This window comes from Struthio camelus, chromosome 10 (assembly GCF_040807025.1).
Source record: "Struthio camelus isolate bStrCam1 chromosome 10, bStrCam1.hap1, whole genome shotgun sequence".
NCBI classification, from domain to species: domain Eukaryota; kingdom Metazoa; phylum Chordata; class Aves; order Struthioniformes; family Struthionidae; genus Struthio; species Struthio camelus.
This window is the reverse complement of record NC_090951.1, coordinates 7,980,999-8,053,087: the sequence shown is the minus strand read 5'-3', so window position 1 is coordinate 8,053,087 and position 72,089 is coordinate 7,980,999. Positions and strand designations below refer to the sequence as shown.

At 37.8% G+C, this 72,089-nt stretch overlaps 3 protein-coding genes across 3 annotated transcripts in view; all 3 read left to right on the top strand.

Moving 5' to 3' along the window:
* The first annotated feature begins 31,778 nt into the window (after positions 1 to 31,778).
* On the top strand, positions 31,779 to 47,922 carry LOC104140853 (hypoxanthine-guanine phosphoribosyltransferase). The gene is made up of 10 exons (XM_068956225.1): positions 31,779 to 31,972; positions 36,320 to 36,461; positions 42,383 to 42,489; positions 42,982 to 43,171; positions 44,107 to 44,169; positions 44,707 to 44,724; positions 44,929 to 45,011; positions 45,506 to 45,552; positions 46,378 to 46,454; positions 47,394 to 47,922. Exons 2-10 carry the CDS (start codon positions 36,444 to 36,446, stop codon positions 47,439 to 47,441), a joined length of 651 nt encoding a protein of 216 aa, XP_068812326.1. The 5' UTR covers positions 31,779 to 31,972; positions 36,320 to 36,443; the 3' UTR covers positions 47,442 to 47,922.
* Positions 47,923 to 48,732: 810 nt separating this feature from the next.
* NUDT7 (nudix hydrolase 7) lies at positions 48,733 to 53,208 on the top strand. Its single transcript, XM_068956219.1, has 4 exons — positions 48,733 to 48,821; positions 48,965 to 49,118; positions 50,075 to 50,233; positions 52,336 to 53,208. The coding sequence occupies exons 1-4, from the start codon at positions 48,787 to 48,789 to the stop codon at positions 52,717 to 52,719; spliced, it is 732 nt and encodes a 243-aa protein (XP_068812320.1). The 5' UTR covers positions 48,733 to 48,786; the 3' UTR covers positions 52,720 to 53,208.
* An 11,973-nt stretch (positions 53,209 to 65,181) lies between these two features.
* The window catches only part of VAT1L (vesicle amine transport 1 like), a 74,225-nt gene continuing 67,317 nt past the window's right edge, over positions 65,182 to 72,089 (top strand). The window contains exon 1 of the mRNA XM_009669502.2: positions 65,182 to 72,089. This exon is cut by the window's right edge and continues 5,033 nt beyond it. The gene's annotated coding sequence lies outside the window, so the exon portion shown is untranslated.

The following is a 72,089-nucleotide window of genomic DNA, read 5'->3' as shown; positions in this document are numbered from 1 at the left end:
AAAAAGAGTCATGACCCATGACCCTCAGTGTTCTTATGTTGGCTATGCTGGTAGGTTAGGCACTATACTTTCAATTAAATCAAGAGAGATTTTACCACTGACATCAGGAAAAAACGGTTTTTGCTCCTGCCGTCTTCAGCTGAGAGTGGTGCACAGCAGTGGGAGTGCTCCTAATCTGCTTAGTCTAAGTATGCAGCATGAACATAGTTTATCAATATACGGAAGTCAAGTACTTTAGTTTACATTTCCACATAATCAACATAATTGTAACCTGTTTTTTGCTTTACACTCAGAAATCTTACTCTCACCTTCCTGCTGGTCTAGTTGATCAATAAAAAGCACTACTTTTCTTATAGGTAGGCAAGTTTTATATTGTGATGCTGCTAGAATTAATTCACATTTCCAGCCAAGAGGGATGGTCAAATACAGCATCTTACATCATTTAGGGGGCAAATAAGAAAATAAATGCCTTAAGCCATAAGGTTTTGTGGCATTTCTGCCAATTATTCTGAAGATACCACAGCAATTCTTGTTTGTTTGTTTGTTCCAACAGTATTTCAGTTGAAAACTGCTATGGCAACACTGGGAGCAGTGAATTAAGAGAGTTAACGAAGGCCTAGCTCAACCACTGTGTCAATTCACACACTGTAAAGTCACTTCATAGTCCCCAAAATAGCAAAGGATTTGTATGTATCCTTAACTGCAAGAAAATGAGTAGTTTCATGCATTTCAAAGCTTAAATGTCTGCTGGACTGAGGTTTCATTTGTTAGGTGAACCCTCTGATCTTATTTACTATGAAGGAAGTGAGACTGTAACTGTGAGTGTTTTGCATCATGGAAGAAATTGTCATAAAGTTTTAAAGCAAGTGCACAACAGTAGCAGTATGATTTTCTAATTACTATCTTTACCGAAACAAATATGCCATAAACCACTAAGAGCTAGATATAAACAAGCACAATATACTAGCTGTTTAACTGACAGTACTGAACACAACATACATGTGTGGAAACACAATAGGTATTCAAAGCCATCGTACCCAAGGGGAAAAGCAAGGTCTAGCGATGGCTTTTGCACATCGACTGTAGTTTGTTTGGTTTTTTTGTGCCATTTGTGGATTGTAATTAAAACTGCAGCATCAGTCCTTAAGATGCCAAGGTTTAATGAGTTTTTTTGGTATCCTGAACTATCTGGATCTTGAAATAGTTTCTTGCAAGTAATGCGATTGATAGAAAATAATTTATAAATAATGCTTTTATGACAGAAGAAGCATAATGTTTTACTTCAGTTAGAAGTTCATCAAAAATGGGCCAAAACAACTTTTTTCTGTGCTTTGCAAATTATTAAAATTCCAGACTATTTCAACAGGCCAAATCCTTAACCGAAAGGAAGTCTGTTTTTCTTGAATTAAACTGTTCTGCCTCTGGATACCCATGTAAGTCAGAAGCCCTCCGTATTCTCATGTATTCCAAACCTTATAGGCTGGCTATCTGACTATGTTTGCACTTACATGGATTCCTGTACAGGAGAGAAAGAAGATGGTTCATTCCTTGGACTGGAATAAATGATAACATTTATTCCACTGTCAAAAATCTTTTGTCTCTCACTGTGGAGAAGGTTTGCAAGTGGATATTTTAGTGTATTTTTAGATTCTGTTTGAATAGCTGACAAAGACAAAATAATTGACAGCAGATGCACAGTTAGAAAGAGGCAGAATTCAGAGAATCAGCATAGGTCTGGAAAACCTCTTAAGGAGAAGTTGGAGGAGGATGGGCAAAATAGATAAAAGAGTTTGATTTCTGGGACTGAGTTTCACATGAGGATTTGATTGTTACGTGACTCGACCTCAGGCTATTTTTATGTCCATTTAACATCATTTGGAGTGCTAAAACTGTGATGTTTAGTGCTGGCTGAATAATCCTGATTGGTTAAAAGGCTAAAACTCAAGGCTTTGCAATCAATGCTTTAAGAAAATCAGAGATTTGACATGTGGACACAAGACATTGTACGAGTAGGTTAAGCTGTATGATGTAGACACAATCTGTATGAAGTGACCCCTCTTATTATAAACTGCACATGCAGAAGACATTCAAAACAGATAGACTTCATTTTTATGAGATGTTCAAATAGGAGGACTGCGATTACTTTCAGTCTAGGGAAATTCCTCTTATGCTGTAAACATTCTTAGAGGAATATTCATATAGTAATCTTGTGTTTTAATATATTTTCTGGCAGATCATAAATGAAATATATACTGCCTAGACATGCATAGGTTTCTAATAGCAGAAGAGCCTATACAGATTGCCTACAGCTGTCCTAACCACATAAAACACTGAACAACCTCCAGTAACCTTATTTTGCTGTTAAGTTGTTATTTAAATATTAGATTTTAGGCAATAGATAAATAATGACAAATCTGGCTGTGTAACATTGTCGTTGGTACATCTTTCACCCTGTACAGCGGTATAAGCCTTCCTATAGGATGTACAAGACATATCAGAGACTTGTTTTCTTCTCTCTGCTGCTGAATTTCACCCATGTTAGGAATATTGCTAAAGAAAATACCTTTATGTGGAATGATTTTCCAATCTTTGTTTAAGCCAAACAATAAGTGAGAACTATCAATGTCCATTAGAGCAGATATTTGCCAGAGTACTGGGTATATACAGGAATCGACATTATCATCCTTAGCTAGTAAGTTAAAAGCTCTGTGTTTTTGGGACCAATTCTATACAAGTTTAATCTACGCAGCAGTTTTAACTGTCTCCATATAAAACTATCTATCTCTATTGTGTTAGTTATTACAGAAGGGATTACCGAGCGTTAGACTTGCAAACATTTCCAGCAATTCAACATTTCCAGAGTTTCAAGTCAAAATCAAGAATAAATCGAAAGCAAAATTTATTCTGATGCAATTCAAATGGAAGATAAATCTGGTTTCAAGATTCCAGATCATGCTTTGTGCAACAGGGGAAATGTCCCAATATCTTTGTACTTACATTTCCTTATAATGCTAAAGAGGATAATGGGTGCCTCTAAGTGCCGCCTCTTTCACAGTACTGGGAGCCATTCTTAATATTTGCCAAACATATTACAGTCTTTCAGTGAAAGGTGAAATGCAATTGCATATTATTCTTGATTACTTTTCATATCAGAACATATAACTTACAAAATGCACTCTTTCCCCCTGAATCTGATGTACCATTTTTACCAGAAAAACTCTATCGGTCATCAAGTTTTATGCTAATTTAAAGGATTCACACCAACATGAAACTGTTATAATAACACAGGTTTCATCTGCATTAAACTGTTACAATGGACTGGTGAAGTTACAGAAACATTGACACAATAAATAAGCACTACTCAGTATCAGCACCTATGCAGAAGTGGCACTTGACTTTTCATAATCCTGAATAAGTATGTACACTTGATCATTGCTTAGATGTCTGCCTAAGGACCTTGAGTCAAGGAAGAAGTTGTGTGAACTGTTTAAACAGGCTTGAAGCCTGTTGAGCATTAATTATAGGAACTAATGGGAAATGTCTAATTCCCATCTCAAAACCATTTGTAGCAAACATATATCCCCTGTAGACCCAGAGCAGTCCATTTTATAACAGAAAGACTTGTACTGAAGTCCATTGGAGCTTGGCCAATTTAAGTACACTTCTGGAGATATTTGCTTTTTCTCTCCAGGCTATTCCACTTGTCAGCTTGTATAACACAATATTGCTTAGACAGAGGAAGTCTATGGTAGGGAGAAGACTTGAACACAGATCTTCAAGGTTATAGGATAGTGCCATCTTGGTCATTTCATCCTTTCTACAGGCCTTGACTGTTGCTTTGGAGTTCACAAAAACTCTCTACCATGTATGTGTTTCTAGTCTCACAAGCCTGATGAATAATAAATTCACAACATACAAAGCACTTTGCTCTGAAAAAATGCATTTTCAAAATGAAGAAATTTCAGATAGCTATTTAAGATGTTTTTTCAGAGAATTCACAGCACCTCACTTTGTTCAAAGAGATAATCTTTTTCTTTTCAGTTCTTCAAGGAGGACATCTTCAAACATGTAGCCCTTAGCATTATCCTAATCCATTAATACACAAAAGGATTAGAACATTCTCTTGCAGATATTATTGTGTAGCCTATAGTAACTCATTCAGAAATCCTATAAAAATTTTCTAAAAATAAAAACATCTTTTTCAAGGTGAAACAAACTCCTTATAATGAAGAGTTTGGAAGCCAGCTTCTTTCACTGATTTCAAAATTCACTTAAACAGCATTTCACTTCTATGAATAAGAGTAATTCAGATCCAACTGTGGAAACACATTTGAATTTTCTTGATTACATACATTCAGGCTCTGCTATTATCACCATGAGTTTTAGAGGGTTTTGACCAAACTGGAGGGCAGAGACAAAAGAAATTTCAGATATGGTATAAAGTAAGATATATCATATATTTGACGTATGGTGACAAAGTTAGAAGTCTATCCAGAAACTGGGGATTTGAGGAGTGATCATGAATTAATTATATAAAAGGAACAGTGAGTGAACACTAAAGTAACCACTCCCCAAGAGTGATAGAAAATGAACATATTTTAGAAAATAGCAGGCACACAAATCATACAGAATCTTGGTAGGAAGATAATAGAATTAATGAGAATCACAGACTAAATGAAATAGTTAAATATTTGTTAATTTGGCAGATAAACAGTTAAAGTGATTTGCGGCTGTTTAGTCTATCCGTCTTTTCTAAGAGTAGGCATGTTATAGTTCCTCTTCTTATTGTCTTGGAGCAACAGATTGGGGATTCTTAAGCTGAAATTAGATTTGGGAATTCTAAAGTTGAAAAGAATCTAAGTAACAGTCATAGGATGGAAGGTCTGGGAAGACCTCCACCTCTGCTTGGAAGACCTCAGCAAGGTCTCCTGTCCTCTGGGGTTTCTGTATAACTTAGGTAATACACAAAAATCCACTCCTGAAGTTGTCTCTTGTCTTTTATTTGTCCATTAAATCAGGCTGAAATTGAAAAAAATTTGCTTTTTCCAAAATGAGTTTGTTATTCTTGAGCACTTGATGCTTGTTGTTGCAAAAGATTATTACATCTCTCAGGGACAGCTTTAGGAATAAGTCTCATTCGGGATAGGGCCGTGGCTGCAAATAGGCCCTGAAGAGTTCTCATAGAAGTGATCTCCCTCCTGCAGTAAAGATGGCACAGTCAAGACTTGCAGAAGAGAAAAAGGACAAGTTATGAGAAGGGAGATACTGAGTTGCAAAGCTACAACTATCTCTCACTAGCTTACAGTTCATTAAAGATCTTATCCCATCCCTTTAAGCTGTTCAGAGCATCTCAAGGCCTAGGGAGAGCACAGATTTTAGTCTGAGAATCAAGAAGACAGCTGTTACTTAATGCATCCTCATGCCCACCATGAGAAGTGACACTCATCTGAAAGCTGAACCTTATCCCAGGTGATGTTTAGTAGTAATACTGATTAATTAAGCAGGAGCCTTCCTAATGGGGTAGTGGACAAATGGAGTAACTAGTTAAAAAAAGAACTTGAAAGAGTTACAAATAGAGTGATGACATGTCATTGTTTGTATTAACAGGTAACTGTACTTGATCCAGGAAATTCCTTCAGCTCTTATTTCCTACATCCATATTCGCACAAGGCCACTGAGTATCACTGCCTCCCTAATAGCAAATTACTTACACTTTGGACATCAGGGTCCCCATATTAGAACTGAAGTAGCCAGATGGTACCAATCCAACGGGCATCTTGTGAAGTAAATAAAAAAGATGAAAAGGTGCTTTGAATTCTGGAAATTACAAGCAGAAAAGGAAAGCAAATACATACGGGTTTTGTAACGCTTTGGCCCTCAACAACTTCGAAAATCTGAATACATCCTAGCATCACATGTCATATGTAGAAAAGGTGTAGGACAGCCAAGGTTTACATTTCGCCCAAGGCAGGAAAGTTATTAAGGTGATTATATTCTAAACATTATCAGAATAAAGTATCCTGAAATTAAAATTATTTGTTACTCTATCAATACTTACGAATGTGTAAAATTCCATTCTATAATTTTCATGAATAGCAAATTGAAAAAGGCTTGACTCCTGTGACAGCATCTTCTAGACTCTAAAGCTCATAATTCAGAGTTTTAGCCTATTTTTTTCAACTTTGAAGACTAGAAGTATTTTTTTTTTCATTTTCTGATCATTGGGATGCAATTGCAGTAGTAAAGAACAGATGTTGTGTTTTACATGTAGCTCTATGACAACATGTACATGAGCCTGAAATACCACTTTTTTGGTATGCACTGGTGATTGCAAGTGATTGAACTCTATATCTTAGTAAGTCTCCACTCATCAACTGAGTTTCACAAACAGACCATGTATACTCCTAGTCATCCCCAGCAGTAAAGCAAAACTTGATAGCTTAAATCACTTCAGCTTAAGAACTTGTTAAATCTTGGTAACTTCATTGGTTGTGAACATCTACACATATTCTATGTCTCATTTTCAAGTATGTCCTGCAGACAATTTTCAACAATGGTTAGGCACTTAGGGAGGCAAGTGAAAACCAAATGTGTTTTTCAAATGCATGTAAGCAGATTGAATGCCTAATTAAAACTGAGTTTATGCATACTCAATAAAAAGTCACTGTCTGTGTCCTGAAGTGTCTGTAGCTGTCCGTATTTGAACAAAGGTTCCTTAAGCAATTGAAAATGTAAGTCCTATCTAGCTGGACAAATGCACAGCGAATGTGTTAGGCTAAAGTAAAAGCAGAAATGAGGCTCAATTACAAATTAGTAGCAATTTTTAGCATGACGTTGTTTTAATCCTGTACTCACACTAAATGCATTACTGTTGCACACACAAGGGTAGAGAAGTGTGGGAAGCAAGAGGGAAGTGGGTTAAAATTCTTTTCACATAAGCTCCTACCTCTGTTATTTGGCAAAGGAAAAATTCACTAACCTTATCCTGAACTCTGCTCAGGTAAGCAGTTTGCATTATGCATACAGTCCTACTGACTTTGCAGAACTATTCATGTAATGAAGGGTTTCTCCTGTGAAAAGGACTTGTAGGTATGAGTTGCCTTTAAAAAATAACAATGGATTTATTTTACAGTACCCTTTACTTTTCTAAAAATACCAGATTCTTTACCTTAAATCCCTAATATGTCCACGGGAAGATAAAAATTTAGGCCAGGATGTTTCAGTGGGAATTTTCCCCAATGATCACACAACATAATGTTTGAACTCACAATTCTGCTTGTCGTTCTCTATTAGTAAAATAAGTTATTTCTTTACCATTTAACTGGTTTAATGTTGCCAAACAGGCCTACAGATATTGCATCTTTGTTTATGCTGGTGAGCTTTCTATGCTCAAAGAGGATTTTAATTTACATTCTGTCTCAATTTTCCCGCCCACCTATGGTGTACTGACGAATGCCTTTGTGCTGCATTTCCATTTTCAGACATACTTTATGCTTTCATTTACTTCAAGAAAATACGAAGTTTTTGTTTTCCAGACTTAGGACTAAACTCTGACACGTGGAATACTAACAAACTGCATGAATACTCTCATTGCCATCAGTTTGCTTGTAAAGAAACATATTGGTTAACAAGAGAAATAACCCCTGCTCTGCTCTCCACCACATGACCATTTGTCTCTTTTTCCCTCATCCTCTTACAGAGAAGCAAAGTATGTCCACAATGTAGCACTTTGTTTTGGTAATCTGTGTCCTTTTCAAAGCCTATGTGCATACTGCCAGTTGGATATAATAAGAAAGTAAATGACAGACAAGTGATTTGCACTTGGAGAACGTCTTTCAGGTGCTAGGAAAAAAAAGGGGACAAAACAGGAAGAAAACGTGGTAGAACTGGCAAAATATCACAGATTTTGTTTTAATCTTACTCATTGAAAAAACAACTCCCTCAAAATTGTTTTACAATTGACTGTAGTGGAGACAAAAGCCAATGTAGACAGGAAATGGTGAAGTTCTGACCCACTGCCCATTGAAGAAAACGGGAATTAAGCCTTACAAGACTGAAGAAATAAAGGAAGAAGAAACAGCAGTCCAAAACGTGTATTCCTAGACCTCAAATCTGAAATTCTGAGGACTCACTCCAGCCAACAGAAAGTCATAGTCTTTAATATTTATCCTAAAGCACAGTTTTCTTCTATGTTGTTCTTCCTAAAGACAAAGCAAAAAGTCCAGGGTTTCACACAGTGCTCCACCATGTGCTTCACTGCTCCCTTGCATAACAGATTTCTCAAGTACTTTACGGGAAAAGAAAGCCAGAGTGTGCTTCAGTCCTTTCTGTGCTTCAGTCCTCCTTCATTCCAGATAATAGACTGCTAGAGTATTTTACAGGAACAGAACGTCAGAATGGCAGACAGACAGAATGACTGCAGAAGACAATTACGGAATAATAATGGAAATGAGTGGCAGATGAATGTTATTAAGCCTTTTTTTTTTAATCTTACAAAAATATCCTATTAATCCTGAATGAGGTCAAACAGTTTGGGATGGAATACGTATGACTAGGTTTCCTTTGTTTTCTAAGTGCAATAATTGCTAAAAGAGCTGAAATATTTTTTCATAAATTGATTATGAGTTTTAAGAGGTGACATTTGAAAGAAGGATATAAATTATAAAGCAAACATCTAAACGTTTCCATAGTGCTGAAATGGTTATTGTAAAAAATGTATTTGATATAATAAGAAACATATGTTTCGTCAGGCTGACTCTACAGAAAATGCTCTCTATGGAACCACTGTATAATCATTCACATTGAATATACACCATTCACCTCACAAAACATGGCTATCATAGTGTTTTTCACACAAAAAAAAAACCTGCGCTGTTTAAGAAAAAGGAACTTCATGTTAGAAATTTCTTAATAGTTTTCAACTAAAAAGGGCAAACTGCTAATTTTTGAAAAGATGCTTAAATAAAATGGAGTGAGATACAACTGTAAACCAATATAGCTCTGGACTTACACATTTTGCGTATACAAAGCTCACTTAAGCCACTGAAATCCTCTCCATTATCTGGAGTCCAGAAATGCCCAAAGGCCCCAACTGGAAGTCTTTCCATTTCACTGGACTTTGAGTAAGCATTCGTTGCAGTCAAGTAACATGAGATTGGACTCAGAGCAGTAAACCTAAGAGAAGCGGAGTTTTTTCCAACAGCTCCTACACCAATCTCTCCTATTAGTTAGGATGACAGAGCCAAATGTTGCTTGCCCCAGCCATGAAAATCTCTTATTGACCTCACCAAAACAAGACAACAAGGCCTGACCTTTAAAGATAATTTAATGACTACAATAATGAAAGATATTTTGATGAGTTCAGGTATACATTCTTCAAGTTACAAACAAAGCATTTCAACAGCTGCTTGAAATACGTTACCTTAGAAAATCCTCATCCATAGAGAGCACAGTATAATGCAACCATCATGGCTTACTGAACTTTATTAGCATCCAGCTTGGATGTGCACCAAAATGCTCAAACAAAACTTGCTATTATTGCTTTTTTAAATGTTGTATCTTTTTAAATATGAACATTAATGCAGGAAATGTACATGTTCTTGTGTAAAGGAAAAATGAGCATCTAACAAACCCAATATAACAACATCACAAAAAAATTACACAGTGACATATCCAGGTTAACTGTCTGAAAGAATAGTCGTAACACAGCTATGGATATATAATGGTTGCAATCAGTTAAATGAAATCAGGTAGAGACAGTGCTGTACCTTTCAGTTTTTAGAGAATGAAGGAAAATAATCACAGAAATGGGAAATGCGTCAGCTGAGTAAGGCTATTCACAGGTTGGGTGACTGAGGTTTCAGCAGAAGTGCTTGATGCTCAATTGCTCATGACAAACATCATGTTGAGAAATGAGGCCTTGTTAACATAACATGTACTATAGGAAAGTTTAGAGCCGTTAACTGAGATAAGCACTATTGAGCACTAGGCACCATTATATAAGCAGCTATCACCTTGGCTATTGGCAAGGCTGGCAACACTTGGGAGTACAGTAAAAGACACACAGGCAAAAGTTTGGATTCTTCTCATCTTTATATGTCTAAAAGTTAAATATTAAAGCCTGAACTCGCATCCTATACTCCTTTCAAAACCATGGTACCATGGTAAATCATGCTACCTCTTGCTTGTGCCTATTTTTCTCTATCAAACTTATAGTACAGAACTAAGTTACAGTGTCTAAGACTTAGAGATGATACAACTTTCAGAAGCTTACATCAACGTATTTGAAGCCAATGCTTCCCCAACTAAATTTTGGTATTGAAAGCTTTAAGATAAATCCCATCTAAGGTACCACATTTTCAAAAGCTTCAAAAGCTTTTTCAAAAGCTTCGGACGCAACTAGGAAAAAGAGAGGGAGAGGGGTGCTTGACAGAAGGGGAAAATCATGCTCTGTTTTTTATCTACATCTTTAAGTCCTCAAGGACCTTAAAAAGCCAGAATAAAAAAATCCTGGCAGAAGTTATATAGACAATCAATGTTTGAGCTGAAATAAGAATACAAATCTTGGTCTCCTTGTCCAGTGACCTATATATCAGACTGCATAGCTTCCCAGCACTCATCTCTCACTAAAAAAATTGAGATTTTAACTGAGGCAAGGATTACTGCTTATTGTATTTTGCTGTATTTGTTCCATCTCTTATATAATGAAGTCCCATTCTACCTTAGGTTGTTCCATACCCATGAAATAAAAAATATTTCGTAATTATGCAGTTGTGATCATTACTGAGGAAAACAGAGCGCCAAGGTGCTCAAGAAGGAACAAGAGTAGTTCAACATGACATTTACTGTCTTGTGCCTGGGAAAACATTCCTTATGAAATCTGGACTATATAGCCAAATAGGAGTTCATACTCAAAATTAGTGCAGTAAAAAAAAAAAGTTGACTGCCATCATTGACAGCAATGGACAACCACTGCTTCCTTTCTTTGACAGGGACTTATGAGAATTACAATTCAAATCTCAGCTTCAGCCAGGGTTTGACTTAAGTATGGATATTGGAATGGATGCATGGATACTAGTGCTTCTTCTCAAATTCCTTGTGTGATGCATTGCTGAGCCACTACAAGCTGCAGAAAAATTATCTAGTTTGTGTCCCTATAAAGACTGATGCTGACACTCAGAATGGCTGGAGGTCAGCATCAATGCTAATACAAATGTTATTTCTGACATCACTAAATCATACGAAACCATCAGTTTTACAAAGCAGTAGCATCTCATTTATCATAAATTGATAGAATGTGAGGAGTTCTCAAACATAAAAATGCCATAAGGTGGAATGCAAAAGATGACGCTTTAAAAGAATATTGTGGCTTGAGAGAAATAAAAGGTATTCCGTAATAAGACAAGAGTTGGAAACAGTCTGAAAAGCAGAAGACAGTCCATGTAATCTTCTACACAGTGTGCATACAATGATCACAGAACAAGATGACATGGCTCAATGCCAGTCAGCTCAGGTACAAAACTATTTAAACCACCATAGCTCTGCAATGCTTATAAACTAAAAATGCATAGATCAGTTCCACTTTCACCGAAGTCAATGGAAAGATTTTGCAGATACAGTGGTGTTGGGCAGTCTACAAGTTACTTATAGACAGAAAATAAAAAGAGGGATAAGGGATGAATACCCAAGTTCTGGGGTTCCAGCAAGATAAATATATACTGAATCTAACTAAGCGTGGCTTTTTACTCCTTATTATCTCCTCTTCCACTTTGTCCATGGTCTCGGCCATTCACAGCTCAAGTCCCCATTCATCTGTCCATCTGCTCAGGCACTTCCCCTCCTCCACTTGCATCACCTGCAGTCAGTGACATTTTCTTACTCTAATTCCCCAAAGAGAGTTTCCTCAACCCAATTCTTTCCTGCTCCCTTGATATTCTAATCATCCTTCCAAGAAGTGAGTTCAGAACGCATACAATGTTTTGTTCAGCAAACCCTTCCCACCAGCATGATTCTCAGCAAGACACAGGGGTTCACGTATTTTACTGTGATATTATCTTATTGAACATCAGAGAAGGAAGTAATACAAGAAAGCTTGTGGGTGCACTGGTATGCAGCAACATCTTCCAGGATACAAAATGGTTATTAATGTCTGAGGCTGTGTCCCACATCTTTTGAGAAGAGGAGAGCTGTTCTGCAAATCATCCAGTATCCATATTTTGGCTCCTTTCCTACAGTCCATATATGTCTAGTTCCACTCTACTCCAACTATTTTGCTTTCTTCCCATCTGAATAAATAAAATTCTACTGGTTTTCCTGCATTTACATCATTCAACAATGTGTGTAATATATTAATCCTCTTCTGGATAATAATTTAACCTCATTTTTCTCCTTGCTGTACTTAAGGATGCACATATGACTGAAGCAAAAGCAAAAGATTAGTGTTTCCCACTGAGTAACAGGATTTCCCCTACTCTTTAAGACAGCCTTCACGGGATGGTTGCCTTAAAGCCGTCCTAAATTTTCAAAGCTCTGGTTATAGCTGTATGAGTAAGGACTTCAAAATGTAAATGTTATTAGAAATCCACCTTCATTAGACATAATGGTTCAACACATCCAAGTAATTACTTTCGCAGCTGTTGCGTAAATTAAACAATAGCTGATTTATCAGCTCAGAGTAAACAAGAATTTACTCTGCCACCTGGATGGCAAGCCTCGAAACACGCTTCTCGTTATCATTACAGCTAATCTAGGACAGGCCATTGAAGTTGGAAGAATTAGAAGTATTAGCTCTACCAGCTACACAAGATTCTCTGTTAATGGCTTTGCAAAAACAGATAGACGCACGTTTTTGTTTCTCTGAAAGAGTGAAACTTCCAATTGTGGTAGTAATCAAGTAAAAAACAGGGCTTACGAAGACCTTAAGAAGTACGCAGACTTGTACTGTCTTCTGCAAAAGATGGAATTTCACCCTGAATACCATCACATTGCCAGTAGGTATTAATTAACGAGTGGAGGCTATAATTTAAGACTTGGTCTTGCAAATTTCTGAGCAATTTGAACTGCATTAGCATGCAGACACAGAGAACAGAAGGGATCTTACGTACTCACTGGGAGTACTCCAGAGCACTTCAGAGGACCAGACATGAAACTACTGATCTAGCTCTTTTTCAAGGAGCAGGCTTTCAAGTCAGAAACAGTTTAGGCAATCGGACATGACTCTTTGGGGACTACACGACAGGCTCCATAACTGCATCTCCTACTCCAACATTATGGTGGGTTCTATGGTTGTTCAAGAGCAAGAAGCTCCTTGAAATCCCGGTAGCTGACATGCATGTGCACCAGGAAGCAGTGACTGGCATTTCATCATATATATGTTGTCTTACAAGACTTTCACCAGAGACTTTGTTCATGAGGACATCCAAAACATGAAAGCCTCCATCTCGTCTGCCACAGGAAGCAGTACCAAAGGTGTCCACAGCTGAAAGTACATGCTACTCCAGTTTAGCTAAAAATTCAAGTTATGATCACAAATGAGAAGCAAGCTACAATGATTCCAGTCCTCTGAAAATCAGCACAGAGAGGATCTGAAATGGACATCTGCCAATGGGGTACAACACTCCCTGTTGTAAGTGAAAACAGAACAACTCTACAATTACAGGAGTAAAATGTGATAGGCATGCACAATTTGGTATTACTCTGGCATCCCTGACTGACCATTTTACTACTCACTACTTTATTATAAGCTGCCTCTGAGCCAAACCGAAAACCACACTGATTATTTTACATTAGAGAGTGTGATTCATTAAAAAGCAGTAATGTGGGTAATTGGACATTTCATTAGGGATATTTTCGTACTGAAAATGAACGCTCCTATGGTGGGAAACAGCCTGTGGGTAGGAGTTAGGTGAGGGTGCTAAGTGCTACTGAAATAGGGTCAGAGTTGAGGAAAACTGCCACATCACATACCCAGGCGAGGCTGTCCTTTGTATTTGTAATATGATTCACCCCACAGCCAGACACTAAGAGCATTTTTTTCCATGAACAACTGTCTGCTGAGAAAGTAAGGGCAAAAGATGATCTGATACATAGAATTAAAAGGAATTAAAACTGACAGGGAGCATGATAGGAAGGACTTATGTGCTGAGTTTCTAGAAGGTAGAAGGCAGAAATTCCAAGCTAAGAGGAAAGTGCTAACATAGGTTTATATCAGTTATGACCCAGGTCACAAAATGCTTCAAGACATGTTTGGTCTTGCAGCCCACGCTGCAAAATTTGCCCAGAAAGAAGGGTACACCTTTGGGCAGTTAGCCAGCATCAAGCATATTGCTGCTGCAGCCAAAGTACTACTGGCAACCAGTGGTGCGTAGCTAAGTCTGCATTAGTCACAGTGGTGACTCGCTGTATAGCTTTCCAAAAATTATGCCGTTCCACATGAAATCCTTGACGTATTGGTTGTTCAAAAGATGCCCACTATGATATGCTCTTCCAACCCCCGACCCCACCTAGTCAGGCTGTACTGGCCTCATGAATAAGGTCTTTCGAGGACAGCCTTACAAATACCTTCCACAGCACCTGCCCTGACAACGCACCTTTTGAAGGCTTTTAAGATCCCTGCACATAAAGTCACATCCTAAATTTATGTATTTAGGATGAAACAGAAGTTCTATGGTAAAGAAATCTTAGTACTAAGGAGCAGTTTTGTGAAATGGGATGCATTTCTATACTTCTCTGAGCTAAGAGATTCCAAGAATACCGGAACCTAAAGTGCTTCCAGGACTCAGCTCTGCATGTTCTTTTTGCCCCTGTAGGCAACCAGAATGCAGACTTTCTACAGATGTCATATGTCCTTAGGGTAAAAAACTTTGTCTTTTTTAAGAAAGACACTGAATCATCTTATATCCCATACATTTGCCATTTGACAGCACTGCAAAGTCTGGCAAGATAGATTAGACCACAAGGCCAGGCACAGCTCTAACAGCAGGTCAGTTTGCCCATAAGCACTCTCTACCTAGAGGACTCACCCAATTATATCCTCCTGGGAGTAACATCACAGTCCCCATACAGCCACTCTAATGGGAATTTTTATAGGTAAATTGTGTGAAAAAAATCTGGCCTCAGGCCCAGACTCAAGGCTGCTCTTGCATATCAGTGACATCATATTATTTCATAAATTATCCTAGTTCCATTGATTTCAGTTTGTATCAGTCAAGGGCCCAGCTCAGTGCTTGGACAATATCTGAGTGATTTCCTGTGTTAAAATCACAGACTGGAAAGTATAAAAGAGTTGTTAATTTCCATGCACTGTAGAAATACAATAGCTTCACAATCATCAGACTAACAGACTGCCTCAAGGAAATCTCTTGCAAAGGATGTTGTGAATGCTGGAAGATTGTAAGGACTTAAAAGGAATTGGGGAAATTATGTGAAGAAACATTCAGTAAAGGCTTTTAAACATAAAGATGATCCTCTGACTTGGAAAGTTCCTGAATATAAAATAATTGTGGTAGCTGAATATTCTGGGAATGTATCACTGTATCTGTGTTCTGTTCTTAAGCATCTGCCACAAGCTTTTATCATTCTGTTGTGGCAGTTTTTCTTCCACAGGCTGAAGGATAGCACAGGATAGCCATTTAAGTGCTTGGTCCAGAGCAAAGACGACAGGTTTGCAGACTCTGGACTTATTCAAAGACATTTCTGGGTATCAGAGCCCAGGGCAAAGAACTTCTTGTCTCTACATTTTTGCCTGTGTTTCCTGTTTTGGTGGCATGGTGCTTCAGCAAGGGGTCCCTGAAGATATTAATACCATTTTAAATTCACTGAAATGATGGGCAGGGCTGGAGAGAGTAAGATGGTTTTCTGATTGACCAGCTCACAGCATAATGGTTTAGACATAAAGTCAACAAGCTTGGTCTATATATAAAAAGTGGCAAAAGCAAGAGATTTACCCCTAGAGAGGACAAGAGCAAATGAAGCCTACTGGACTTTTGGTCCAGCCTGATCTGGGTCCATCACACCATCATCCAAATAAGGAACTAATTTTTTTGGAAAGACACGTGCTTGGGACTGTAGCAATAGACAGCAGTCTTATTTACGCCATTCCTCTGATGCTTCCACTTAGGTCAGTACCGCTTTCAGAACATACCTCAGTCCTGTGCTGTCTCAGAGAGATGTGAAGCTGCCCTTTCCTGTGGTAAGACAAAATCTGTTCCTACCAGTTTGCAGAGCCATACACAAGACAGGATGTTCTAGTCAGCAGTGAAGCAAATTGTGCAAGGGAACTGTACTCCTCCAACAGCTAGAGAGCAGTGCTCTGGGAGCAACACAGAAAGTATTTTTAGCAGAGAACAGACCCGAACGTAGGTGGGGTAAGAGATACTTAGATCCGTTTGCTGATGTCTTGAGGATAAGGACCTTGAGGATGTCACATATGGATGCAGCTTCAGGCAGTAGTAACAGCTATGGAACAGTTTACTATTTACTATTGCCATCCATCATTTTCTACAGAGAACTGCTGAACAAAGTATGTAAAACCAACTTCCAGGAAACATTCAGAGATTACAGCTCAGTTTTACTCCAACTTTCACAGCTCATGAGATCAAAACAGCTCCTTTAATAAGGTAACCTTTCTTTCTCAGGAAACGTTTCTCTGTAGAACATATATCTTCATATAAAACTTACTCAGCAGCACTATTCTAGAAAACAAATACAAACAACCACAAAATTAAAATAAAAATTGTAGGGGAAAGTGATACCATGCCCCAATTACATGGTTCGAGGTTGTGTACTGTTTTTATATGGTATTCAGTACTTAATGATACAAATTATGGTTGGGAAATATGTCTGCAGAACCCCACAAAATGAAACAACAGTTTAGCTTTGGACTGAGCATTTGGCATGGCAAAGACGAAGCCAACCTGCATCGCTGTGAGGTCTGTTTTGATGTAGGGTTTTTTACTAAAAAATAATTTATACAAATTTACTTTGTATTATATCATTCTTTAATTCCTGTCACTTTCCAAAGAAGTTGATTGATAGTCACTGAATACTGAAACTAATAATAATCAACATAATAATACTGAAACAGTCTATACCTTACAGGTCTTCCGCTCAGTTTAAATACTATTTCAGATCTAGAGTGACTGTGAATATTTTCAGGCAAACTGCCCCCCCTCCTCTTCCCTACCAAATCTTCTGTAAGGTCTGAGAAAACACTGAAGTAAAGTTCTTTGCTGCATGCTCCTTATTTGGGAAATTTGCAGAACAAATATTTTCATTTTTTGCCCATATTTTCAAAACAATACATTATTGCAGCACCTCAGAAAATATATCAAGGCAACATATATCTGATCCAAAAGGTACCACAGCAGGCAGTTGATAAAGAAGAGTGGCTATTGCTTACTTTTCTTTAAGATTTTGAGGCCCCAAAAAAGCCTTATTTTCTTCTTTCAACTTAAATGTTTAATAATGAGAATCTTTATTCACATTAGTAGTTCTTACTTAGTAAAGAACAGCTTTATGTGATTGATCTTTATTTATGTTGACAGCAGATACAAAACAGATTTTTTTCCCCGTTTTCCCATGAAAGACGTTTCTCCCAAAATGAGTCAGTTCATTACACATGGGGAATAATCCTTAATAATGCTTTCCCGTAACACTATGGAAAATACAGCTAGTTCCTGAGCTACTAATTAAAGGGTTTACTTAAATCAAACTATTTTGAACAAACAGCTAAGTAAAATGTGCCAATGCAAGTGAAAAATCAGCAATAAAATTTGTGACCATATAGCGATACCTGTGGCACCACATGTTTTCTTATAGTTGTCTGAGACAATCACTGGCAGTTTCCAACTCTTAGAGGTTGACCTGGTTTGGAGCTTACAGCATCAACTCCTTACATTTTGCTGTCATGATGGGGCTTTTTAGTATTGGTTCAACTCTGCTCCTGAATATGGCAAACAGCATATTGTGCTAACAATTGCATTCATTCAGGTGACTAATTAACTGACTTGGAAGGGTAATGAATTTGAAGAATAACAGTGCAGCCTTCTTTGCAGACTTGCAAATTCTCTGAAGGAGCTTTGCTCAGCATCCAATCTACCTTACCTTAAGAGTACTTCATTCAGTTTTGCATAATGACAAAGTTAAGCCATAAGATGTATTTCTCTATCCTAGAAAGGATACCTTTGTATCTTTTAGCAACAAACAACCATTTAGAAACTAAAGAAAGAAGTGAAGCTTCAAATAAACATGCATTTGGGTCCAAATCTCCATTTATTTATGTCAATTGCCAATTGAAGAAAAAGTCAATGGATCACTAACACTTTGGAAGGTTTCACTAAGATTGCACAGATAGTTTTATCTGACTTAATAAAAAGGGTTGTTGAAAGGATACAGGTCATTTCTGAACTTACATTTCAAAACTCTTCATTTGGGAAACAGCAAAGGTTGAAAGGTTAGAAAGGCTATGAGAAAGCAGACACCATTTTGAGTACATCTAGTTCATAGCAACATTTCCAAGAGCAGAAATATCTTGCTGCCTTTGAGAAAGGCAACCTCCTCTCCCATAAGTGAGGAGGCAAAAGATGATTTACTGCAAAGCAAATGTCTGTGAAAATACAACTTTCTCTTCTTCTTTTCTTTAGTAGTTAAACCTTTCTCTTTGATTTCTGTAATCTAGCTTCTAATACAGTAGATGGAAAATATTTCATATGATTTAAGTCATAAACCACTAGTTCAGGTGGATTTGATTACCAGTTCTAGGAGATGGCACACTTCCAACATACTACCAAGTGAACTTACATGCTTGTTATTTGTGACTTCTTCATCTTGTGGAATCTTATAATCTGATTTATGGACTGCTTGAGTTTATAACTTTTCAGACTTATGTTCAAGTTTGTATAGTTTTTGCCTTTTGTACTTTCATTACTGTTTATAAAATCAGAGTTATGAGTAGGATTTGGGTAGCATACCTGCACTCTAACAAGGTTGGGGGGGAGGTTCTTAACAAGACACACTCTTTTCATTGATAACTTGCAAATGTTATACTGTTTTCCAGCAAACATCACCAGAAACAGACAATGAAAAAACAGATACTAAGTGAAGACTTTTCCCAATAAAACCACAGCTGTGGAATAAAGCAAACCTCAAAGGGAAAAAATACACCACTGAACACCAACCAGTCTTAAAAATGCTACCCTGTATGCTGTGGCTTCTTGGTAAAAATCAAGTTCTTAAAAAGCCTCACAGAGTGAAACTCATTCCCTTACATATCCCAATAATTAGTGATGGGATAAACTTTAAAAGAATCACTATATGATTTACTTCAGTCAAACCCTGGGAAGTCTGCAGGCCTAGAGTAAATCAGCGTAGATTGACTGAATTCATTGCATCTTCTCAGATTTACTCCAGCTGAGGTCTGGCCTATTTGTTTATTCAGATATCCTGATGTTTTCCATGTCCCTCATATTTCTCTCTCTCTCTTCTTTCAAACCAAACCAGAATGTTCTATCCTCTCCTGACCCAGTCACTTCAGTCCTGCGACTCCCAGCCATATCAGTGTGAAATTGTACCATTTCAGATTTCATCTAGCAAGCATAATTTCTTTTCCTGCCACCTCAGAAACTAAGGTAAAATCTGATTTTGCTGGTTAACACAAACAAACAAACAAAAACTTTTCACAGAGAGAATTATTTTCTTATTACTGCTAATAATTTTTTATTGCTGTGAGCATATTAATGCTCATGTGCTTCATTCCTTGACTTAAACTAATGAGGTAGCAGTGAAAGTGTGTGTGTATATGACAGGATGTGGGAATGCAGGTATTTCTGCTGCAAAACAGGAGTAAAACATTTTATCATGGCCTGCAAACAGCAACTAGGACTGATGGCAAAGAATAAAAGAGTAGCTATTCATGACAGACTGTTTTCCCAGTTGGTGGTCATTGTTACACATACCACATGCTCTAAGGGCTGCTATCCTAAGCTGGACAGCAGCTAAATTCTGTTATCTGCACAGCTGAAGTGTTCAGAAAACCATGCTGTGTTACACTGAATCAAGCCCAAAGTCCCATGCCAACAGTATACTATGGAGGGGACAGTGGCTGTCCTGCACTCAGCTGACTCAGCTAGTCAAGAGGCTCCTTGTTGAAGTGACTATGATACTTCCTGTTTGGGTTGGAAGGAAGCAAGACTAGCCTGCAGTGGAGTCTGCTTCCACTTTCATATTTTTGCATGAATTCCACTTCATATTTCTTCTCTAAACAGTGGAACGAGGACTCAGCATAAGCTTGTCTCCTCCAGCCCAGTTTATTCTGGAGGGAAACAAAATCTGTTCCTATACTATGCGCACAGATCAGGCTTAAGAATTATTTTTCTCATCAAAGTGCTGTGACCTACTTTTAAACTGTAAATTATTAGGCATAAGGATAACCACTTATTGAGGGTTCATATACTGTCATGGACTATGCGATCTAATTTTGTTGCTATCTGTCAGTGCTAACACTGACTATCCAGAATGCTATAGATACTACTCAAAGCACGGAAGACTACTGCTCTGATTTGAAAGGGTGAAATGCAGGTTCCACTAAAATCAAGTAGTCTTGCCACTGATTTCAGTAGAACCAGATTTTTATGTATAATAATAGTAGTTCTTATTATTCTAACATAGACATTGTATTTGCTTTAGGAAATAAAATCATTTAATTAAAATACAGCCGAATACTTATTGTTAAACTGCAGATGAAAGTAAGACCTTTATCTATAAAAAACCGTGTGCTTTTCATCCCTGAGGCCAACGCTGACTTTAGAGGTTCTCATCCCAGTATAGCTGCTTGGCAGCTAACCATCTGGTATACTACTGTGGTTAAATTTTGAGAACTCCTACATTCCTGGGAGAGAAAAACTTCCAATTAAGATGTTTTCATCCCGTTACGCTTCTTTCAAGAATTATTCAGACATTTTGTAAGGACAATACAATGACCTTTGGGCATACAGGCCAGCATATAAATGCTGCGCTACATGCCCGGATTGTAGTTAATTTTATTGGAAGAATGATAAAATTGTATTGTTTTACATAAATTATGGCAATGAGTCTTTCTGTGATGGAAACTTCAGACTAGACATCTTGTATTGGAGCTTGTCACACAGCCAGCAAAAGCATTATCATCTCTCTAATAACCATCCTTCATTTCCGTCATTATTTTTAGGATCATTTGTTTCCCCATGCTAAGAAACTGCATTCACAGCGATACCACTATGAAGATAAATACTGCTTAATTTTCTTCCTCTAAGCATTCCAAACAAGGAAAAGATAGCGGATGTACAAAAGGAACTTCCATTCTTTTTAACTGAAACTTTTGACAATTTTTTTCTTGTTTTTACTTTGACCTGCATCTGATGCAGCAGTCTTATCAGCAGTTCTTTGCATTATGAGATAAGATCACCTTACACTGAGATCATCTACTCACTAGCCAAAGACAGTCTCTGTCCTGAGGAGTTCACTAACACCTGAGAGGAGGGAAAAGAGGCTTCTCATAAAAAAAGTAAAGACCAAACTTTCAGAGGTACTCAGGGGAGATCAGAGAGCCTTGCACACACGCCTGCCTTTAAAAACTCAACCTTGAATTAGCAGGCCCAGCTTCCACAGAAGATGAATTTAGAACTGTCACTCTTGTATCTATTGAGCCAACAGCCATCAGCCTAGTCTGCCTAGATTTATCCATTCTCTCTTCTGTATCTGTTCATACTGGTATTAGTAGGTTGGCAGTTACTCCTTTTGATTTAACTGCGTTAGTTTGTTGCTGGCCTTTCTGAAGCAGTGTAAGAGGAAAGAAAATAAGACACTGACTTCCTGCCTAACAGTGTGAAGATAGTTCCAAATTTGTGTCCGCACCTCGAGTAACTCAGAGGGTGCAGCCTGGGTTTATAGGGAAGGGATAGAACAAACTGGGAAAAGAACAAAAATTTTACTGTGTGCTGAATAGGTGAGCTAACTGGGCCCATGGGGAAAAGGAAGTATTCAGAGATTGACCAAAAATCAATGCTTTTGCTTTTGGAACAAGGAAACAACATAGGAAACATGATCAGTCTTTGGCATATGTCTCCTATGGTAACTTCTGGATAGTGCTGTCATAAATTGCTCCTCAGACAGGACTTGTAACCTGTCTTATAAGACTAGTTACAGTGTCCATGTATAGACATTGTTACATAGGTGCATTAATTCGTTATTCGAGTGCATACACATATTAAGAAAAATGTAGTTGTCTGTGGTGTCGGTCAAATAAAGTGTTAGACTGTGGCCCAAAGTTATCACTGACTATGACTAAGATGGATAAGGTCAATACCTGCGTTACAGTATAGGCTTGTAAGAGATGATTTGTAGAGCTCAGAGCCTTCTTCTCTGCATAGCAATACGGCAGTTTATCCACAGATGTTCCAGAAGACACACAAATGAATATTTATTCATAAAACCTGAGGATCATACATAGGCCTGAGGGAGAAAGAAAAACCTTCTATTATTTCAAATCAGCACTGAAGAAAATCATGGAAGAAGACTAAAATAAATAACGTGAAACAGTGCAACAAGTTACATTTAGAACTGACAGAATAATTCACAGAATACCACACACAAATTACTGTTGAATATTCTTTTTTATTCCTGTTCCTTGGACTCAAGTTTTGAAATTCCCTTTTGTATGTATTATTTTACATTACTCAGAAGGTGTTACACACAGTTTCTCATATAGGACTAGACCAACTCTGAAATTTGCACCATTCTGATTAGTCATAGGAGCCACTGGAAACCTCCTGCCCCCAAACCCCAAATGAAATGACTTCTGTAATTAGCCGTTTTTCCCATATGACTGTGTCTCTGGGCTGGCAACCCAATGAAAGGAGAAGGATTTCTTGCATGTTTCTGTACCCTGGGTCCGAGCTAGTAAGAGCTCTCCGAAGCAGTGACACAGTATGGAGATTCCTCAAGAGGTTCCATAAAGCCCACTTCCAACAGGGTCACTGCTGAGCTGTACTGGAGCTGAACTAACTGTGCAGAGCTTTTAGGGTATCTCTGCCTTGAGATCCTCAGTACATCTCACAATACTATGCCTGTTTTCCATAACGTGATGTATCCCAGTTCCCCACTACCCTGAATAATGTACCTGGCTGCACATGAATAGAACAGATTACTCCATCAAACACATAAAAATAGAAAAGCAAGTAACTTCCAATAAATTATTCTCAAAGGTAGCTGTACACAGATGTAGGATGCACAGTGATTCATAAAAAAGACTATGTTGTGACCCAAATTTACAGTCAACAGCAGGGAAAACCTATGGTAATGAAAGACTACATTTGTCTTTACAGTTTTTCTGAATAATGATTAAAGAAAAAATCTTGGGATAGGAATATAAATGATGTCTCTGACAATGCTTGGGAGGTACATAATCAACTAGATAGCTGTGAGATATATATGCTTTCTTTTAATGCTATCACAATGGGTTGTCTACAGTAAGAATAATTGTTCAGGTGCTCTTTCAGCGTGTATGGAGACAGGGATCCAAAACAGCTGCCGTGTTCTACATCATGCCATTTATTTCCTCACGCCTCTGAAGATGCATAGCTGTGGAAGCATCTGATGGAAATGAATTAGGTTGTTGTTATCCAATTCAAAGCTTCAATGCTAGACCTGAGTGTTTAATGTAATATGTGAGCTTTTGGAAACAACTGTTTCCTCTATAGTTTGAATGGATTCCATGTGATCTCTCACACAGAGCAACTCTCTTGCTAGGGTAAATATTTTTTTTTTACCATTGTTTTCCAGTCTTTCAAATATCCATTTCAAACATGCAAAGATATTATGTAAAAAAAGTATCACAAGTGGGTCTCTTATGGCTTTCTGCTGTAGCTTACTCTAAGAATAACTTTTCTGGGCTTCTTTAAAGGGAGCCTTCTGCAGCTCAAGTTCCCTATTGACACCCGGCCTGTATCAGGGTCCTGAGTGTACTGATAGGCCTTAATGGTCCTAACCAGCCTCACCTGGGACCTCCACCCACAAAGTGACTTCCTGGTGTGACCTTGGACCTACCTTGACCCTATGGACTTGCCCAGCAATCACTGGACTGTCCCTGACCCTGGTTAACACCACTGGACCTGACCTGTGGATTGACTTCCTGGCTTGAGCTCGGACTTCCCTCACCCCCTCAACTTGTCTAGCAATCTAGACTCTCAGCTAACCCCAGCTGCTGTCCACAGGCCTGGCCTGCTCACCTCACCCAGGTACTGTGGGACTGGGCCCTGCCTGGGGAGACCCCTGCCCTGCAGCTGTCTTAATACGCTCAGTTTCCTTTCCTTTAAGGAGCAGCTGGCCTGTACTCCTCCCTGACAGCCTGTTCTTCAATCTTTCCCTACTAGAAAACACAGTTTGAGGCTTTTCTGTTTTAAATACATTTAAGCATAGCAACATACTGTATGTTTTAACTCAAGGCAGAAGCTTGTGCTTTGAGACCATTAATGTAGCTGTATGAGAATACTATTATCCCCCCTAAATGCCCACAAGCTATTATTTTCTAATAGCTTGTTTTATTTTTTTTCTGGGTAGACTATTTGCATCATGTTATCCATACAAAATCTTCACTATTACAAGCTCTTACTAATGGTGTCTGTGTTGGTTTAAGTTTATGATAATTACATCATTTCAGCCGAACTTTCCTACCTTTTCCTGAAGATAGAATCATAAAGACTAAAAAGGTAAACATCCCTTAAAAGGGGCCTGAAATGATCTTGTTAGGACCAAGTATTGTTAGTAAGTGAAAAGCCTGACTGAAAACTATGCTCACAGACCATCCCTAGTCTCACAAGCTCTTTCTTCTAATATTTGTTAGTTTACATATTACTATTTAATGTTTCATCACAGATATAACATCCACGCTCTTTGCCTGACATCTAACAAACGTCACACTTTCACATTATCTAAAAAGAAGCTGAACAGCTATATTGCAAACATTAGATAACAAATGGAACTGATTTTATTTCTGGATATGTTTCAAAGCATAAAGCATACTGATGATACACAGGAGATCTGATAATTCATTTTGTTCTGGGGTACATAAGCTCTTGCAAACCTTTTGCAGGTATACTATATGCAGAAAAAGCACTATTTCTCTAGTGAATAGGACATAAAATTTGTTACTGAATTAACCTAACTTGTTTGCAGACTCAGACTCCTGGTGAACAATTCATCTTTAAATGGTTTAGAAAAACACGGAGCACAGTTCTATCATTTATAGATCACTTACTTTTAAGTTTTTGTCAGATATTGAACGTCTAGGTTTTTAGTTAAATTGCATTATGCAAATATGTTTCAAACTACATTAAGAGTTCAGAGAAACCCTGTCTTCAATTTGGCCATGGTTTCATAAATCTGCAAGTGCAATTTCTTCAAGAATTAGTTATAAATGTATCTGATACCTAGAGGGCTATACCTTGTATTATAGACCTCTAATCTGATTGCAAGATAAGTCAATTTCTTTAGCCTATGAAACTGGTACACCAAAGAAGCCGTTCCATTCGATGGAGCATAAAGGAATCCAGAAGGTATCTACCAGCTTTCTTCCGTTTGTTTGTAACCATTGCAAATTTAAAATTTCTTACAAGGCTTCAGAAAGCAACTTAGTATAGGATCCAAGAAAGAGGTTTTCTAAGAGTAAGTATTAATGGGCTATTCCTCAGGCTAGAAAAATATCTGGAAAGAAGATGTAGTGAGTTCGAGAGGCAAGCACACAGGATAATAATCTCTACAAAGTAACTGAGAGGAAATAATAGGACTTAAGGTTTAGTTCTCTTGGATGGATTTGAAATCTCATCTGGCCTTGTGTTAATTTGGCTCAGCATCATAAGGATGTTTATATACCACAGAAAGTGAATGTAAAAAAGCTATGACAAAATGCAAGATGATAGCTTAGGACAGAGACAATTGTCTTACTATTTTAAATCTATTTCTGGATGATTTGTTATGGAAATATAGCCCATTTCCCTCAGTGTATTACTCAAGAGCTAAGATGCTTAAGATAAAAGACTGAAAAACACATTAAAAACTGAGAATGAAAAACTACAAAATGGGAAAAAATTTTCCACAGCAATCATGATGCATCAACACCCAGCATTATATCCTCAGATACTGAACAGCTCACACAAATGGAATGAGAAGTTATCATCCCAACCGTCCCCAGATTCACAGGAGAATATTGAGTAACTAGCAAACACTTAAGTCTCTAATTGCCAAACAAAGGGGATTTGAAAGATTGAAATAAATGGTAGCACTGTCAATGCAAAAAGCATTACAGAGATGACAATGGTCTGTGAAATCAAAGGCAGAGAAATAGCAAAGAATGTGAAAAGAATCTCAGAAAAGGTACTAGGAAGGAAGATGCCACAAACCATCAACTTCTGACTTTCAAAAAAGCCTTTCATAATCTTGACAGAGCTTACAAAAGATAATGGTCAACTATGAAATACTTGCAAAGATATCATTATAGTTCTTACATTATGTTTTTATGTTGATAGTATTATGTAAAGGCAACTGGAAAAACAAGAGGACGGCATATGAAAGTTACAGGAGTCTAGCAAAAAGGTATGCTATTTTCACTGCTCTAAGTGGATGATAAATGAGCATGTTAAAATAGCAATGGAGGAGGAAAACCATGGAATTTCTTGAACTGACAACGTGAAGCTTGGATTTACATTTCTCAGTCTCTACCTATGACATGCAGACAACCCTCCCTTCTGCCCCTCCACAATGCAGCCATCAGAGGTTCTCTTAGAAGTAAAAGAAGATTAAAGGCTGTAAAGTTGCACAAGATTTTTTTTTTTGAGAGAGAGAGTTTGAGTTTATCCTAGGCCTGAATCATTCTAATTTCATTAGTTCTATGATTGAAGCCAGATTGAAGCCTTAATATATGCTTGAAGTTAAGAATGGCTTTAGCTACTACCTTCAGTAGGGATAGTCCTAGCTGCATGCTTATGTGCTTTCCTAAATTGGACCCCTACTGATTAAAATGAGTTTTTTGACAAGCTAATCATGATGAATGTTTTAAAGTGGAAGCTGTTTTAGAAGATAATTAAAAGAATAATTGCTAAAATGAAAACTTAACAGATCTAGAAATGACCAAAACTATCATAGCCGTCTTCCATCAGTTTAACTTTTCTTTTTTGTTAGTAAAAGCCAAGATGCTAGAGACTTTCCCGCTTTACCATAGAGTGGTGCATTTTTAGATTTGTGGCTAGACTGAGTGATCTTCAGCCAGCATCTGAGCCCACAGTCTTACATTCTGGTTTCTCTTGATTACCACTGCATCATATCTTTGTTCTACGGTCATCTCTTTTTCAGTTAGTGCTGGATGGCACTTCCTCAAATATAAGTTAATAACAACAAATCAAAGTAAGCTGCCATGTCATACAAGGGCATCACACAATGTTATACAAGATGGCTCCCTTCTTGCTATTAGTTTTATGTCAGTTTTGGCATACACTCAAATGAAATATGGAAAAGACTAGTTAAGGAGCAAAAAATGCTGTTGGCCTTCAGTAATATCTAGTCATGCTTTTTAATTTCATTATGACATACTCTTATGAATGGCTGAACACAGCTACAAGCACTTGCTGTGCACACTGTGCCATTAAAAACTTATGCGTGGCTGTTCCTTATTAACAAGCTTGTAGGATCACTTGTGCTGACATACAAACTCTTTGCTCTTAGCCAAGGTGTTTCTAGGAGAGTTGAAACAAACCTGATTTTTTTTTTTCTTTCTGGGTACACCAGTGTAGTCAACACTTTCATTGTTACTTTGAGAGTGAATAAGAAAGTTAATTTCATTGAGAGTTTGGGGCATAAAAGAGTATCACTACCAGTCCTACAGTATGTCAAAAGTGCAGTTACATAAACACTTCTGGATTAAATAAGACTCTTTATTAATGAATAATTTTAATGACTGCTTTCAAACAGATGTTTGCAATTGTTTATATCTAATAGTTTTAACAATTACATTTTAAATATAAGTATTTTGCAGTTAAATTTTTAGAAATTAATTCTACTTTTTAAATGGACTATGCCATAGGTTTGATTATCAGTATATAGTGTTCTTAAAGCAGATGTAAATTAACTACAGTAGAACTGCATTAATTTTCAAAAAATTCAGATTCTGATTTTATCAGACCAAAGCCATCCTAATAGCCTAAGGGAACCCTGAAACAACACGTTGCATTAAATATCTCTATTTCTCTTGGTAATTTCTGTGTAGCCATGAAACTAAACACTAATCTGAGCAGATTCTGGACAATGAAAGATGACAGGTAAGTAATTTGAGTACCCGGGCCTCAAAATATGAGGCATAATAAATTGGGAATAGAAGCTGGCTGTCAGTGGAAAACTAGCACCTTTAGAGACAGTGGGAGTTATGTATCTAACTTGCTTAAGTCCCTTTAAAAATTCTAGTCTGGATTTCAATGAAGTGATTTCCAGCAAAATTCCAGATTTGGTCCTATGTGAAAATGTATCATTTTACATAAATCAGTATTTCACTGATTAAATCTGCATAATACGGAATTTGTACTTTTTATGTTTCATACATGTACAGAAGCATGAACTGTCTTTGCATTGGGTAAGAATAATGAGTAAAAAAGGAAAGTAGAGTTGAAGATAAAGTTTTGTTGCATTGATACCGACTGATTTATTTGCCCTTTTAACAACCTTTTGCTAGTGTTTAAAAGGATGCAAAAAAAACAAATTCAGAAATATTAGTGCTGACAACTTACCCTTTTTCAGAATTACTGCATTTATAGAAATTGCCTAAGGAGGCTTCATGAGAAATCTAAATTATTTTATTAACACTGAAGGATTTACTTGAAAGTAATCCAAAACTAAACATAAGAAGTCTCTAGCATAACAGATTTCGAACTTTGTCTTGTTTCAATAGTGTCAATTACAATGAGCAAGCTGTGTTTAGTTGTTAGGTTGGCAAAATATACATTTTTAAAATGTGTGTGTGTGTGTGTTTGTGTGTGTGTGTGTGTGTGTATAAACTGCCAGTCTAGGATATAGGTTATATAAGACTAAAGAAAAAGCAGTTACTTGTATTAGAGTATATAGACAGAATAGAAGCATGATGATCCTGAACTACAGAGTCCTTTTAGGCTTTTGCTTGCAGAGTACTCTAGTTTGAAGTAACTGAATATCATAACTCCACAGACTGCACTTCATGCAATTCACTGTAATACAAATCAGATTAAATAAAAGTGGTATAGCAAATTACTTAGTGTGATATGCATTGAGGACATAATCCACTGATTCCAATTAAAGGAGGCCTTTTCATGATCTTTAATGGGGATGCAAGGGACTTACGTTGAAAATGTGTCTTGTTCATTTTTCTGCTACAGCAGAAACACTCTCAGAAAGTGAGAGAGAAAATAAAACATGTAAAAAGAACAGAAGATGTTGAGAGGAAGGAGCTAATGAAATTGAAAGCAAAGCAAGGATAAGCATTCAAGAAGGAAGACATTAACCAGGACAAAAGCTGCCACGTGCACAGAATGAATAGATGACAGCCCTAACATTTGCCCAGGATGATGGCTTAGTAAATGAGGAGAAATTAGACATGATGTGATGGGGAGAATAGAAAAATATGGTAGCTGATTAGAGGGAAATTGAGAGTATGCTTTTAGGATGAAAAAATGTGTTGTGAGATAAAAGAACCAGGTGGGAACAGGTTTAGTGAGTTAAGTGACCAGGGCAAGGAAAGTTCTTATCTTATTGCTAGAGTAAGCAGCAGCTTAAAAAGAGAGTGAAGGTGTGCAATTTCAGTGCTGGAAATGGAAGTAGACCAAAAAATACTTTTTCAGCAATATGGAAAAAGATTAACACTTTCAGGATCGACTGACTTTTTAACAGTGCAGGCTGCCCATGGTATTCACCTTTGCAATAATGTAAACAGATTCCAAATATTCCCCTTTCCCATTAAATTCAACAGGTAGTAATTGAACTACTTTGGAGATCTGAGGAAAGAACTGAAAACATCAGAACTGTAATAGAAACTTTCTCTTTGTTTCCTCCATTGCCTTGTGAAACCATGTCCTTACAGAAGGACCAGCACTGAATTTCCTTTTTAGATTATGTGCAAGCCTGCACAGCTAATACACACCTGTAATGGCTTTCACTGCAAGCAGAAAGACACCAGCACTGCCTATAAGTAAACAGAAGTAGCAGTGGCAAAATCTTTCTAAGCAAGATCATCTAGAGTGTCATCTTTGCTAAACAACATTTCAATGAAAGGCAGCGGCAACACTGAAATAGCTGGTTTTATAAAGTTGAGATTTAGGGATTAGCTCTCTCTATTTATCTGAACATGGTAATTGCATGGTGTTTTAAAACAGTATTTTTTCTTTTTTATTTTACCAAAGTGCATAGTTCACATTTTTCTTGCATGTTGTTATGGGAAGATGGCACTTAGCTTTTTTAAATAGTAGAACATAGCTTTGAAGAACAAAACTCTGTTAACTCTCAGATGCGGGGATTAGAAAAAAACTACATAGGGAAAATTATAGAATACTTTAAAATACTGCCTCTCTGTGGCATGTATTTTTTTATAATGTTTTAAGGTCTCATGTAAATAGAAAGGTCTCAAATAAATAGAATAATTCTATAGAGGAAATACAAGTAACTTAAAGTCAAATACATGTAGTTCTAATAACTTATTCCTTTGCAGTTCACGCCAAATTCTTTCAATACACTAAGAATTAATTCAGAAAAATATATACCCAAGGAGGAATATGGATTTAATTGTTATTGCTGTTACATTGCTAAAATAAAACAGCTGTGATCACATACTCAGATAAAGCCATTGTTCAAGAAATATTTTTATTAAACATCTCTGTAGTGATGAGTCCAGCTCCCCAAGAGCAGAGCAGACCACTTCCTGGACCACCCATTGCTCCCTAGGTAAAACAGTGCATCCAATTTAGTTGGGGTGGGGGGGAAAGGGAGAGGGGAGGTGGCAGAAGGGAAGAGGCAGGAACCTGACCAGACACAGTGAATAGTATGCCAGATCTGCCACAATTTATGTTTGCTCACTGACATTAAACTAGAATAACTGTATTTTAACATTCAAGTAAATAGACCATCATCTTTTTTGTTCCAAATAATTCATTTGACCATTAGCTAAAGACAGTGTTTCTTAAATGGCACTATCCGAAACATAACAATGACCTAATACAAAGGAAAGAATCTCAAAAACTAAGGTCAGCTGATAAAATAGGGGGGAGAAAAAGCAGGGACAGAGGAAGGTCAGACATATAACTGAAGTAGTCAGGAAAATAAATTGGCCAGGATCATACAGCAAATAAACTGTCAGAGCTGTGAATAAAATCCAGAAGTCCTGATTCCTTGTCTCCATGCTCTACTACCCTAAGAGCCTCTCTCACAACCACTTTCTAATATAGACAGTCCAGGAGACTGAAACATTTCTTATCTACAAAATAAATGCAATAGAAAGTATATAAAGGTTTACTCCCCAAAGCCACTCCAAACACTAAGTTCTGCTTGGAAAAAACTTCGTTCACAAATACTGCACATTTCTTCCAGGTCAGTAATCAAAACGTCTGAGTCGGCACAATTTGTCTTTTGTCCATTCAAGAATTGGTGTCAGGGGTATTTCCCAGAAATATTCAAATTTAAATGAGTCTCCTTTTACTGAAGTGTTTCCTTCAAGTTCTGCCATCCCTGGAGGAGCTGTAAAAGCAGAAGACCTTTTCGAGAACAACATTTATAAATACCCGATACTGGTGAAGATAAGTGACCACTTTCTATTTCAAGAAAATAAAAACTGAATCTCATCCTCAGACCAAACAGAAAATAGTGAAGAAAAGTATGAAGGTTCCAACTCATGAAACTTTCCATTTGCCACATAACTTACAGAAGTAGACTACAAAAGGTATGGTAAAGCCTTAACATTGTGAAATAGTTTCTAATTTCTAATCAAAATATGCACTGCTTACTATAGGATGTGCAATGTGGCTTTTTCAAAACTGCTTTTTAGCAAAGCAAGTAAGAAGCTGGTCTAACTATGATTTAATGTCAAACAGAACAAATCTAGGATGGCTCCAAATTACTAATTTTAAGCCACTTTCACAGCATATAAATCAGGTTTCCTAACCTGATTCAATCACTGGATACAAGCACTCAGGTTTAATTTAAGCCTTTATCAATCCCCTGGAACATGGAGTCCATGGGTCAAGTCTTCAGTGGTGCAAATCAGAGCAGCTCTCCTGTAATCCATGATTATACAAGTTCAGAAACTGATCTAAATATTTAAGATGCCTGTTTTAAACTTCCTGACTGTATTTGCATTTCAGTGAGATCCGTACACTTATTAAGTGAGTAAGGAGTTTCTTTGGTCTAGAAAGTTTGTTTCACAGAAAAGTGGAAAAGCCTTTTCTTCCAAGTATCGTCTTCCATGGTAGAGGCTTCCCTCTAGTGGACGCTTTCTCTGTTTTATTTGTAAAGTTTTAGCAATTTACTTGAATAATTGTATAATGTATCTAACAGCATGTGTTTGCTTTCTGATTGAAAAGAATTAAGAGGAAATGCTTGACATGATGTCATAACTAGTATCTATACAGCATTTTGTAAGGACCTTTAAAATTGTTGCAGCAGTCTCAAAACAAGTTACTTCAAACTTAAGAAATACAGAACTTTTAAAGTTAGAGGTGCATAAACAGCAAAATCATGTCCTCAGAAAACTTATTGACTCAATAGTTCAGGGAATTGTTATAAGGACAAGGGCAAGGTTGTTCTGTTAACTGGTTGCTCTTTGACCAATCTATCAGCACTGATCTAAGGAATTTCTAGTTTGTTTGTATAGACTACACTTACTAGATCTTTCAGTATCCTGTTATTTAGAGGATGGAAAAAGATTGATATCTGCTGATTTGTTTGGTGCTTTGGTTTCCTCAATAGATTTAATTAAAAAACAAAAAGTTCCTACATGAAAAAAAATGCATACATTTAACTTTTCTGTTCTTTCCTGTGGGAGGATGATGATACAATTTAAAACTTAGAACCCCTCTTAGGATGTCAACTGGCTACTTTCTATTTTTGTTATTCAGTAATGGGCTGTCTTAGCATGAACTACTTCCTCATCTTTCACCTGTGAAATCCTGGCATCTTGCTTCAAAGAGTGACAATAAAAACATTCATTGCAGCAGTAGCTTCCAGAATGCAAAGCTCAGCCCAATAGTAACTGACACCACAAACACATTTCTTATGGGCCTCCAGGTAACTTCCAGGTGACAGTGCTTTGAGGTTACTGTTACTGTTCTGTGGAGTTCACTGAGAATCCTGAATTCATTCACATAAACATGATCTGAGAAATACCCTTCAGAACTTCAGATACAGTAAGCAGAGGCTTCTTGTTTAAGCAGAGGCTTAAAGTTTAATGAAAGCGTATGGTTTTCCCCATGCTACATTCTTCTATTCCCAGTCTCCCAGAATTTCCAAGATACACTTTCCATGTGGGGTGCTGACCTCAACGACTTCTCATAAATCCTTTCAAGAAATTTTGGAGGCCACAGGGTAGCCTGTGCTACATTTTCCATCTACGGGGATCTTAGTAGATGAGACCTAGTTTACTTACAGGAATTTCATTTCAGCTGAATAGATGTCAAAATCACAAAACAATGTCACAACAATAGCCTCTTATTGACAGTCTCTCTGAAGAGAAGCCAATATTTCTAAGGAAATATAATAATATAACTCTATAGAAACGTATGCATATAGATGCATACACCCTTTTATGAATGGACTTAGCATGGACCCTGGTCATAAAGTCACTGCTCATTTCTAGTTCAGACAATAGTGCCAGTACAGTAAAAGCTCAGAAATAATTAAAGGAAGTGGGAAGGATTTTCTGTAATCCTCTTCTGAAATAGGGTTAAGCAAGACTTTAGGACCAGGTCTAGTTCGAATCAGATCAAACAGTATGGTGTCTAAAGTAGACAAAGATTTGCAGGGTCCAAAACATAATTTGTGAAAGCCTGAGTAACATGGAATCAAAGCTGCCTCAAGTAACCGCTTCAGGGACTTGTAAAAGTAATTAACATAACAGAGGCAGTCCTCTCATAAAGATAGAGCCAAAGTGTGCTTGTTACATTTAAGGATGTTTTAAGGTGGTCTCTTCAGAGAGGAGGCTGCCTAGTAAGTGTGATCTGCAATTAAGTTTTGCATTTGTGGATTAAGCATGCCAAAAAGATGTAATACAAAGAAGAAAAGAATATTTTGAAAAGGGTAGAGCACAATCAAAGTTGTGCACTACGAATCCTGTCAGATATGCACAAAATACTTATTCTCTGTAATCTGAGTAACTTATGCTCAAAAAATAAAATAGTGCGCCATTAGACTGCTGGAACTTGTAAACTGAGATAATGTCACTAACCCTTTCATTAAGAAAGAGGATTAAAACAAGCAATCTCACCCATACTGTTGATTTGCGCAAAACTACAGGAAATCCTGTTTAGATGCTGCAAAATTCATGAGAGTACATATACAAACGTGAAATCTAAAAATGTCTTTTTTCCTATAAATAAATTATTTCAAAAACTGATTTAAATCCTAGAATCAGTCATATAAGGCTGTAGCTCTGACAAATGAGGAATCAGTGACACTGAGAGTAATAGTGCAGCATGCAGTAAATGATTCAGATCCCTTCAAGTATTGAACACAAGCTTGGCTCTGCTTCCAGCGATGCCAACCCCGGCACTCAGTGCTTCTGAATATACTATTCTTCAGACCTTCACCTTATTCCATTCATACCTGCCAATTAAACAACATCCTGCTCTCATTTACACACAAGGAAGGGCAGCCAGATTATGCAGTGTATTTTCAGTCTATCAGGGCTCTCTAAAGCACCAACATCATTTTGTGGCAGCTAAATTACACTGTGCTGAAAAGCCCAGGAGAGGGCTAAGTGAGCAAAAGGAAATGCATACAAACAAGTCTGGGAGTCACCATTTTTGCTCTTTCCTCCACAAACGCTTAAAAAGGAAATGTCTACCTGCATGAGCTCCTCAGGGGTGCTGCTGTTCACCTGTATTTTGTCACTTAAGGTAGGAAGAGTATCTGTGCTCAAGCAATAGCCACCATTATTTGCTTGCCTGTTTCTGTTCTTGTTTGGTTTCAAGTTGCACTTCTGTTGAGGAATTCTCCAGCTTTCTGAACCTACATTGCTACCTGCTAAAAAAGTGTGCCTTATACTAGGAATTACTTGGCAAGGCTAGGGAGCTCACATATGTAAAGTTGGGAATATGAGGGAAAATTCTGAGGAGGAAGGCATTGCTAATTGCATAAAATAGGGTCCAAATATTCTCAAGGCAGTAACAGTTCCCAAATAGTACTACTATTTAACATATCAGTGAAAACTGCAGATATGTTCATTAATCCACTTTGAAAAGTATTCCTGCATTATCTCAAGTGTTGACAACAATGATCTGAAGAGTGTCTCTCAGGTTACAAAGAAACTGAGAAAAACCTTCATTTCTTAATGTGTCCTCTCCACAAGAGAACACTGAACTGGTTGAATTAAAAAAATGTACCCAAACTGGTAAGAACATTCTGTAACATGTTGTATGCAATCTGGCTTTAAATCATTTTGTTAGTAGGATTAATTTTTAGAAATCTAAGACTTCAATGTTAATCCTAGATAATACTGCAGTTTGGAACACTAAAATAATCAGATTATAGTGAATGTCAGTGCCATGTGATTCTAAATGATATACAGAATATTACTGGAACTATCACCTTCTGTTTCTATGAAAAGCTGACCGGGAAGAATATTAGTTGATGTTTACCATGTCTCAACAGCTGCAGACCTCTGCTTCAAGTAATCTTTAAAAATATGACTCTGTTCATTCAAATATTGATTTTTGACTGCAAGTTAGCACACGGATTTTGAAAAGCTGTGGGCACTACCGCAATAACACATGTACAAATATTGTGTAAGAAACTGATATGCAAAACTACCTTCTATACATATGCCACTGAATTGCCATCTGTACAAGCAAATATCTGATTTGTAATTTTGATAAAGAAACTGCTACCCTTCCTAGTCCTCCCTGCTAATTTGACTCATGTGCTTGCTTTTTGGACCTCCCTTATTTCCCATATTTGTTATTCTGATTGGTTGCAGCAGGACTAATGCTTACTTTATTTCTGGTTAATCTGATTAAGTAATAACCTGGGATTGTGATGTCAGTGTATTAGTATAACGAAGTAATTCTTCCTATAGGAAGAATGGCAAATTTGACCTATTAGAAGCAGGTCATGATCTGACTGCAAGATGAAAATCGAGCAAGAGAGACTGCAGTAATAACACCAACTCATTCTCAGATAACATAGTTCAAAGTAAGATTATGGCTTGTGGGCTGCAGGTAAGAAAATAGAGTCATATTTGGTTGGTTATTTTGTTGAAGGAAGCTTGTGGGGGAGAGTTAGCATCAGAGAAAATAGTAAAACTTTCAAAAAATTGACTAATGAAAGGCCTTGTTTCTTATTATTTACTCAGAAGAAAAGCTGGCTTTCAAAGCAAAGACGTCTTAAAAGACTTAATTCTTTATAAACTTATCACAGATTACGTATCAGACTTTCATGTGTTTTCATTCTGTTCCAATGAAACAATACTTATTTATGTATCTCTTTATTCTACATAACTGCTGTAGTTTGAACTGTCATGTTGGGGTCTCCTCCGCCTTTAAAACTAAGAAGTCAACTTCCGTAAATGAGCAACAGATGAGAATAAATTCAAATAAAAAAAATGATTCCTCAAATGGTAAGCTCATGTTTTAAAAATTTAATGGCTCTGTGATAGTTTAGTAGTCCATTGCTTTCTTATAATAGGATGCTGCTGTATTATTTAGCATGTGCCACGATACGAGCACTTTTTATGACCCTGTAAGGTAAACGCAGCATGTTGCTATGGTGATGTGGTGCTCAAATTGATGCAATCCTTAAGGTTCTGTTTATGAACCTTTCGGTAAACCTTTCAAAATTCTTTACACATAGCAACAAACAAGATATTAATGTACTAGTGAAGATTTTGTTTGTACAAAATATTCTGAATGAGCATAGTTGTTAACCAAACAAAAGGGACTGAACTGTATTGTTAGAGCAGCTATAATCAATACTCACTGTGCATACCAGTATACCTCAAGATTTTTGATTAGTTGTGCTCAACAGTTGTATTAACTTGGTCAAAGCTCAGCCCTCACTTAAGCTGAACCACTTCTGATGCCTGTCATCAAATCCATTAGGAAGCTAAATTCTTTTGTAACACAGCTGACCTTTAACTTGCTGTGCCAATGAAATCCCAAATTGTAACTGCAAAAGCAAATTGTAAGGCTGGAATGCATTAAACAAGGAAGCCATTCCTTAGGCAAACAGTATCATGACTGGGATGAAACGATTTGCTCAAATCATGGGTAACATAGTAATTGCACTTGAATTACAGTTCTGCAGAATACAATAGAGGAGGGAAAGTTACAAGGAAAAAAAAAAATCTGCATTAATTTTATCATCAGCTTGAAGAAGCCAGGTCTCTATTCTGTGTGCATGTTGGCTCTCTGCTGCATTAAAAAAAAAAGTGATTGTAGAAAATGCACAACATTTGTTTAACTACTGTTTTATCATGTAAACTGATTATTCTCAAAGGCTTTTCCTGCACTCCAAATAGGAAAATGATGCTTACATGTTTAAGTAGTCTTAAATAAACACTGTCTTTTAACTTTGAACAATGCTTCTAATGTCTCATTGTCACTGCTTCTTGCTGGTCAAATCCTGTAACCTGTATGTGTATTCTGTCACCACCAGCAATCTTATGCAGGCAGAAATTAGCCCATTTCAAGCTAGTCAAGTGGGTTAATATAATATTCAAAACTCCAATAAGCAGTTCTGCATTTCACTGAAATTTGCTCATAGATACTATTGTCTAGCCTGACCGTCAGCTGATACCAGTGTAAGTGCCAATATCTCTTGCAAGATTAATAAAGGACAAACAAACTTAATTTGAAAACAATCTTTCATCTGAGCTTTCAATTCACTTCATTGACTTCAGCCACGAAGAAAATAGTAACTAATACAGGAAAAATAGTACTCTTGACGCTCCAAACACTGCTCAGCTGCAAGACTACTCTGCAAGTCTTCCTTGGAACATCAAGGCCTATCAATTTTGCATACGTGCAGAACACAGATAGTTCAGACTGGATGAGAGTCCATCTGCAGTGCCTTGTACAAGAGTCTTCTGGGTTTTTTTGAAATCCTTGTTAACATTTGTTTGCCTAGTTTTATCCTCAGATGAAGTGGGTCATTTGTAGCCAATTTAACATAAAATGCATTAATTTATTATCTCACTTCATAGCTCCTGGGAGTTTTGCAAGTAATATCCTACTCCTGTTCCCTAAGGTTCATTTTTCTCTTCTTCCTAAGCAGTCCTCTCTCCTATGCCAAAAAGCAGAATTAAAAACAATTCATCTATCTAAAGAATTTGCAGGTGTTAATTTTTTTTTCCTTTTTTTTTTTTTTGCTCACAGTACTTTATGCTATTACTGCCTAACTCAGAGCTTCATGTTGTCCATTACCAGGCCACCAAATGCTTGGTTACAGGGCCTGCTCAGTAAATCAAAGGATGCGTCTCAGTTGATAGGAGGTAGTTATGCTCGCCAAGTCTGAGGGGAAAGATTTAAGATCTCAGTATGAATGCTGAGCACAAACATACCATTAAAATTTTGTCTCCTGCTGCAGTAGTCTATTTTGTTGCTAAATAAACAGACTATATGATATTAGCAACATATGCCGCTCTGAAGTTACTCATCTTAAAGTTAACTCTATTCATATTGCTTCTCCAAGTGTTTCTCCACCAAAGAAACCTGCACAGTGCAGCACACTGAACAGATTCCTCCTAATTCATGGGCTGTCTTATAATTTGAATTATGCGATACTGAGTTCTGTTGAATCTAACTGGTTTGGAGTTAACCTATTTTGCACTAATGAAAATGTGAGCCAGCTTGGAACTCTTTTTTTAAAGTTAGTCTCATATTTCATTAACAATAACAGGATAACATCAGATGTGACGAGATGTCAATAACGAATTTCAGGTGTTTCCTAATTAATTTCTAATACCTGCATGTCAACACTCTGATTCACAATTTTTTCTTCTGGATTATACTTTCCTTTCCTGCTTTTGTTCTATCACTTCACAAAGGAACAAGGAGTGAAGTATTCATTATCTTCTTGAAGGGTGGTAGAACACCAAGACATAGCTTCCTCTAAACAGATCTGTTTGAGGTCAGAAAACGAGTCTGAAGAGAATCCTAAATAGAAAATGAATAACTTCCAGATATCCTGACATACCTTAGTTCAACAGCCTGGAGTCAGCACGTTGAGGAAAGACCTATAATCCTAAACCCTGATGACAAAAGGGTTAAGGCCCTCATCTGGGGAAAGTAGCCATGGCTTCTCCACCCTAGGCTGAGGGATGATCTGCTAGCAGAGCATACAGCTGAATGGAAGGCACTGGACTGCAGCTCAGCAGGATCCCCCATCCAGGATGCATCCTCTGCAGGTCCCTTCCTCATGCCACCATCCCAAAGCTTCTCCGCTTTGGGTCAGTGATCTCCGCTGCCCTCTGGGGGCAGCTGATGGTAGGTACATGCTGTCAAAAGTTCAGTTGTGAATTCTGCCTCTGCCCCCAATGTTCAACACTTAGGGGACAGAGCTGTCTCTTTTACACAATGAAAACGATGGCTGAGGTAGTGCTGCATCCTAAATTCATGTGCTAATGAGAGAACCAGCTGTAATCCCAATTTATCTGACAAGCAGAAATTAAAATCTAAGCCTACACATGAAACTTTTTTTTTCAGAAGGGGAAATGGAGAATGAAAGCACCCTTTTATTTTTATTTTTAACTAGTTGATGGTGGTTGAGGCTTTCTCCTATGATTACTGAGGTGGAGCAGGAACCTACCCCTTCACATTTCAGATAACCATATTAGTTACTGAATTATCCAGTATAAGAGTAGAAGATACTTCATTCTTTCTCTTTGTTTTTGACCTCTTGTTTTTGCTTGAGGAGAAGAGAAGGAGAACTGGGCACTAGATCTTGCTTTGTCAGAGACTCTGCTAGGGTATACCTAGATTGCAGTCACCCTGGAGTTGAAGAACCAAGTTGTTCTGCAGCACTGTGAGATGTGTTATTTATACCACATTCACCTACCTAAAGAACATTGCTGTCTGTCTCCCAGGACAGGTACCAAATGTGAGCCTGTACCAGTTAAAACAGGCTTGGGGTTGCTATGATGTGGGAACTTTACTGCCCCAGCAAAACTTTAAAGGTATGGAAGGGTCTGGAAAACCAATTTCCATTAATGTTTTATATTGCTATTTACACACGTCTCCCTGAAGTGTCTGAAAAAGATGAGTTCATCAATCATATGACCTTACTAGCCTGTTTCACATATGAAGTACAGTTTAGTAGGTTCAAGTAGGTTTTATTTAAAAATATGTTATTAATCTTAAGGATTATTAACTGTGGCTACTGACAGCTCCACTGTTGACACTTTATAATATTCCTGATACTTCAGAGAGATAACCTGTTATGCCTTTACTTCTCTGCTTTCAAGAATATATTAATTCTCCTACTTGTATGCGTGGGGAGATCAATTTCAAAGCCATTTCTTAGCCCAAATAATTACTGGGCATCTCTATCTGCAGTGTAGCTGTTTACTGACAGACATATGTAGATTACTGACAGACATATGTAGAACTACATTGAGAACTACATGTAGAACTACATTTCTGTTTACACTAAGCTCTAGTAATAGGAGATGGAAGTGCTGAGATCTTAATTTGCGCTATGACAGACTAAGTAATAGGCAGGAAAAGTATAATTAAGATAACTTTTAATCTTGGTTCTGCTTCTCCTTTTGTGGGATGGAGAACTGAGTGAATAGTGTGAAGGAATGGAGAGAATAACTTTGTCAACCCTGCACACGAGAGAGATTTCCTTCTCTGTAATTAAACTGTGGGTGCTTTGCAAGGGCTTCTTCTGTATGCTACCTGTTTCTGAGGTAGTAGGCATTTCCCAATGTATTGAAGAGGAATCTGCTACAAGGGTAAAGCAAACAGGATTATCAGTAATTGCCAATGAGTAAAAAAAAAAAAGGACTCCTAAAGAACCTCTGATTATGTCAAAGGAAGTGGTTATCAAAGGTCACATTTCACAGAATCACAGAATCACAGAATCGTTTAGGTTGGAAGGGACCTCTGGAGATCATCTAGTCCAACCTCCCTGCTCAAGCAGGGTCACCTAAGCATATTTCCCAGACGGGTTTTGAATATCTCCAGGGAAGGAGACTCCACCACCTCTCTGGGCAACCTGTTCCAATGCTCTGTCACCCTCACAGTGAAGAAGTTTTTTCTCAGGTTCAGATGGAACTTCCTGTGGTTAAGTTTCTGCCGTTGCCTCTTGTCCTGTCGTTGGGCACCACGGAGAAGAGGCTGGCCTCATCCTCTTGACACTCCCCCTTCAGATACTTGTACACGTTGATGAGATCGCCTCTCAATCTTCTCTTCTCCAGGCTGAACAGGCCCAGCTCTTGCAGTCTTTCTTCATAGGAGAGGTGCTCCAGCCCTCTAATCATCTTTGTAGCCCTAATTTCCCACCCTCACTTGTAGTCCCTACTCTTAAAGAAATAATTAAATTTTCTTTTGTGTCTCTTTAGAATTAAAAAGCTGAATTTATGAAATATCACACCGGAAAGTTCAAAAATTCTCAAATAGATATATTTTACTTTTACACTGTCATCTTTTCTTTGAGGGGGAAGAAAGAATGGAGTCTTGTTTATTTCCACAACTAATATGCTACCACAAAAGCTTTATATTTTATCACTTTGCTAGAAAAGCGTTACTGTCTGCTCATTGTAGTGGTCTCAACACCTCAGTTACATTTATAGGTGGGGAAACTCGTAGGGTTTCTTTGTTTTAGCCTAGCTTTGTAAGATATTCTGTCAAGACAAAGATGGTGGCTGGTCCTATGTCATTCATTGCTTCTCCTTAGTGAAAGTGTTTCTTGCTATTTTCTGCCTCTAAGTGACCTTTTACAAGTTGTGGTGAAGCTTGGTCTCCAAAGCAGGTCACTACTGTGGAGGATGTGGAGGAGGAGACAAAGTTGTGACTAACAGCTAGTTCAATAATACAGAGTTCACAACCTTTCTCTTCCTCCACAATGTCAGAGGCTGAAAGATTTTTTCCTTCATGGTTCTGCCTTTGTTTTTGAAGAGCTATTTCTCTTTCACTTGCAGATAAAAGATGAAGAAAGTGGCTATAATAAAAATCTGTTTTGCATTCCTAAGCATTATGAAGATGATCTAGAAAGAGTCTTCATTCCTCACGGACTCATCCTGGACAGGTATGGCGGTATTAACCAAAAAGCAGTGCTAATGATGCCAATGGTTCTGGTTGCCCTCCAAAGAAAAAAATTGATACACTGCACATTGACCAACACCTCCCTTATGGAAGCTCTGAGAAACAGGGAAACCCTTCAGCTATAAAACTTAAGTTTGGCTCTGGAGTTTAATGCAAGAGGACTTTCATGAAGAGGACTTCTTTACAACCCCAGTCAGGTTTCCATGCCATCTCAAATATTTTTAAGCTTTGCTATCCTGAATTGTTTAGATATATAGTTTAAATCAGCCATATGTCAAGTGGTTAAGTGCCATCCTGTGAACTTAGCTGCTAATATGTAACTAACTTTCCTGTGTCTTCATATGGTCACAAGTTGCTAGTTAAAAAATTCAACAGCCATATCAGAATTTTAACCTGGGCACTGTTTGACATATGGACAAACAAATATGACATATAAAACATTTTACAAGATTTGTGATTTGTTTTCTTCTTCCAGGACAGAACGTTTGGCAAGAGATATCATGCAAGAGATGGGAAGTCATCACATTGTTGCACTCTGTGTCCTTAAAGGAGGCTATAAATTCTTTGCTGATTTGCTGGACCATATAAAAGTACTAAATCAAAACAGTGATAAATCTGTGCCTATTACTGTGGATTTTGTTAGAATGAAAAGCTACTGTTCCAAAGCAACTTTCTTTGCCTTGGAAAATTGACTCTCCCCATATACTGACATTCTGAATTCTGTTAGTTTATATGAATACCGCACAAAATTGAGTTTAGCATATAGCCTGTTCAAAGCAACTTAGTTTATTATGTACTGAAAGGCAACGGATTTGCTGCCCTGCCTAAGGGATCAGAAGAGTATTTATATTTACTGGCATGAATATACAGCAGAACACTTAAAGTGAGAAAGCAAGTGCTGGGTTCAGGTCTCCAAAGTCCTGCTCTCCAGCCTAAAGCTTCCATACAGGCTCTTCTCCAACTTTCCTTACCGTAGGACCCTTTGGTAGGAGGAAGTATGGAGAGAAGCTTAGCAGGAGATTAGTTAAAGATTTGCTTAAGGTCTCCTTCTGCATTCTTTCTTTTTCTTACAGATTATGATGGTGAGATTTGTTTTTGTAGTCTGTGTGTTGAGGAAAAGCTATTTTTCACCTGAGCCAACCCCAGCTGGCCTAAGCCAACTACTGTAAAACAATTCTGTGATTTACAGTTATCCTGTTTTTTTTTAATCTTCTCCCCTCTTTGAATATTCAAGCTCCGTGCATTGATCAAAATTTATCCCGTGCTAAATACAACAGTTTACAACATCCTATGAAAGTATCATGGAATTTTAAAACAAATCAGTGATATTAAAAATAGCTGAAAGCGATGATATCTGTTCTAGAAATATGAAAATACTTTTGCTCAGAAGCTCAAACATGCGTCTGGGTCTCATCTCTGAAGAGATGGTCTTCACTCTCATCTCTTGCCTTCCACTACTTAAAAGCTCTTTTACTGAAAGAGTGCTGCATAAAGCTGCAAATATCATTTGATAGCTGAACAGCACGTTATTCCTGATAAATACAAGATAATACTTTTGAACATAATTTGCATGACTTTTCTCCCTCCCTTCTCCTTCTAGACTGATTCATCTACAGAAAAAATTAGTATCATTGGAGAAGAACTGTCTGCATTAAATGGGAAGGTATGAATTACCATCTTCAGCTTTTAAGGGGAAAGAACAGTTCTTATATATCCTCCAGGAAGTTCACCTGTAGTAGGATTTTCATTCTACATATTTACAGCCACTTAAACCTTAAAATATCATGCCCTGAAATGGAGAATTATTCCCTTTGAGCTGAGTGAAAACTTAATGGAATCAGTATTGAATGCTTCTAAAAATCCTACTCTATATTTTATAATTTCCCAAACCCCAGAAATGAACCATATTAAACTGACTTATGCAACATTTTTAAATGCTATTGCTATACATATCATAATACTACATAAAACCTGAAATAAGTGGTTTTCTCATAATATTTTATGCTTCTGTAAATACTTTCAGAAAGACTCTTCAGAAAGCACTAAAATAATGTAAGTAAAGTGACATAATCCTTTGAAAATCACTTGCAACTTATTTGTAACTGACTTTTATAGTGCAAACATTTTTTTCCTAGCTGTGTAATTCAGTGACTGTTGCCATGAAATTGTTTTTTTCCTCTCCCTGAATAATCTTTTCCAGAATGTGTTAGTAGTAGAGGTGAGTAAAGATCTTCATAGTTTTCCATTTAGCAAGTTAATGCTTATTGTACATTAAACACTCAATCATGTCAGCTAAAGCATGCATGTTACATTACTGCACTACTGATGCCTCTGATTGCTTTACATATTGTAAGTTCAACTGACAGTCTGTTTTTTCTTTCATATTTATAAAATTACTTTTTTTTTTTTTAATTTCTTTGAGGACATTATTGAGACCGGCAGAACAATGGAGACGCTACTTTCAAAACTAAAAGACTACAAACCAAAGATGGTAAAAGTAGTAAGGTATGATGATATGGCCACGGGCTAATGTATCATAATGAGAAGATACCAAAACCATTTAGAGTACACTTTTTTTTTAATGTTTGGGGGAAGAGGAAGTAAAAGCAGGAAATAATACTTCCTCTCTCCCTATTCCCTAAAAATCTTTACGTGTCACTTGAGCTATTCTACCTATCTCTGCTATGTTAGTTTACTGATACATCACTACATGAAAAAATAATGATTTGCGACACAGAATTGAAGAGAATTAAGTCTAAGACAATAAAAGGAGTCACCTGGAGCTTCAGGATGAATCTAGATCAGATCTAGATCTAGATCTTAGCTTTTTCCTCAATTATAAAGGTGAAAACCACTACTTTTTCTGGTAAATTAAAACAATGAGATTACTGTAACTGCATGGTTCTAGGAGCTTAAGGGGAGGGGTGGGAGAAGTGAAGTCTACAGTTTGGAGTAAGTTATATTTTAAAAATCATGACTCTCTCTCCTCTGTCTTACAGTCTGCTCATTAAAAGAACACATCAAAGTTCAGGTTACAGACCAGACTGTAAGTATTGCATTTTTCTGGCTGTCCAAAATAAGATCTCATGATTTCATTTCATGCAGTAAATCTGAACACTAACATATGTGTGTCAGAAAGACCAAATGAAATGGGGAGAAAATATGTAAAAACTTGAAAACTAACCACCAGCTAGCCCATACCGAAACCTCACAACCACCTTCTTTTTCATTTGTTCTGAGTGTAGGTTTCACTATTTGTATCTGGATACCTGAACTAGACTGCTTGGCTTTGACCCTAGAAGGCATTTGTTTTGACGCTGGTTTAAATATAACCTGTTTTCAAACTGTAAATCCTTTTCTGATTCAGATTTACTCTGAAAAGAGAAGTAGGACTGTAATTCAATTTCTGAATTCAATTTCAGATTCAAAACTAATCCACTTTCAAAAACAAATGCAATACTGATATTGACATAGACTTGTGACCTGGCTTTTGGATGTCTCTGACGAGAGGGACAGCAGAAGATTAGACTTTCTATTTGGGTGCATATACTTCCTCACAAGCAAAACCTCCCTCTTTGCTCCCCTCTCCCACAGCTATCTCATAAGAAGGTTTAATTAATGTATTTTAAGAAACAAAACAAACAATTCTCTTAAAAGATCACTAACATTTTAATTATATTATTAACTGATGGGGATGGTGTGGATTTTAATCTGTGTTATCAATTTACTTCCTAAAGGTTCTAAGCACGCTAAATACCTTGAAAGCAGATGAAGTATCTGTGAAGCATTGCCTTTATGTAGCTGAGACAACCCATACATTTAAAAGCTATTTATACAATTCAAATATAAAAAGAACTGGATTTTGTTACAGACACAGGCTTTGAAATTCCAGACAAATTTGTGTTTGGATATGCTCTTGACTATAATGAATACTTCAGAGATCTAAATGTAAGTAAACACATGTGTGCCTTGACTGTTATGTACACGACTATTACAAGTAATAATCAAGATTACTAGCTTATCCTAGGGAGTGTCTCAATAATTAACAAAACTTTTAACTTGACTAAATGTTTCTTTTAAAAGGTTAAATATGTTCTTAATGTGCTGAACTAATAATATAATGTACATGCATAACAACTTGTACCTGCCTTACCTTTTTATGTATCTACCCCAAAAGCACTGTCGCTCAGCCTTGCTGTACAGTATTCCGAAATCTCCAGGACGACTGGCAGGATATAATCTGCTGGCCCCACCTGAAAAGAAACTAACTTGTAATTTGGCTTTGACTCCATGTTCATCCATCTTAGTGAAATCCTATGTTGTTCTTTTCTGGTGGAGTTTTTAAAATGGCTCTACACTGGACTGTGTGTGAAGGTTTTTCCCTACTCTGTAGAACACGTCAGTCAAGCCCTTTTTTTCTTTGTTCTCTTGTAGCTACTTTAGGTTGAACTGAATATTAGACGTACTCAGAAAGATCTTAAGAGCAATGGAAAGAGCAGATTTTTTTCCTCCTAGCTCTAAAAAGCATTTGCTTAAACCCGGTTAAGTGAAAAGTCCCTCACTTAAAGCAATTTTTAACATGACAAACCTGCTCTGTAAAAGACATAAACTTGACCTATGCTATTGTAAAGCAATGCAAAGAAGGACATGATAAATGAACAAATTTGACCTCTTCCAGAATACACAACTCCTCTGTAAGTTTTTGATGAGGTTGTAAGAAATACTAACAGCTCAGTTTCACTGTAGGTAATAAAACTGACAAAGGAGTCGTGTCTTGGTGTGTGCTCCTTCCTTCCTTGGTGTATGCTAGGAATATTACTGAAAATCATTCTTGCATTTCTTTTGAAAGTAAAGATTGGCTAAATTTGTGTTTATTTGTTTTTTTAGCACATCTGCATTCTGAAAGAGAAAGCCAGAGAGAAATATAAAATCTGATCGCATCAGTCTTCTAGAGTAACAGCCCAGTGGCACATACAGCCATGTGGATGTACAATAAGAAGTAATTTCCTATTAATCATGTTTGTTTCACCGAAAAACTGCAACATGTTTTTAAAGATAGTTCTTTTGTATACTTTTCATATAATGTTGAAAATAATGTTAAACAATGTAACAAAGGCAAATGACTTCTCTTCAAGTTTTAGTGAAACTAGAACAGACCACTGGCCATAAAATGTGTATCATATTGTGTACTATATCCCACTGGAATCAGAGGGGACAGAGCCAGAACACATACATATTTATATCTATGTATACAGTTATGTGTATATGTGTATACAGTTATGTTTGGGTTTTTAGTTACTGTATAAAGTAGCACATCATGTGTACTGTATTTAAACTGCAATTATGTCTATATGTGTGCAAATATATAGATAGACAGGAAGATTTGTACTTTATATAATAAATAGACTGCACAAGCATTTTAAGGACTCAAGGTTAATGGAGTCTGCCCTATGGAGCGCTTACCACATGCAGTACAGATCCTGATATTCTCATTTACTTAACACAGTGAAAAAAGTAAACATCAGGGTAATTAAAGCTAGATTAGTACTTGCATATCAACTTTTAAAAACTATATTTATATTTTATATTCACGTAAACCATATTTAACCTCAGTGTTAGGTCACTAACAGGTTGACAGGTTAGGTCACTAGCAACGTGAACCTGCGACTACGTTGTTGTTGTCGCAGAGACACTGCACGTGGGGAACGTGTCGGCAAAACTGCCACAAGCAGAGGTCGTGCACATATCCTCTCGCTTTTGAAGAGTCCTGGGCCGGGGCAAGCAGCATGCGCCTCGCCGGGAGCGGCCGGCCGCCCCCCCCGAGCGGGGACAGGGGCAGGCGCGCCCCTTACCTCAGCGGCGCCGCGGCTCCGGCCCGCCCTGCCCTGCCCTCCTCTCTGAGGGGGCCGAGGCGGAGCCCGACGCTCAGCTGCCCCGCGGCTTCGTTCTCCGCGGTAAACGCTGCCCTTCTGCGGGCCGGGCTGAACGGCAGAAGCGGCGGCGGCGGCGGCCGCCGTCCGCCCCCCGGGCGCGGTCATGGCGCCGGCCGAGCCCCTCAGCGCCCCCCCTCCCCCCACCCGCGAGCCCTCACGCGGCGTCGGGGCGCCCGTCACGTGACGGCCGCGGTGCCGGGACCTCGCCCGCCCCCCCCCTCGCCGCCAATCAGAGGGCGGTGCCTGGCAAACTCGCGCGTTGATTGGAGAATCCGACCTGCCTGTCAAGAAGGGGGAGGGGGCGGGGAGGGAAGGGGGAAGTCGGCTGCCGGGACGGGGTGTCGGAGATGGCGGCTGCGGAGCGGGAGGGAGAGTGGGAAAGGTAGCGGCCGCCGAGGGGGGAGCCGGCGGGGAAGGCGGCTCCGGGGGCGGTGAGGAGGGGCGGCCTGTTGCCCGCGGGGTGCTGAGAGGTGGCGCGCGTGGCTCCGGTCCGTCACGGCGCCTCTGCTGTGTGCTCACCTCTAGGAGAGGCGTAAAAGCGGCGGCCAGAGCCCGCTTGAGGAAGCACGATGTCGGAGGGCGCTTCTCCCGCTTGCCGCTGCCCAAGGCGTCCGTGCTGCTGCCGCTGCTGGTGCGGGGCGGCCAGCTGGGCCTGCTGCTCACCGTCAGGGCCGCGCAGGTAGGCGGGGGCCGCGCAGCCCAGCGCCTCGGCTGGGAAATGCCGGGATCCTGGGGAGCTGCGCGGCGGGAAGGGACGGCGTCCGGGTCGGGACGGGAAATCTTGATCCCGTTTGCTAGGCCTCGAGGAGAATTGCTTGCCCAGTGTGCTTCTGGTGAATGTGGCTTCTGAGTCTGCGTTTAGCATAACTCTTCTCTTGCATTCAGCTGTGAGAGGGAAAGGCAACGATCTTAAACTCCCCGCAGCTTTTCTGTCAGCCTTTTACTTTCTTTAAAAATCCCCTGGGCTTCCCCCTCCCCACTTTAGATCTACTGCTTTTATGCAGACCTACTGAATACTTATCCTGCTTACCTTGTTTTTTTATTATTGAAAAATGAAGAGAATTTTTTTCTTAGAAGTTCTAAGACCCGAATGGTTAGTTACTCAGCTAATAAATTGTTGGTAAATGGGCTTTTTACTTGTCTTTGTATAAGCCTATTCCTATAATGTACAAAAAGATAGCATTATCTGGATGTGTATTTTAGCTGTTCTTGCTCTTGCCTTAAATATTTTAATATTGCTGTTTCATTTGGCTGTCTGGATTCATCTGGAAGTCTCATATGAAAGCAAGAAGACATAAAACTTTAATTTGAAAGTATTAAAGTAAAACACATAGCATGATTTGTGTAGTACTACCCAGGTTACTGTAGGTGTATTTCTGACAATGAGGGCAAAGTACAGGCCTAGTCTGAGGGGGGGAAAATTCTGAATGTCTTCCTATGTAGCTCTTGATAAGACACCTTTCTTCTAATCTGCAGAAGTCCTCTTATCACAGTTTCTCTAGCTTCCTTGACCTGGAAAGGTAAATGGAACACAAACTATTTCACTACTACTGTAATGTGAACTAGTGTCTGTGTAGATCTAAGGAGAAGTGTCAGGCTTCTTATACTAAACAGTGATATCATTTTAAATTCTAGCTGAGAAGATCACCAGGGGAAGTATGTTTTCCAGGAGGTAAAAGTGAAGCAGCAGATAAAGATGAAATTGATACTGCTCTCAGAGAAGCCAAAGAAGAAGTGGGACTCCAGCCAGAGGAGGTGGAAGTCGTCTGTAGGCTTGTGCCTGGGCTTGATAAAGTAAGCAATAAACTGAGTAAGTCAGCGTATGATTAGAAAGCAAGCTTAAAATCGTGTCATTGTCACTTATATTTTCCTTTATAAGGTCAATAATGATCTCTTCAAACCTATTACTGTGAATAACCACTGCTTCTTAAAGTACACAGCCTTTCTTTCCCACAGAGTGAAAGAAGACATTCTCTCTATTTGGTATTTGTGAGGTGACATCTGACTACTGTGACCAGTTATGGGCTCCCCAGAGCCAGTATTGGAGTACTAGAAGGGCATTGGCAAATTGGAGAGAGTCCACTTGAAACCCACCAGGATAGTGGGAGGGGCCCATGGAGTGTGAGGAGAGGCTGAGAGAACTTGGTTTCTTCAGTCTGAAGAAGAAAAAGCTAACAGGAGATCTAATTGCTGTGTTTAGTTACCCCCTGCGTGGTTATAGAGAAGATGAAACTAGGCTCTTCTTGAAGGCGCACAGCGAAAGGACAAGAAACAGTGCCCACAAGCAGCAGCAAGGGAGGTTCTGATTAGATGCAGGGAAATATTCTTCACCATGAGGTTAGCTGAACACTGAAACAGGTTGTCCTGAGACACTGTATAATCTGTCTTTAAAAATGCACAGAACTCATCTGGACAAGGTCCTGAGCAGCTTGATGTAACCTCAAAGTTAACTCTGCTTTGAGCGGGGGTTGGAACTAGGTAACCTCCAGAGGTCTGTTGCAGCCTGAATTATGTGGACTATGATTCGGGCATTCTGTATGTAACTCTGGGAAAGCGACTTCTTCCATTCTGCAGACATCTTTGGGATGTAGGTCACTATTTGTAAATTCAGACTATTAATTTCTAACAATATTTTACGTGGGATCAGTTTTCCCGTAGTACAGAGGAGATATTAAGTCGTAAAAGACTTCATTTTTGATGTTAAGTGTTTTTTTGATGTAGGTTTCTCTTTATTAATACTCTTACTGTTTGCTTTTGTATTTGTTAGCTCCTTACTGTTAGCAATATGCTCGCCTCATTAAAAAGACAAAGAATTAGTCTTAAAATTGCGTTGTAAACATGCTTTATTTCAATTATTATGTTGTATAGGTAATATCAGACCCACACGGTTCAGAGGCTATAGGTGAGAAGGATGCATTCAGTTTTCATTACTATTTTCAGTGTTTTCCAGTGAATTGCCTCAGTCAATAGGAAACAACATGTTTTGATCATATTTTTCAGGCACCTTTTGAATATACAGGAAACACTGAACTCTTAACACCCTGGTGAAGTACTGTCTACTTCTAAATTTATTTTAACTTTGTTGAGGAAATAAGTACAGAACTCAAAGTTACTTAAAACAGTACAAATTGTTGAATATGATACAGTTTTGGATTTGAACCATAAATCTTACCTGTCAGATTCTACTTTTGTCTCCCCTGTATGTACATTCAAAGTGATTTTTTGACTTAGATTCAGACTTGCATCAAACTAACAGTACAAATGTTGAGCTTTGGCATTAATGCTTATCGTTACTAAAAAATTGAATTAGTTAGATAAGCAAAACACTATTAGTGCCCACTTTATGCAAGGGACTATTTCAACGGATTTTTGCCTCCTTATGGAAGAAGGGATCATCTTTAAAATAAAAATGTGCATAAACCAGCAGTTTCAAAAAAGTGTATATATACACACTGTACATCTATGATAACATATCTGTGTGTGTGTATATATATGTGCATATATAACATATACACAAAAAGTATAAGTGATTTGAAAAATTTGAATCAAAATCAGAACTCCCCAAAATAAGTCAAGGAGACCTGTAAGATAACATGCTTTTGTTTTTTTTTTCTCTAGCAGATTGACAAACTTTAGGAGCTATGTGCTCATTAGGCATGAGCAGAATATTAGCAAAAGCAATGCTTAATTAACATAAAAGGAGAATTTTAAAAAGTTTGGAAGTATATTTAAAAGTAAATATAAATATCTTGCCATTTGAGGGACTAAAATTGCATTACAAGTATGACTATTTCATAGGTTTCTCATACTCATCTGAAATGCTTTTAAAATAAAGAACTCTCCTTTACTTGGTACAAAGTTAGTGTTCGTGTTGTGTTTTGTTTGTTTTCTTTTAGATGAATCATTTGGTAACACCAGTTGTAGGATTTATAGAGGATACATTCCAGGCCACTCCTAATCCAGATGAAGTGAGTGATGTTTTTGTGGTGCCATTGGAATACTTCATCAAGCCCTTAAAATACAGGACCTTGCCTTACAAAACTTCATCTGGTCACTTAAGTCGGATGCATTGCTTTACATATGATGACCATGAGCGTAACATGTCATTCAAGATATGGGGACTTACTGCACATTTTGCTGTATTTCTTGCTCTTGTAATTTTTGGAAGGAGACCTACCTTTGAAGTTGATTATGATCTTGACAACTTAATTCCATCTTCTGTGCAGAACTTCATGAATTTATATGCATCAGTATATGAAAGGAAGAAAAGTAATCTATGATATACTGGATTGCCAATTAATGAAATTTAATGAAATTGATGAAAAAGATTTTGGTTTATTGTCTTTATTTGATTTAATTTCACATTTGCATTTTTCTGAATTGGGAACTTTAATTGGATTTTTAAAAGTTCTAATAAGTCAACAAGCCCTAATTAAATTCATGTAATTGCTTCTGACAAATCTAATGTAAATATAGAACACAGTATTTTTGATGGACTTGGAGTTAATACACTGACATGGAAGATCTAGGTTCAACTTCTGCCTTTGTCTTGTGTGATCTAAGATCGTCTTTCTCTGATCTGCCTTTCTTTTGCGTAGTGAGATATTACTGATCTTGTCTACCTTTTGTCTGTTTGAATTAGAATATAAAAATTGTGGAGGATCTGTCTGTCTCTTACTCTGACTTACCACATATGGCATAATACATATAATCATCTCCAGTATTTTTAAGCACTGTTATGAAACGCACAATAAAAATATAGAAAGTGACAGGTGCTTTCACAAGCTTGTTTTTTTTGTGGGGTTTTTGAGGGAGGATGGAGGTTTAATGAGTTTTATTCCTTTTGCTCAATTTAACACTTCTGAGAAAATTTTGTAGTCTTCGGAAAGCTTAGTGTAGAGGCAATGACACTAAACTTTCTTCCTCAGCATCTTGTTAATATCACTCATTCAGCTCCTAGGAGGAGTCTTTTTAAAAAGAGAAAAGCGGAGTTCAGTATTCATAAATACTAAAGTGCCTATCTGTAGTTGAATCTTTGCCAGGGTGACTGGTAATGTCAGATACATGGCGTTCTTTGCGCTGTGAAACCTGGTTTACTAGTTGCTGGTGGACTAGCAGCTTCTTCATGGTGGTGGTCGTATTGTGGCCAAATGCTTACATCTTATAAAGCACAACTGAGTTTGTCTGGATTTGAGATGTAGTTTAGAAGTGAACAGTTTACCAGTCCTTAAATAGCTGATCCTCTCTGAGTAACAAGAGTGAGTTAAAAGCATTCGGGGTCTCTCAGTTGTCATGTTTGATCATGTTTGATAACGCTGAAAGCTGTTTTTCCAGAGTGAAAGTTGCCTTTGTTCTAACTCAATAGCTGTATTTTATTCTCTGGTGATAAAATGAGTTGCAGGCACTTTTTATGAATTGCTTTGTAGTTGAGCAGAATTAGATATTTTTATATTAAGCAGTTTTCATAGTATATTTGAAGTTGTTTGCCATTTAAGCAAAATGTTTTTTTGAAAAATTTTTCCTAAGTATTTGGGTGTGTTTTTTTTTTTTTTAAGCTAATTGTTTTCTAGAAAACCTAGTTCTAAATGTGGGGATGGTTGCGTTTTTTTTTTTCTTTTTATGGCTTCTGATACTGCATCTGTAGCATGCTTTGGTTACTGTGATAGGACAGTAGCCTTCAGGCACTGAAACATCAGCTTGTGTTTTGCTGATATCTGCAAGATGACCTTTTATGGAAGAAGAAAAAGATTTTTGGAGCTATGCTCAGCCGAGGGGAATGTGTCAAAAGAGTTCAAGGCTAAAATTAATGCAAATCTTGTAAGGCTGCATTTTCCTTTTGCCTCTTTCCAAGTCGCAGATCTGTGATATTTACTATTTGCCTCTTCCCAGAGGTAATTAAGTGGTAAGTATCCTACCACAGTATTCTACCTGAAATTTTCTTTATGTTGTGGCATTAAAGTTGTAATATCAGTAATCCCAAAACTGAGTTGGAAGAGGCCTCAAGAAATAGCCTTTTGACACCTAAAGATGGGATCACTATATGATATTCTGATAAATACTTAACTTCTTAAGTTTCCCTGGACAGCATGTTCTAGTCCTTTAACCATTTTTAACTTTATAAAGTTTGTCTAACTTAACAGATACTATTTTAGCAAAGAAGACTTATTTAGCAGAATGGGGAGTACTTCATTTCCTTAGTTACTTTCTACATATCTGAAGACCACACTACTGTCTTCCTGAGCCTTCTTCAGACTTAATGATCAGATTTCTCCAATCTTTCTTGTCAGTCATATTTTCTAGATCTCTTGTCATTCTTGTTGCTTTCCAGACTCTTTAGTGAACACTCTTCCTTCCCCTTTTTTCTTCAAATGTAGTAATCAAACTTGGACATAGTACTCCAGCTAACCACTTATCTGGGTTGGGTAGGACAGGATGACTGCATAGCTCCTTTTCATATATGCCACTGTGATTGCCCTTTGCAGCAGCATGGTAATATTGACTCATATTACATTTTTTTCTGCTAAAGCTTTCTAATCCTTCTGTGAAAAAATCTGCTGATTGTTCCTATATTTATTGTATTCTGTATTTGAACAGTTGACTATACCTACCTATGTTTAGCACTTTGCGTTTGTCCTTATTGAATTACTTCCTGATTTAAAAAAAAAAAAAAAAACATGGTGATTATCTACTAGTATGTTTTCAGAGGTTTTCACTTCGTTGTTATCCTCCAATTTATTGAGTATCTTCTGTTTCATTTACAACTTAGAGTAAGCAATACTCAGAACAGGCCTCCACAGAATCCTGATCTTGATAAGTAGTTGCACTTTGACAATGAGCTGTTACTACTAGGTGTAGTTTTCTAACCAGCTATGGGGGAAATACTGCTAGTGTCATATAGACCAACTCTCCTTACCTTGCAAATGGAAACATATGGCAAGACTTTATCCAAAACTTGAAGATCTACAGTTCTCCATATACACCAAGCGTGTTACCTGCCACATAAAGGAGGGAGACACATTTGTCAAAAATAGTTCATATGAAAAAGATATCAGTTGCTACATATGTCTTTGCTAATCAAAGTAGCTTTATAAGAGTTACTTACTCTGATGTTTCTCCCAGGAATCGGAACAATTAGTCCGAGTTCTCCAGTTCTTTCATAGGGCCCTCTGCCTTTTCCCGGCCTCTATTATGGGAAAAGATAAAGTTCCCTAAGTTTGAAAGATAAGTGCTAGTAACTTTGAAATGGATTCTTCAACAATGGCTATAGCGTTGGAAAGCCTCAAAAGATTCAACCAGCTCAAACATTTTAGCATATCTAAACCTGTCGTGCTCTTATATTAATTCTTTTGGCATCTATGTTAATTATGCTTGATATCAGTTGACTTAACTTAAAAAGAAAAAAGGTACTTGTATTTTTAGCTGGGTTGAAATTCTTGAAGAAGCAATACCCACACTTACAAAGAACAGTTTTATTTTCATTATTAAACACTTATGAAATTCTTTAAACATCTAAAGATAAACCTAACTTTAAACCCTTCATCATATTATTCATAGCATCAGGCTAAGCTACTAAGGATAATGTAGATGGGGAAAATAACTAATTAAAATAAGAACATAGTTAATTAAAATAGAGCAAACCAATTAGACCTTCAATTAGTAAACAAAACAGGTACCAAGCAACATAATTACTAACTTAGCATCCTCTTTTGGTCCTAGCAGCCTTTTTTTAGTTCCTTTCCGGTCTACCAAATCCAGCACGGAAATCGTACAAGTTGAAACATCACTTTTATTTCTCTTTTTCTCAAATGTTGTTCTTGTCCTTACAGGTCCATAGAACAAGTTACATTTGATGCTCCTTTTAGCAACAATCACGTTTTTTAAATCAAATTAACCATTTGAGCTGGCTGGAAAATGGACTTCTCAGAGCTCCAGCCAAAAACCCTTCAGTGACTTGCAGTAAAACCACTGGGGTTTTACCCATGCTGATGGGAATGTATAGTGTGTAGGTCCTGATGTGCATACTTGCATGATTTTACTGATAGTAGTTTTGAAATTTGGGAACTGCTTTCTTAATGTAAAAAAAAAAAAAAAAAAAAAATCCATTCTTTATTTAGATAGCCATTTGCCATTTGAGTGCCCAGACAACTTATTTGAGCACAAAAAGAATAGAAGGAATTTTAAGTGCCTGTTACTAAAACTGCCATTCTGCAAATCCCATACTTGCTAGTGGGAGTTTGTTTCTTTAAGCAATCTTTGGGTGAAAATTTCCACAATGTTTGAAGCAGAAACTGGTGCACAGCTCCCCTCACCCCAGTTAGGCAGTTGACTAATCAATCAGTGTCATATTCATGCTCCCTTCCTTCCTTTTGAGATGTAAGGAGTGGAGAGTGCCCCAGGTGGAATATCATGAGATCTGGTAATTCATGCATTTGTCAGGATACTACCTCTGAAGTGTTAAGAGAACTGAAACTGGGTCCTTCTGTTCCTGGGTAAGCACCCTGTATACTTGAATACTGTGTTAAAGGGAAGTTGCAGTTGTTATGTACCTCATAGTTTTAAAGGAAAGTGTGACTGTGGCTCATTTTTTGTGTAAGATCACACCTGTGAAAAGGTACATCCTCTGCAGAGATGAATCTTTCCCTGGACCTTGGGCTGCAGAGATATGTAGACTTAGCAAGAGATTTGCAAAAGATTTAGCAAATCTGTTGTTCTGAGAATTTCCTATTGGGGAATGCTGTACTCTGCCCTTCGAACTGGTTAACAGCCTGAGGCAATTAGCTCTCCCCTGCGTTGTGTAGAACGTTTTAAGCATCTAACAAAGGCCCTGGTTCTCTGTCATTCCGTGGGCCTGATGCCTTGCAGTTAGGCACTGCAATGTTAAATGTTATCATGCCTAAGGGAATGTTACCATATCCTTTCAGATCTGTCCTTAAAGTCCTGCAACAAAGTGCTTATCAAGACCTGGCTGTCCCAGGGGTCTCTCTTACTAGTCTTCCATTATTCCTGAATATTATAGAAATAGATTTGGATTTTGAATTTGGATTTTGATTGTGGTGATTTAAAGGATTCATTTACTTTGAATTATTGACTGCAAATGCATTTGTTTCTTGCAAATGCATGTAAGTATGTTGTGTTAATATGGCTACCAATCTGTAGAGGTGTTTTATAAAAGTGTGTGTGTATATATATATATAGTTTCTGAACTTCTCACAAACCCATCATAAAGGCTATTGGTCAGTTGAAAAGTGCTATTAAATAAATGCTGTTAAATATTAAAAATAGATTCCTGAATCCTTTCCCAAGCAATGGGATAAGTAATGCAACATATCAGTGAAATGAGTGCAAAGACTTGTATCAGAGCAAGAAAATTACTGATATGATGTGGAATTAACTAAAAATAAATAGTATGAAGTTTAATGCAAGTTGTTAGTCATTCTTTTAGTTAACGTGCAGTGATTCAGCATTTAACATTTCTACATTTTTGAGTGCTCAAATAATTAGGTGTTTGGTATTTAACATTTATGTGAACATTTAACACACAGATTTGATAGGTAAATTGGTATTTTAACAATTATAACTATTAAAGAAAATCTAATGAAAACGATTCAAAAAGGGATATAAGGTATACACACCAGTTTACAGCACTTCTGTATTGGGAAAAACATACAGTGTTCGTTGCATTTCAAGAAGCTTAATGGACTCAGTTTAATTAAAATCCCATTTACTTTTGCATAGTTAGAGTTCATGCAGGGTTAAGAGAGTCATGGTTAGATAAGAATGTAAATATTCAAAAAAGCACACCGTTCACATTCAGCTTATGCCTACATCATAGAGATAAACAATACGAAATCTGGAGAAGTTTTTGGCCTTCAAGCTCATTTAAATGCTTACAAGTCAATATAATGTACCTACGAGGGTTTGTTTTTTAATAGGTTGCCATAGCAATGCAATTTTCAAAGCAGTACATGTTAAACCATCTCCAGTTAAAAATTTTTTTTAGTTATAATGGAATGGGCCATTAGATAATCCTTCTTCCCTCTAAGCTTATCCTCTCCCACAATATAATCTAAGAAATTAGGTGGTTAGAAAAAGGAATCACACGGATTTCTGATTTCTTGCAGAAGCTACAGTTCTGTAGCCAGAACATTCATTTAGGGATGAGAGAAATGCAATATAAATTTATGTTGCTAAAATTAACATCCAAAGAGTAAAATGAGTGTTTTATGATGTTAATTAAATTTATAATGCTGTATAGTTGCCTGCTGTTTAGTGCTTTAGATTTGGGGTAGGTATTTTGTCTTTTGAAACAAAAAATAACTGCACTAGGAAGGAAAACATCCAAGCAGTAATGAAACATTAGTGAAGAATAATCATCGTGTTTGTCAGAATGTGCTGCAGGGGAATAGTTGTTCACTGGCTAGCAACAGACTCATTTTGGACATGCTTACTTCTTATCCTGAATTCTGTAATCCTATAAACTGTCCAGTATTGACCATTTATTGACCTATGTCTGTCTTGACCTCCACTCTGTTATAAGCTACCTTTGGATTCATCTTGTATTTAAAGATATGTTCCTACTACTCATCCTACAGCTGATGCAGTGTTTGTCTGTTAGCACAGCTGCTTAAAAATATTTGCATATATGTTCCTAATTAAGTGTTGCCTGTAGTAAAATCCAGCGCTACTGGCAACAAACATAGGAGCTGGGCTTCTGAAGAAAGCTAAATTTGCCTTTGAACCCTATGATAGATCATAATGCTACACTGTAGCCCCCGTAAAAGTCAGATACCCAAATTGTTGACATGAACAAGAATAATATCAGGTTTAGAATTCTATATGTGTTTGAAGGATTAAGGATGTAGTGCTAAAAATCTGTAGTCAGATAGATCTGTATACAGAAACAAACAACTGTAGAAAAGGGGTTGACGAGTAAGACATTTAAATAGTGTATATTTTATTCTGTTTTTAGATAAAGCAAATGAAACAATCTTATTCTAGGTTAGTTGCTGCACATCTGTAGCTGACAAATCATGATAATTTCATTAACTTCAATGTGGTTGTGCCTAATTACATGCTGTGAGGTTTTGGCTGATACTGCATACCTACTTTAACCGGTAATGCATGTTATCTCAATTATATTGCGTCTTCTGTCTTTTCATTTGTTATTTTTGTTTTTAAAATTTGTATAACAGGTGCTATCAACAGCTTATTCAGAATATAGTAAACTAGTTGTTTTTAAAATATTAAGGTTTAATTCTTAATCTAAGAGCAGCATTCTTTAGATCTTCTACAGTACCAGTTAGCAGATATTCGTGGGGAAACAAACAGAATAAAATGGGAGTGCTACAGTTCTGTCATTGGCAGGTTTCATTGCTAAAAATGGAAGTCACACAGAATTCATTACTTGAGGCTTTCAGCTGTTAACAGTCAAATCAGAAATGCAGGAACTGATGAATTAGTAACAGATGTAAACAAAGGTTTGCAATGCTTGGGAAGCTGGGAATACCACTAAGAAAAAGGAAGTCGATGATATATGCCTGCCATCAAATTGTCCCCTACCTGAGGCCAAAGAAAAAAAAAGGTGCCATGTATGCTCTGTGATCATCAGTCAGAAAAGGGCTGGAAGACAGCCGCAAATTGGATTGAAAGCTTTATATCTGTGAGAATCTGTTAACCTGAGCAGAACTCTAAGAAAAGACTGAGAAAAAGAGAAATCATGGAGAGGTGAGGGCACAGGAGTCTGTGTATCTATATTCCCCATTTATCTGGGGAGAGGAAAGAGGAAGTGGCTGCTATAGCAGGGGCTATGATTAGATCTCCCCTCTGATAATGGGAAAAGGCAAAGAATTTGAAAGACTGTAGGAAAGCAACGTGCGGTTGGAGAGGGGAACCGGGTGCCTTGGAAGGGCCGGGCAGCCGGCCTGGCTGCAGACCCCACAAGACGGTCCCCCGGCACAGCTCCCTCACGCCAGCCTGGCTCAGCCTCTAGGCCAGCGCAGCACAGGTTTCCTCAGGTCAGGAACCGCTGTTGAAGCTACCTTACACTTGCTTCTTAGTTCTGTGGGGCAGATAGATGCAGGGTTATCCAAATAGCATTTGAAATATGATTATATTAATATAAATACTCAGCATCAAATAATTGCCCACACCTAACTTCCTTTCTGGATTGCTCATGTTATGACATCTGGAATGCTGTTTACGCTGTGTTTATTAAATAAGTCTCCTTGAATTTTTTTTCAACTTCTGCTAGAATTGAAGACGCTCTTCCAAATGATTCTTGCTGACTTTACATCATGGGCTGAGCTAACACAGAGATACGCTACAAGCCTGAACTTATGCTTTACTTCAAGATTGAGCAGCATAACAGTAATAGCCTTGTTTTTTCTGTCTTTCTGTTCCTTTTCATGGTTGTTTGGTAAAGCCATGTGAATGGATAATTGTCGTCTTAATCTCTAGAAATGAACAAGAAAGAGTTCTCTACTAGAAAAATACTTCTGTCAAGTAGAAGAAAAAAAATATTCTCTGAAAATTGTCTTCCAAATATATTTCTGTTATTTAAAACTATAATACTGAATTTAATTATTAGAATTTGCTGTGGTATTAACACCAGCTTTAAAGTAAAGGTACTTGATTACCACGCTTATTTATTTACCACATAAAACATCACTCTGAAGTTAAGAGTACACCAGTCAAAATAAATGCTCCAGTAAAACTTGATTAAAAAGCACTGGTAGTTAGATATTTTCTCAGATAGTTAACTGTCTTAATAATATTTTTAACAAAATGCATACATTCATATATCTGATGTTTTCCCTCTCTAGCTTCTGTATATACCACCACTACAGTGCAGACATTTGTTTCTTATTTTGTGATGTAGTGGGAATCACCTAATTCCTGAGCTTGTTTTCTCACACCTTTTGTTTATTTTGGCTATTAAGGGTATAAAACACTGGTGTTAAAATTTTGCAGTAACTTCACAACCAGTTCCACTTTTAAACCTCTAAATCAAATTCTATTTACAAGCTGCACTTCTGAAGTTTAATTTCCACTGAGACTTCAGGTCTGTAAATGAGGCCTCCTAAAAGACTTCTAGTCGGGGAAGACTGTTACCAGGTGGAGATTTTTATCCAAAGACTACCCTACAAAACTGGAACAAGGGAGAAAAGGTGGGATAATCGGAAAAGAGACTGAGGGACAAAAAGAGTATGATATTATGTACCATCTCAGTGATAAATATCTTCTGTGCTATATCTAGGGGGCTACGTGGAGTTGTAAAGACATCTTTAGTTGTATAAAGCTAGTGAAAGGCAGAAGGTTCTTGCCCTCTAGCTCTAGCATAAAACAGGCAAAGCTATTTTAGCACATCTATTGCAGAGTTACCACTTAAAAAGAATTTTTTTTTTGCCTTTTGATTGCACCTTTCAGTGTGGAACTCAGCGAAGTCTTAGAGCAGTTGAAGAATGAGAAAACTGCACATGAAGAAAATGGTGATGGATATTCCTGGAGATGTCTTCGATTGTATTTTCAGGTTTACCTCCCTGACATAGATTTTTCAGGTAATAGAAATCATGAAGTAAATGCAGATATGTCAGTTTACACCCAGCTGGCGCTGTAGTTCAAGTACTTATATTAACCTATTTTTGTTTCCAAAGAGTTAAGCAAGCAAATACAGTTATTTTACCAGTGTATACACTGTATCATTTTAATGGGAAGTATCTATTACAGAATATGCGTTTAATATATTTATCTGGATTTATCTGGTGAAGAGGACTCTGTTTTTTAATTTTTTTGTAAGCCATAAATTCAGCCCAGAAATGGGGCTGCTGTCTAACATTGCCAATATGCAGTGTTTAGATATCTATCCCAAGTAAGGAAGCTCTTCACTTTTGACATCCTCCAAGTTGCATCTTTTACATCTGAACTGGTTATTCAAGGTTGTCTAAATTGAAAAGTTTCAGGTGGATATTTTGTTTTAACAGTTGATGCTGTGACTGTTACATGAAGAAAAAGCCTATTTGGAATTCAGAGAGAGAAGCAGGAAAGGTGAGGGAAGGTCAACAGCAATAAGAAGAGGGGGAAAAGTTTCTCTTCTAAGTACACTTACGTTCATGTTCGGAGGCCTTGCTTAATATATATCCTTAATAAACATCCTTCTGCTGAGCAAAAACACAAGAAAAGTTTATGTTCTTGAAGGCTGCTCGTTAAGATACATTAATATAAGAAAGCAACTGGCATCAGTTTTTCACCTACATCCTCAGAGGCATAAATGCAGCTGTGTACATTCTGTTTTGTACTGTGGCCATTTTGTACTTGGCAACTGCACAGCCTGCAGTTTGATTTTTTTTGTAAATATTAAATATTTCATTCACCTATTAAACATTAAAGCTTATTAAACAGGATAGACAGATGGTTCAGTTTCTTATGGTGGGCTGTATTGTGCAGCTTATATGGAGCTGTATTGCAAAACTCAGGCTATAAAGACATTTCAGTCACATTTAGACACTGTGAGTCAGATTTGCAGCTGGTGGAAATTAGTGCAGTTCCATTGATACTGATGATTGGTCTACTATGTGAAGCTGTCCATCAGAAAAGCAGGCATCATAAATTCTAGATTTATTCAGTACACAAATGTGCTTTGTTCAAAAGCTTGAAGTTTTCCTTGCTTTCGATGAGAATCTTCAGATAAATATGACCAGAGCTGTTACTGAACTTGGTAAACCAAATTCCCCAAGCATCTGTCTGCCAGAGTCCTTTAACGCTTGCACAGAGGCCAATTTCTTCTGCTACCAGGGAGTAAGAGTCCTGGGCTACCTTGCTCTCCCCAAAAGGCAGACAAAGCAAGGTAGCACCGAGGTCCCTCACACCGGCCTGGGCAGCAAAACTCATCCTTTTCACAAATTCTCATAAAATTTCTGAAATAGTCTTCAGTCTTGTATTTCCAATGTATATAATTAAACCTTCTCTGGACTGAATTCCTTCAATGGACACTTTCTTGTGACTTTTAGGTGATGTGCCTGAGAACAGCAGACTAAGAGTCCTGAGGCTTCAAACTTTCACTGTTTAACAGTGGGGTGATCCACCTTAAAAACAGTCATAGCATATGGCTGTTCTCCTAAATTGAGGGCTGTATCTTAAGTAAATACCATCTTAGCTTATCTTTCCTTTGCTGCTTGAATCTATCAGCACAGAAATTTGATATTGAAATGTTATCTTTTTGGAAAAGTCTGTGTAAGGGTTATGTGGGGCTTTTGATGTTGTTGCTGAGACTTTTGGATGGGTGGTGCTTATTCTGTATGTATTTTTTAAATAGAAAAAATATTAAGGGTAGAATTATTTTCTTTTGCTAATTAAAAACAAAAATACAACTAGAGCTGTGCATGGTAGACTCACAGAGCCACCCTGTTTAAAGCTTTACTAGCTGAATCACTAGAAACTTGAGTCAGAAAATCATCTCTATTCATGTCTAAAATTAAATATTAATTTTTTTTTTGAACTTGCTTCTCATTTAAAAAAAAAATACCAAAGCCTAGAGGGGCAAAAGTAAGTGGTTTAAATGCTTTCCTGAGTGAGACTCTATTTAGATATTCAGTATTGTATTTAAAATTTCTGCTATCCCATCAGACTCAATACTGGATAAAATTCACCTCAGCGTAAATTGTTCTGCACAAATTAGTACAAACCAAACGAGGGCAGCTCAAGTCTCTTGCTAAAATTTAAATGTGGCTTAACCCAGGATTTCCCTGGACTACATAGGAATTAGTCATGGATTTGATCCTTCTTTCAGGATCAAAAATCAGTCTGAGAACTACTAGGAAGTGATGTAGGGATGAAAAATTTTAAGTGTTCTTTGGTGCAGACCATCACAGTCTGTCAGGTGATCTGTTAAGACTGTGACATGCACCTTTGTGCTTTGCTTTCCTATTTCTCTTCTGTTTTCCTTCTATTTCATGCCCTACTCACTTGGGCTCTATTTGTTGTTGTTGTTAAGTCCCTCACAATAATCTTTTCTGACACACAAATACACAAGAAGTAAAATAGATGAAACATGAAAATGGATGCTTTCAAACAAAAAAGCCATTGGTGATAAATTGCAGGTGGATGATATCTGACTATTCTTTATATCACATTTAGTGCCTCAACCTGCAGCAACCTCAACAACTATCAAGTAACCTCTCCCACTCCCTTCCTTTTCCTGGGTGCCTTAGGGTATTGGAACAGTTATTCTGTTATGGAACAGCATTACATTCTTTTGGTAGTGAAGGCAGCTGTGAAGCAACTAAAATGTTTTCTTTAGTTGTGACCTAAGCATCCACTATAGATGTGTCAATTATTCCAGAGCAGCTCATACATCTTTAGTGAGTGGAGATATCTGAGTAACTTAAGTTGCTATGCTACATATTTATAAAAGAGCCTGCATTACGGAAACCTGCTAGTTTGCAGACAATCTCAGACCAGCTGTCTGTGAATGTGCTAGTTCCTAATGTAAAAACTGGTTTTGCCGGCTGGCAGGTAGTTTACTGTGTATTTATCCACAACTTGTCCTTTTTTCCTTTAATTAAGGTAGAACTGGAAGCCGCTTCTGAAAAGGTGACCTAATCAGTCAACCTGCTGGGAAGAGGGGGAAGGAGCAGGAGAAGGAGGAAGATGGCAGTAATGTGACCTGGGTTTCTGTGCTGCCAGTAGCAGCTACACTCCTGCTGTGATTCCAGCTGAGCAGTACTGCGTGGTACATTGTTTTCGTTGTTTCCTGATGAAGAGGGGAGGGAAATGGGGGGACGTTCATTTGCACAGCTACTCAAAACTCTCTGTGCTGAGGTATAGATGATGTAGAGGACATGGGTTGCTGCTCCATACAGCTATGTTGATTTAGTTAATTGAGTTGTCATGACAACTGCTTCATCTAAACTGCTACAGTGTATAGGCTGTCATTGGCACCTGACTACTCTAAGCAAACCATTATGCTTTCTAACAAAATTGGTAAACTCTTAACTATTTGGTCTGCTTACAAATAAAGAATGCAGTTTTAATGGTAGAAAACAATCAAGGACTTACTCCTTTTGTAGTATGTCACCAAAGTTTAATTTTAGTGACTATCAAGATAACTTCTATAAGTACGGTTTGTAGCATCAAACCAAGCTTGCCCAGAACGTTGCTGAAGAATGCCATTATACTCTCATGAAACCTAAGGGAACAGTAAGACGGAGAAAAAACTCATACAGTAAGTTTTTGCGTATATGTTGTAATAAGAATGGAAGCTTGACAAACAGTCCAGGAGCCTATTTCCTGCATGCATAGGGCTCAGAGAGGCAAAATGCAAGGTGAATTGTTACTTAAAATAAACTAAATTAAATCTCCCAGCTCAGATGCTTGCCATGTTAATTTGGGGTACTTTTCTTTGGTCTTTGCAAACTAAGTATCAAACCTGACATGAAAGTGACTTTCCATTCTGACTCTTACAATGCTCCCCCCTGGTATGTTCTAACTCCTCCTTCATTTCCTTTTGGGGAAGCTCTCTTCCAGAAGAGCTGGCATTTCATCTTGTAACCCACAAAATAGCTGGCATTTCATCTTGTAACCCGTAAAATATAAAACAATATAGAATTGTTCTGAACCTAGAAGATAAGCCAACAGTGAATCTCAAGAGATTGATGGTGTTTAAATGAGCCTCTGAGTATATAGTGTAGATGACTGACTGCTCAGTGTTAAATACACTCTAGCCTGAAGAAAAGACAGAGCAGTTTAAATTTGAGTCAAGGAATAAAATAATATCATTTTTCACATTAAGTGAATATTATTTCATTTAAAGGGGGCTAGGATTCCTTGTGATAATGCTTTCTAGTGAACCCAGTGGAAACTTTAATATCCCTGTCCTGGCAGAATCTGGCAAATACTCACAGCTTAAGTGGCATTCCTTGGCACAACTGGTAGCTGAGTCACTTTTGATGTGCCACTTGGCTTCATAGCTGAACAAAAGGACCATCCCCGTAACCACCTGTTTTTGCAGACTTTCTAGCTCCTGGCTCTAAGTGAACATAGGGTGACAATGGGTGGTTATGGCGATGCTCCTTTTGTTTGGCTCTGAAGCAAAGTGGCACAAGTTACTGAAGTGATTTTCAGGTTAGTAAATCCTTGCCTTTGGAAGTGCACTGTGCTGAGGCTCTCCCCTCACATCTGAAATCTAAGTTTTGGATGATGGGAAAGTGTCTGGAGGTAGAGAAAAAGTTGCAGCTTGGGGCACAGTCCTCGCTGAAGGGTGCTCTACCGTTGTTACAGCTCCCTGTTTCGTCCCTCCCTCAGCTACAAGGAAAGAGGTGGGAAAACAGTTAAGAGCAGAGATCCCATGCTTTTGCTTGTACTCAGCTTGGCCTATAAGAATAAAACAAGGATATTTTAGGGAAGAGGTCTGGGGTACCACATAGGTAATGAAAAGTTCTGTGAAAGAGATCATTGGGTAAAGAAAAATTTGGAAGCCATTCCTCCAAGTTCTTGCAGTAAGGGCGTACATTTTAATTTGATTGATGCTCTGGGGCATTTTAAGCTGCAGTAATTCCCCATTGCATTTCACAGTGTGACCTCAAAAAAAAAAAAAAAAAAAAAAAGGTGAGCCAAAACAACTGAGGAGACAACACCTTGCAGCAGGTTGTGGGCATGAGCAGCGAGCAGCTGAGGGAGGGGAAAGTGGGAATATTCTGAACTGCCGGAGACTTTGTCTTCGTGAATTGCAGCGTGATTTATAAAGGCTGAGTTAGTTCCTGACAGCTAATCTTCTATAACTCTTTGTGAACTAATATGTGCCCTTTTCCTGCCCAGCTGTGAGATAAAATGTGTTAGGCTAATTGAAAAAGACATTTACCTCACAAACGGTGCGGTCTGCGGATGTGCAATATCCATTACAGCAGCTCAGATAATAGGAAGTAACTCAGCAAGGCATCATAGGTATCATAGGCATAAATCAATAAGCAGAGAGCTGGAAGTTGTGAGTTAGGGGTGGTTTTAGGTTCTGCCACTGACTAGCTGTGCATACGCATGTTGTCTACGTTGTGATGCAGAGGTCATAAAGGCCCTGGACTGTTTATTGCAAGATCTACTCCACAAGGACTTCCTTCCTGGAAGGCACTGTTCAAAGCAGAGAGCAGTGATAAAGGGGAGTTGCTATGAGGATATATCATTGAGCATATCCTGTAATTCTGTTTCAGCTATGTCAGGAAGAAAATGTGTTAAGGATAAGGATATGCTGTTATTAGGCTGGACTAACCCTCTCAGAGTGGCCTATCCCTGATAAAGGAATCTCCCATTCTCCTGACAGAGAAATCCAGCTCCTGGCTGAGGTACTTGAGTCCCATTTTTCTGCTCTGGTAGGAACCTGTTCCTTCTTGGGGCCCATTCTGTCTCTCATACAGCAATGCATGACTGGCTTAATGCATTACTGGTTTTGATGTCAAGAGATCTTTAATTGGGTGACATAGGCATGTCAATTTCCTCTTATTTTTATTATGGAAATAATCTCTTTCCTTTTAGCTTCAGTTGTTCCGGTTCTGACATTGCTCATTAGCTGCGTGGCTGTGATCACTGTGAATTTTCATCAGAATCTTTGGTAAATTCTTGGAAGTTCCTTTCCATGTTTGACAGTCTCGTCTCATTTCTTGGCTCTACTTTTTTTTTATTTGAGGATCGTTTTGGTCACAAAACTTGCTGTTGCCTAGCCATTCAGGAAGCCTACTGATATGTATTCTGTTCAGTTGTTTCTATAGAATTTTTGAAGCTTTCTGCAGAGGTCAGCCATGATAACTCACATTTCTCTCATGCGCTGTGCAGCTGGGTATCACTAAAGAAATTGTTCTGTGTCACTGGTTGTTTTCACCTGCAGTACCACAGACATCTGAACTTCCATTCTGCTATTTAAAAGATTTCTTGTCTGTCTTACAGGAATGTTTTATTTGGATAGGAGCTACATTTTCAAAAGTAACTCATGAACCTTCTCTGAACAACTTCATATGGATTACTCTTTTGATGTGCTTGCTTCCCCCAAATGATATCAGATTCTTTAGGTTAGTTGTGTCTTTAGGGCAGTGTCTTCTCTCTTAATTACTTCACACTCCCACCCATACTGCGCTCTCATAATATAGCAAGTTCCAATCACAATGTTGTCTTGTGAAAACTCTTATAACAAGATAAAAATCCTACAATACTGACTTTTTGGAGCACCATTGATCTTCTCTGAATCTAGCTAATAATAGCTTATAGGTTCTTGCTCCTCTTTTAACTTGATTAACACAACTGTGGCTTCACCTTTTCTAAACTGCAGAAATTAAACCCTTCAGTTAAAAACATGAAAGTAGTGCAGGCCTCTTCTACTAAGGAGGTGACTCCAGGTTGACAAATTCCTTTCCTCATGGTCTTCTGGGATTATATGTGCCTGACAATCCCATTGAATTTGAGGACTCTGAGGAAACTGGGACAGCATTCAACAGAACTAATTCTGATGCCTCAGCTTAACCAAGGTAGTATCGGCATTTGGATCTGATTTAGCAACACAACCTCTGTTGTGCTCCACCTTAGGTTCCAGATACTACTCAGCATCTTCACATTTAAAGATGGATGCTGGCTAATTTCCTGTCATTAAAGGACATTGCTCAGCTCAGGACTAAAATATTAAGCAGAAAAGTTTCTGTTTATTATTCTTATGCAACAAAAAGGAAGAGCTTTTCTATTTGGATAGTTCAAAATACTGATTTCCCTATGAAATTTCAATTTTCTTCATTGTGACTTCGTTCTCCGCTTTAGCACTTGCTGACTTTTTTTTTCAACTGTATCTATAGACTGCACTTTGAATTACATTGTTTTAAAGAGTAACGCAAATGCCAGCACTCATTTGGCCTACCTTACACTGTGATTTCATAAAGACAAAGTGACTCTTTGGCTGCATTCCATACTGTTGCCTAAAACAGTTTTCAATTTTAATTTAAATCAGCTGGCATATCTACCAGCAAGTCTTGAGATTTAGAACCCTCCCAAACTGAGGAAGAACCAAGCTGCATGCTCAGGAAGTAGTTATGGCGTTTTCATTTTACCTTAACAGAAAAAGATTTATCAGGAGTTCCTAAATTTTCTTGCAGTGTTTTTAGATTGGACAAAAGATCCGGTAAATGATTGTGAGATAGTTGGTATGATCTAATCCTTCTGTGTTAAAGATCATTTCATCAAGACTTCTAAGCCCTTCAGCATTGTCTCAAAGACAGAAATTTCAGAAATGCATAGAGGTTACATTGATGCAATGGTAGTAAGGAGCCCCACTTTGATTCCTTAGCTGGAGTTTCAAAGTCTAATGTCCTGTATGGCCAAGTTCTCCTATCAAAATTGGAATCTGTCATCACAATTTCTAGAAGGAGGAAAAAATAGATGCTTATCTTATGCTTTTTCTTCCAAGATGTGTTGTCTATCTGGAGTCCACAACAACATTCTTCCCTGCTAGTCTCTTGCCACGTAGATTTTATGTCGGTGACAAATGTGAGAAAGCTGTATGGGCTCTGGACTCCTGATTTTTTTTTTTTTTTTTTCCACAGAAGTTCTAAATTCACTTATAGACTCGAGTCCAGCAAACAAGATCAGATTTCTCAAAAGACTGGAATGCTAAAGAGTTATTTGTCGTGGTTGCAATTATGAGGCTTTGCTATGCAAGGTTAGCCTTAGTCTTCACTCCAGAAATTACCTTTGTCTAACACTTCGCTGATTAATACAGAAAAGCGCATTGGTAATTAAGTCAATACTTCTTCATACCCTAAGAAACACTACTAAGAATACTAAGAAACAAAGAGAACGGCAGTTAGTCCTCTTCTGTAATAAACACTAATATTGGCAAACTGGCTCATTTTCAAACTAGAATACTCATTATTTTCCTCTGCTTTGAAATATAGCTACAGAGGCAATAGATAGGTCATAAAACTTAAGCACTTGTTCTAGCAGTATTATAAATGTTGGGTGCAGTGCAGTTATCAATCTCATAAGCTTACCTAAAGTGCTTCACTAGTATGTGTAACTGTAGTCTAAGCGCCCACTTTTCTAGGTAGGAAAGGAGTTAAGATTTTTCAGGCTTGGTTCATACCTTTCTAATTTACCATTTTCTCCATTAAAATTACTATTCAAGAAAGCTATTTTGAGTGATGTGGTAGGCATCTGTCTTTGTGGTTGTAAAACCTTATCGCAGACTCGTGTGCTGTCATACAGTGTTTCTGCCAGCCCAGGTGAGATCTAGCGTAGCAGTTTTGAAATGAACAACTCTGTTAGCATGTTAACAGTGCTCAGAGTAAGCCAATCTCCTAATAAGCTGGGATTTATGGAGGATTTTTTGTTTGTTTTTATCTCCTGTTGGACTGTAGAAGACAATGCAGTGGAATGCTCAGTTGGTTAATTAAAATCAATGACCCTTGCCTGAGTTATAAAGTGGCAATGAGCTACTGAACTCAATAAAAGCAACAGTTTAAGGGTAGCATGAATCATGATAAAACACTCCAAAGGAAGCACAGTCATTCTCAAGAGCATCCTGTTCCTCCCCTCAAAAGGCCCATCACAAAAGGTAAAATTAGAGTGGTACCAAAAGCTGCATCAAGAGTGTATGGGGAAAGGAGGAGAGATCTCTGTTGTAAACCCTACGGAAATTCTGTGCTATGTCAGAGCACTCACAAGAGCTGTAAATTAGTGTAATGCCTTCAAGCTTAAACTCCAGCTTGATGCTTCAGTTGCTTCCAGAGCAGCAAACCTCATGTTCCACGCTCTTGGACTTTAACTTTAGAAACATGCAAAACAGAGCTGAGCTCAGCACAGTAAACCTAAAAGCTCAGAATTGTGTTTTGAGCAGATTCAGAGGCATAAGGATATATATACACATAGAAATATATATATTTAGTAAGGAAAAAAGCATAGGCCACAAAAAGGTAAAGCAGCCTGGCAATTTGTAGAGGTGAGTTTGATCAAAAATACAATGTATTATTAGATGTAATCAGTCTGGAAGACAACGTTCCCAGACAGATGCTCCTGATGATATTATGCACTGTGATATAGTTACCTAACAAGGGGATATCTTTCTCAAACTTTTCTTCTTCATTGACTGAGTTCTTCTGTACACTTAAGCTCTCTTGTAAAGTTCAGAGACATTATTTTTTTCACAAGCTTCCTCTAACAAGTTACTCTGGTTCCATAATCGCTGAGACCAAAGTGACTCAAAATGCCAAGCGGGATTACTCTTTCTCATTGCCTAGAGTTACACAGAATGAATAAGTACATAAAGTACCTCCAGGCACCTAAGGCCACAGTAATATCAACTGGAGACTTGGGAACTTGTGTCAGTAATTTTTATTTTTCCTTTAGATTACCTGAAAGAACAAGGTATGAAAAACATGATGAATCTTTTTGGAATTCAAGGAGGGCATTATAATATCCTTAAAAAGTCTGACGGTATTTAGCACTTGTACAGTACTACAAGTGAATTGTAAATCTGTGTTACCACTCTTCTTAGTTCTGTGGGGTAAACCTGATTCACCTCAGCTTTATAAACAGGGGAACAAGTCATAAAGAGTTAAAATGATGGAGTCAGGACAACATAGCAAGTCTGCTCACGTTTTCAGTGATGCTCTTCCAAAATGACTTTTTAAGC

Excerpts from the sequence above, each read along its gene's own strand:
- NUDT7 (XM_068956219.1), top strand. The coding sequence starts at position 48,787 with ATGGCGGCTGCGGAGCGGGAGGGAGAGTGGGAAAG. Across the intron at positions 48,822-48,964 it reads CGGGAGGGAGAGTGGGAAAG|GAGAGGCGTAAAAGCGGCGG; the intron begins GTAGCGGCCGCC and ends GCTCACCTCTAG. Across the intron at positions 49,119-50,074 it reads TCACCGTCAGGGCCGCGCAG|CTGAGAAGATCACCAGGGGA; the intron begins GTAGGCGGGGGC and ends TTTAAATTCTAG.
- LOC104140853 (XM_068956225.1), top strand. Across the intron at positions 45,012-45,505 it reads AAGATGGTAAAAGTAGTAAG|TCTGCTCATTAAAAGAACAC; the intron begins GTATGATGATAT and ends TCTGTCTTACAG. Across the intron at positions 46,455-47,393 it reads AATACTTCAGAGATCTAAAT|CACATCTGCATTCTGAAAGA; the intron begins GTAAGTAAACAC and ends TTGTTTTTTTAG.